Consider the following 72089-nt stretch of genomic DNA (forward strand, 5'->3'; position numbering starts at 1 on the left):
GATGGAACCACAACATACCAAAACTATGAGGATACAGCAGAACAGTACTAACAAGGAACTTTATAATAATAAATGCCAAATCAATAAAGACTCCAAATAAATAACCTAATGGTATACCTTGAAGAACTAGACAAGCAAGAACAGGCTGGAGTGGAGTGGTATGATCTTGGCTCACTGCAACCTCCCCCTCCTGGGTTCAAGCAATTCTGCCTCAGCCTCCTGAGTAGCTGGGATTACAGGCATGTGCCACCATGCCTGGCTAATTTTTGTATTTTTAGTGGAGACGGTTTCACCATGTTGGCCAGGCTGGTCTCAAATTCCTGACCCCAATTGATCCACCCACCTCGGCCTCCCAAAGTGCTGGGATTACAGGTGTGAGCCACCACGCCTGGCCCAGTCAATAAAATTGAATATATTAACGTTATCAAGGACAAAAACCATAGATCATGTCAATAGATGCCAAAAAAAAGGCATTTGATGTAATTCTACATTCCTTCATGATAAAAACAGCAAACTGGGTAGAGAAGGAACATACTTAAACACAGTAAAGGCCATGTATGAGAAACTCACAGCATGATATTGACAAACGGAAAAATTGGAAGCCTTTTGTTCCAAGATCTGAAACAAGACAAGATACCCACTTTTAACAATTGTATTCAGTATCACACCAGAAATTCTAGCCAGGGTAATTATTGAGGGAGAAGAAAGAAAGGACATCAGAATTGAAAAGGAAGGACTTAAATTTTCATTATTCACAGATGATGTTATTTTCAGAAAAACATAAAGATTCTGACAAAAATATGTTAGAACTGATAAATTCAATAAAGTTCCAGGATACAAAATCAACATGCATGTCAGTGAATAATGTAATGGCATTTCTATATTTCAATAAAGAACTATCTGAAAAACTAAGGAAGCAGTCCCATTTATAATAGCTCCAAAAAATTAAATACTTCGGAATAAATTTAACCAAGGAGGTTAATGGTATTTACAATGAAAACTAGAAAATACTGATGAAAGAGATTGAAGCAGATACCAAAAAAATTGAACGATATCACATGTTCATGCATTAGAAGAATTAATATTGTTAAAATGTTTATACTAACCAAAGTGATCAACAGATTTAATGAAACCAGTGTCATTCTTCATAGTGGGAAAACAATCCTTAAATTTGTATGGACTCACAGAAGACCTGAATAGCCAAAGCAGTCGTGAACAAAAATCACAAAAGTCAGATGTAACAAAGTAACAAAGTCAGATGTATCACATTATGTTACCTCAAAATATACTACAAGGCTATAGTAAACAAAATAGCATAGTACTGGAACAAAAACAGACACACAAACCAGTAGAATAGAATAGAGAGTCCAGAAATAAATTCATACATTAACAATCAGCTCTTTTGACAAACAAGCCAAGACCATACATTAGGGAAAGGATGGTGCTTAAACATAAGATATGAAACTACTAGAAGAAAACTGGGCAAATGTTTCAGAACATTTGTCTGGGCAAAGACTTCTTGAGTAAGACCTGACAGGCAACCAAAGCCAAAATTTAAAAATGGGATAACAACAAGCTAAAAAACTGCACAGAAAGAAACAATGTAAATAGACAACCTACAGAATGGAAGGAAATATTTGAAAACTAGTCATCCAAAAAGGGATTAATAACCAGAATATATAAGGATTTTAAATAGCAATAAAAAACAAATATTTCTATATAAAATAGGCAAAAGATTTCAATAGACATTTGTAAAAAGAAGACACAAATTGTCAACAGATATATGAAGAAATGCTCAACATCACATAATCAAATCAAATCAAATCAATTTGATTTGACATGCAAATCAAAACCACCATAAGATATCACCTCACCCTAGTTAAATGGCTTTTATCAAAAACAAAATAAATGCTGCCAAGAATGTGGAGAAAGAGGAATGCTTATACACTGTTGAAAGTGTAAATTAGTACAGTCACTATGGAAAATACTATGAAGCTTCCTCAAAATACTGAAAATAGAACTACTATACTATCCAACAATATTACTGGTGGGTGTATATTTGAAAGAAAGGAAATCGGCATACTGAAGAGATCCGCACCACTATGTTAATTGTAGCACTATTCATAATAGCTGAGATATAGAATCAACCTGTGTGTTCCATCAGTGGATGAATGAAGAAAGAAAAGGCAGTATATATACACAATGGGATATTATTCAGCCTTAAAAAGAATGAAATTGTTCTGGCTTGGTGGCTCTTTCTTGTAATCTCAATATTTTGGGAGGCTGAGATGGGAGCATCACTTGACCCCAGGAGCTCAGGACCAACTTGGGCAACACAGCGAGATCCTGTGTCTACAAAAAGTTAATTATTAGTTGGGCATGGTGGCATGTTCCTGTAGTCCTAGCTATTTGGGAGGCTTAAGTGGGAGAATTGTTTGAGCCTAGGAGGTTGAAGCTGCAGTGAGCCATGATTAACTCACTTCACCCTAGCCTGTGTGACAACAGTGAGATCTGGTCTTGGAAAAAAAAAACCACACAAAACAAAAAAAACTGTTATTTGCAGCAATAGGGATGAGCCTTGATGACGCTAAGTTAAGTGAAATAAGCCAGGCACAGAAAGACAAATATTGCATGTTCTCACTCATGTGGGTGCTAAAACAACTGATTTCATGGAGGCAGTGAATAGAATGGTGGTTACCAGAGGCTAGGAGTAGTAGTGGGGAGGGTTGAATGAAGAAAGGTCAGTTAATGGGTAGAAAAGAACAATTAAAAGGAATAATTTCTAGTGTTTGATAGCACAACAAGGTGAAATAGTTAACAATAATTTATTGTATATTTTTAAATAACTATAAGAGAAGATTTGGAATGTTCCCAGCACAAAGAAATAAATGTTTTGGGTGGTGGATATCCTAATCACCCAAATTTGATTATAACATATTGTATGCTTATATCAAAAATATTCATAAGAATTAAACATTAAAAAGTAAAATGAAATTTTAAAAACATGGATGAAATTTTAAAACGTAATGAATGTAGCTAGAAATTATATATATAATTTCATTCCTATGATATTTTAGAAAAGGCAAAAATATCTGTAATTATACAAGGTAAAACTGTTTGTGCCTGGGAATGGGGGAAGTGACTGCAAAGGAAATTTTTGGAGTTATGGCTAGCTTTTACTTCTTGATTGTGATAGTGCTTACATTTTTGTATTGTAAAAAAAAATGTAACTCTACTTATGATAGATGCTTTTTTTGTGAGTTTTATTTTAATTAGCTTTGTGTTGAAATATAAAAGTCTTTTAGAAGGCATCAAAGAGCTACACAGGTACTGGTGAATCATGAGGCCAACCTTTACAAATAAACGAAGCCCAAAGAAGTGAGCCTATCATTGATGCAGCTTTTTTCTCAACTTGTGGCAATGCCAGTTTTGAAAGCAGATGCTAAGACGATGCAAAACCATGCACCACTTTCAGAAGACTCATGGTACAATTACAAATGTTGAAATGATTGGGAAGGAGATGAGACTTTGGCAAACAAGCCCAACTTTCAGCTGGGACTCCTAACAAGTGTAAGGCTGAAGTGGATGTATATTATTTTTTCATAGAGTATGAATTCCAACTTCAGATATTATTTCTTGAATAAATCAATGTACTCCTGGATTTCTAGTTTCTGTAGCCCATCTGCCTAACAGAAGCATGAGTAAATTATCTCTGGTGGAAGATAAAGTCATCTAGAGTTGATCTATAAGTTTTTGCATTTCATCTGATAATAAAATATCTGGCAATCACTTGAGTATATGGGAAAACAAGACTTACCCAAGGAACCATTTTATACCCCAAGGAAACCCAAATAATGGAATTAATAAACATGGATGTTAAAATGAAATAACAAGATTGACAAATACGTTTTGCAGAGAACTGTAGGTCGTACAAAGGATCAAGTGGATATTCTAGAAGTAAAATTTGACACTTAAAATTAAGAAACTAGTGTATCCATTTGAAAACACATTAGACATAGAGGAAAGAGTAGTATTAATCTGGAAGATTTGTTGGGGAAAATATTTAGGTGGAGTTGCAGAGAGACAAAAAAATGATTTTAGATGAAGCATTATAAGAGATGCATTGGATATAATGAGAAATATTATTGTCAGTGGAGTGAAGAAGGATGGTGGAGACAGAATAGGGTAAAACAGTACTTAAAGAAATACTGGCTAAAGAATGATACAAGAGCAAAGAAAGAAATCCCAAAATTCAAGAAAATGTTATAAAGTAATGTCAATGAAAGTCAACCATACTGAGTTACAGCATACTAAAATTACTAAAAATCAATGTCAAGGATAAATTCTTTAAAATAATGGAAGAAGAGATACATTATCATTAAGAGAGGAAAATAAGACTCAAAAGTGATTTCCTAACGGAAATAGCAGAAAGTAGAAGGTAATGAAGGTCGTGGATTCAGTCAGAGACCTAAAAGAAGATATTGCCAACTTAAATCTGTATGTCAAATATATAGGAAGACATTTTTGGATCTAAAAATCGCAAGGGAGAGGCAGGTCATCATGGCGGACAGGAGGTAGGACTAGATTGCAGCTCCAACTTGGATGGACAGAACAGTGTGCAGAGGCTCACATTGTGAATTTTAGTGCCAGATTGACTGCAAGAATGAACCAGCAATCCTGAGAGGACCCACAGACCCTCTGAAGGAAGCAGACTGCTCCTGCGAGACCCACAAGACACTCCAGATCTTGTGAGTGCCCCAACTGTGGAAGTGGGAAAGGGAGAGTCTCCTCTTCTGAACACACACCCCCACTGGAGAAACTGAAGGTTTGTTTGCAGAAGTTTCCTACCTTAACCTGGGGGTGAGTCAACTTAGAGAGCTGAGCAAAATACAGGGGTAGAGGAAGCAGCAGAAAGGCCCTGGGAGCTTGCCAGGTTCCCAAGCAGGCCAGTCCTACCTGGCACCACAGGAATCCATCAGGAGGGTGGCCAGAGGAGTGGGGCGAGGTGGGGAGATAAGCACCATAGGGAGAAGGCAGTTTCCAGCTGAACTCTATAGTAATTTGAATGGGTTGAGAAGTTTCTTGGCCAGAACTCGGGGGAAGGGTGTGAATCCAGTGTGCAGACTCCACAGGCAGGGGAAGAACCAAGCCCTTTCGCAACTGGGAGGCAGGTAGCCTGGAGCAAGTTCTCAAGCCTGGCTTGCCTACCACCTGGTAACAGACTCGGGGCTGTTAGGGGGTGCATGGTGGGAGTGAGATCGACCCTTTGGTTTGCATGGAAGCTGGGTGAGGCCTGTGACTGTTGGCCTTCCCCCACTTCCCTGACAACCTGGATGACTCAGCAGAGGCAGCCATAATTCTAGGAAACAACTCCATTGACCTGGGAACCTCACTCCCATCCCCCACAGCAGCTGCAACAAGATGCACCCAAAGAGAGGCTGAGCTCAGACACGCCTAGCCCTGCCCCCACTTGATGGTCCTTCCCTGCTTACCCTGGTAGCTGGAGACAAAGGTCATATAACCTTGGGAGTTCTAGGGCCCCACCCACCAGGGGTACCTCTCCATACTACCACAGCTGATGCTCTCTGGAAAGCACCACCTCCTGGCAGGAGGCCAACCAGCACAAAAAGAGCATTAAACCACCAAGCTAAGAACCTTCATGGAGTCCATTGCACTCCCTGCCACCTCCACCAGAACAGGCATTGGTATCCATGGCTGAGCGATCCATAGATGGTTCACATCACAGGACTCTGTGCGGACAACCCCCAGTACCAGCCCAGAGCTGGGTAGACTTGCTGGGTGGCTAGACCCAGAAAAGAGACAACAATCACTGTACTGCTCACAGGAAGCCACATCCATAGGAAAAGGGGAAGAGTGCTACATCAAGGGAACATCCTGTGGGACAAAAGAATCTGAACAACAGCCTTCAGTCCTGGGCCTTCTCTCTGACAGCCTACCCAAATGAGAAGGAACCAGAAAACCAACTCTGGTAATATGACAAAACAAGCCTCTTTAACACCCCCCAAAAATCACGCTAGTTCACCAGCAATTGATCCAAACCAAGAAGAAATCCATGATTTACCTGAAAAAGAATTCAGGAGGTTATTAAGCTGATCAGGCACCAGAGAAAGGTGAAGCCCAATGCAAGGAAGTCTAAAAAAAGATACAAGAAATGAATGGAGAAATATTCCAGGAAATAGCTTAAAGAATAATAAAAAATTCAGGAAACATTGGACACACTTAGAGAAATGCAAAATGCTCTGGAAAGTCTCAGCAATACAATTGAACAAGTAGAAGAAATAAATCCAGAGCTTGAAGACAAGGTCTTCGAATAACCGAATTCAACAAAGACAAAGAAAGAAGAAAAAGAAATTATGAACAAAGCCTCCAAAAAGTCTGGGATTATGTTAAATAAGTAAACCTAAGAATAATCAGTGTTCCTTAGGAAGAAGAGAATTCTAAAAGCTTGGAAAACATATTTGGGGGAGTAATTGAGGAAACCATCCTTGACCTTGCTAGAGACCTAGACATTTAAATATAAGAAGCACAAAGAACACCTGGGAAAATCACCACCTAGGCACATTGTCATCAGATTATCCAAAGTTAAGATGAAGGAAAGAATCTTAAGAGCTGTGAGACAGATGCACCAGGTAACTTATAAAGGAAAACCTATCAGATTAACAGCAGTTTTCTAAGCAGAAACCCTACAAGCAAGAAGGGATTGGAGCTCTACCTTCAGCCTCCTCAAACAAAACAATTATCAGCCAAGAATTTTGTATCCAGCGAAACTAAGCATCATATAAGAAGGAAAGATACAATCTTTTTCATACAATCAAATGCTGAGAGAACTCACCACTACAAAGCCACCACTACAAGAACTGCTAAAAGGAGCTCTAAATCTTGAAACAAATCCTGGAAAGTCATCAAAGCAGAACCACCTCTTTAAAGTGTAAATCACATGGGACCTATAAAACAAAAATATGAGTTAAAAAGCAAAAACAAGAAACAAAAAAACCAAAGTACACAGGCAACAAATAGCACAATGAATGCAATGGTACCTCACATCTCAATACTAACATTGAAAGTAAATGGCCTAAATGCTCCACTTAAAAGGTACAGAACTGCAGAATGGATAAGAACTCAGCACCCAACTATCTGCTGCCTTCAGGAGACTCACCTAACACATAGGACTCACATAAAGTAAAGGGATGGAAAAAAGCATTTCATGGAAAAGGACACCAAAAGTGAGCAGCGGTAGCTATTCTTCTATTAGACAAAACAAACTTTAAAGCAACAGCAGTTAAAAGAGACAAAGAGGGACATTATATAATGGTAAAAGACCTTGTCCAACAGGAAAACACCACAATCCTAAACATATATGCACCTAGCAGTGGAACTCCCCAATTTATAAAACAATAATAGGAACACTGACAGCACTAGACAGGTCATCAAGACAGAAAGTCAATAAAGAAACAATGGATTTAAACTATACTTTGGAACAAATGGACTAAACAGATATATACAGAACATTTCATCCAACAACCACAGAATACACATTCTATTCAACAGCACATGGAACTTTCTTCAAGATAGACCATGTGATAGATCATAAAATGAGCCTCAATAAATTTAAGACAATTTAAATTATATCAAGCACTCTCTCAGACCACAGGGAAATAAAACTGGAAATCAACTCCAAAAGGAATCTTCAAAACCATGCAAATACATGGAAATTAAATAACCTGCTCCTGAATGAGCATTGGGTGAAAAACAAAATCAAGATGGAAATTAAAAAATTCTTCAAACTGAACAACAATAATGACACAATCTATCAAAACCTCTGGGATGCAGCAAAGGTGGTGCTAAGAGGAAAGTTCATAGCCCTAAACAGTGACATCAAAAAGACTGAAAGGAGTACTCAGACACAGGTATGCAGTGTAAGAGCAGCTAGGGGACTGCCTGGCTCAAGTGGTCAAAATGCAGCCCTGAGAAGCTGGTGCTGTTTGCTTTTATTCAGTGCAGGCACAATGCCAAAAACCTGAAGCCAACACAACCTGCAGGTAATTAACATTTATTGTTCCCCTTTCAGGAAATGTCACACACAGGTCATTCCTGGTCAATATAAGTAAACAAGCTTGATCAGGATAAATTCCCCTACACTCCCTTGTACCTATTCCTTGCCCTCTGCCTCAGGGTCAGAAAACAGCTGCCTTCAGCTATTCTCCCCCAAAGCTATGCAGAGCCTTCTGACCTTTCAGAAGGCCTGCTCCTTTTTCTATAGTTTCTCCCACCACTCTATACCAAATTTCACTTTACCAAAAATATTGAAGTTAGAGAAAAAAGTTAAATGACCATGAGATAACAGAAAAATTCTTAATTTGGTATATTAAGCAAAACAACTGGCACCATTTCTTAAAAATGTCAGTGTCATAGATCATAAACTTACATTTCTGAGTATAATCTTTTAGACCATGGGAGCCCAATGCTCCCACATCAACAACTTAAAAAATAAAAATTTCAGAAGTTATGTTTTTAAATAAATTGGAAAGTTGTCAAGACAATGGATTTTGAAACAATTGGAATTCCAGAAAGAGGGTGACCTTGTAATTGCCATTTTGTACCCTGGGGGTTATTCACTGATTCTGGTCATGAACTGATCATGAGGTTTGTCTCACACAAAGGGACTCTATTGAGTAGATGGGACATAAGCAAAACTTTTAACATTGCTTGCCTGAGATGGAACAACAGATTGGAAAAGTGAGCTGCTTTACATAGATTCAATATTAATGATATGTCAAGTGGACAAAAAAGTACAGAATATTTGAACAACTTGTTTCATAAATGCAATAAAATTCATACTTGAAAACACTATTTTTTTCCTCCATGTCCTTTGTCATTTCAAGAATGTAATATAAGTAGAATCATAACCTTCCCCAGTGGTGGAGGTGGGGCCTTGTGGGAAGTGTTGGGCCATGGGGGAAGATCCCTTGTGCATGGATTTGTGCCATTGTTGTGGTAGTGGAGGATCTGATTGTTAAAAAGAGGCTGGCACCATTTCTTCACCCTGTCGCTCCCTCTCTTGCCCTGTAAAATGTGTGTTTTTCCATCACCATCTACCGTTAGTGGAAGCTTTTTGAGGTCCTGACAGGAAGCAGTTGCTGGTGCTGCACTTGTATAGCCTGCAGAACTGTGAGCCAAATATACCTCTTCATAAATTACCCAGTCTCAGGTGTTTCTTCCTGGCAGTCCAAAATGGACTTATGTGGAAAATTGGTCCCAAAGCGTGGGACATTATTATAAAGATGCCTAAAAATGTGGAAACTGCTTTGGATCTGGGTAATGGACAGAGGTTGGAAGAGTTTGGAGGGCTCAGAAGAAGACAGGAAAACGACAGAAAGTCTAGAATTTCTTAGAGACTGGTTAAATGTAACTACAATGCTAATAGAAATATGGAAAGTGAAGGCCATGCTGATGAGGTCTCAGATGGAAATTAAGAACTTACTGGTAACTGAAATGAAGGTCACCCTTGTTACCCATTAGTCAAGAACTTGGCTGCATTATGTCCATGCTGTAGTAATTTGTGGAAGGTTGAACTTAAGAGTGATGACCAAGGGTAACTGGCAGAAAAAATGTCTAAGCAGTGAAGCATGCAAGAAGTAGTGTGGCTGCTTCTAACAGCCTATGATCAGATCTGGGAGTGAAGGAATGACTTAAAGTTGGAACTTATAATTGAAAGGGAAGCAGAGCATAAAAGTTTGGAAAGTTTGCAGTCTGGCTGAGTGTTAGAGAAGGAAAGAGTATTTTCAGAATCTAAGTGGCTGCAGAGCAAGATCTCGCTAGAGAGATTTGCATGACTAAAAGGGACCCACATTCTAACATTCAAGACAGTGGGAAAAAGGCCTTGAAGGCATTTCAGAAGTCTTTCAGGCAGCTCCTCCCATCACAGGCCCAGAGGCCTATGAAAAAAGAATGGTTTCAGGGGCCAGGCCTAGTGCCCTGCTGCCCTGCGCAGCCTAAGGACACTGCTCCTTGAATCCAGGCCACTCCAGCTCCAGTGATAGCTATATGGCCCCAGATACAGCTTGGGCTGCTGCATCAGAGGGCACACATTTTATGCTTTGGTAGCTTCCATGTGGTGGTATCTGCAGGGGTGCAGAATGCAAGCATGCACGAGAGTGGTGGAGTCTTGGCAGCTTCCACCTAGATTTCAGAGGATGTATTGGAAAGTCTGGATGCCCAGGCAAAAGCCTGCTACAAGAGAGCCTCTACTGTGTCTCTACACAGCTTCTCTGTGTGGGGGCTCCAATTCCACGTTTCCATTTCCCCAAGGAGTCAGCACACAGAGTACCCACCAGGGCACTGCCTAGTGAAGCTGTGGGAAGAGGATCACTGCCCTTTAGACCTGAGAATGATCCAGCACTGGCAGCTTGCATCTAGAGCCTGGAAAAGCTAAAGGCACTCAACTCCAACCCTGTGGTGACAGCAGCTACAAGGGCTGCACCCTGTAAAGCCACAGGGGCAGAGCTGCCCAAGGCTTTGGGAACTCACACCTTGCACCAGAGTGCTCTGGATGTGGGACATACAGTCAAGGATTTTATTAGAGCTTTAAGGTTTAGTGTCTGCCCTGCTGGGTTTGGGACTTCTGTGGAGCCTATTGCTAGTTTTATTTGGCCAATTTCCCTCTTTTGGAATGGGAATGTTTACCCAATGTCTGTACCACCATTGTATCTTGGAAGTAAATAACTGAAATAACTGGTTTTTGACTTTACAGACTCATAGGTGGAAGTAACTTGCCTTGAGTCTCAGATAAACTGGACTTTGGACTTTGGACTTTGGAGTTGATGCTGGGATGAGTTAAAACTAGGGGACTATTGAGAATAGTCCCCCAGTGTGAATTTGCAGTGTGAAAAGGGCATGAGATTTGGGGAGGCCAGGGGTGGAATGATACAGTTTTGATATTTGTCCCTTCCAAATCTCATGTTGAAATTTAATCACCATTGTTGGAGGTGGGAGCTAGTGGGAGATGTTTTGGTCATGGGGGTGGATCCCTCATGAATGCCTTGGTTCCATCCTTGTGGTAATCTGTGGGTTCTCACTCTGTTAGTTACCACAAGATCTGATTGTTAAAAAGAGTATTGCCCGGTAGGGCATGGTTGCTCACACCTGTAATCCCAGCACTTTGGGAGGCCAAGGCAAGCAGATCATGAGGTCAGGAGATCCAGACCATCCTGGCTAACATGGTGAAACCCCATCTCTACTAAAAAAAAAAACAAAAAATTAGCCGGGCATGGTGGCATGTGCCTGTAGTCCCAACTACTTGGGAGGCTGAGGCAGGAGAATTGCTTGAACCCAGGAAGCAGAGGTTGCACTGAGCCAAGATTGCACCACTGCACTCCAGCCTGGGTGACAGAGTGAGACTCTGTCTCAAAAAATAAATAAATAAAAATAAAAAGCAGATTTGCCCTTCCTCTCAACTCTCTTACTCCCTCACTTGACATGTGACATGCGTGCTCCCCCTTCACTTTTCTTTTTTGTTGTTGTTGTTGTTAATTGTACTTTAAGTTCTAGGGTACGTGTGCACAAAGTGCAGGTTTGATACGTAGGTATACATGTGCCATGTTGATTTGCTGCAGCATCAACTCATCATTTACATTAGGTATTTCTCCTAATGCTATCCCTCCCCCAGCTCCCCAGCCCCTGAAAGGCCCCAGTGTGTGATGTTCCCCACCCTGTATCCAAGTGATCTCATTGTTCAATTCCCACCTATGAGTGACAACATGCAGTGTTTGGTTTTCTGTCCTTGTGATATTTTGCTGAGAATGATGGTTTCCAGCTTCAGTTTCATCCATGTCCCTGCAAAGGACATGAACTCATCCTTTTTTATGGCTGCATAGTATGCCATGGTGTATATGTGCCACATTTTCTTAATCCAGCCTATCATTGCTGCACATTTGGGTTGGTTAAAAGTCTTTGCTATTTTGAGTAGCACTGCAATAAACACACATGTGCATGTGTCTTTATAGTAGCATTATTTATAATCCTTTGGGTATATACCCAGTAATGGGGGTCAAATGGTAATTCTAGTTCTAGATCCTTGAGGAATTGCCACACTGTCTTCCACAATGGTTGAACCAATTTACACTCCCACCAACAGTGTAAAACATTCCTATTTCTCCACATCTTCTCCAGCATCTGTTGTTTCCTGACTTTTTAATGATTGCCATTCTAACTGGTGTGAGATGGTATCTTATTGTGGTTTTGATTTGCATTTCTCTGATGACCAGTGATGATGAGCATTTTTTCACGTGTCTGTTTGCTGCATAGATGTCTTCTTTTCAGAAGTGTCTGTTCATATCCTTTGCCTACTTTTTGTTGGGGTTGTTTGTTTTTTTCTTGTAAATTTGTTTGAGTTCTTTGTAGATTCTGGGCATTAGCCCTTTGTCAGATGGGTAGATTGCAAAAATTTTTTCCCATTCTGTAGGTTGCCTGTTCACTCTGATGGTAGTTTCTTTTGCCATGCAGAAGCTCTTTAGTTTAATTAGATCCCATTTGTCTATTTTGGCTTCTGTTGCCATTGCTTTTGGTGTTTTAGTCATGAAGTCCTTGCCCATGCCTGTGTCCTGAATGGTATTGCCTAGGTTTTCTTCTAGGGTTTTCATGGTTTTACATCTAACATTTAAGTCTTTAATCCATCATGAATTAATTTTTGTATAAGGTGTAAGGAAGGGACCAAGTTTCAGCTTTCTACATATGGCTAGCCAGTTTTCCCAGCACCATTTATTAAATAGGGAATCCTTTCCTCATTTCTTGTTTTTGTCAGGTTTGTCAAAGATCAGATGGTTGTAGATGTGTGGTGTTATTTTGAGGCCTCTGTTCTGTTCCATTTGTCTATATCTCTGTTTTGTTACCAGTACCATGCTGTTTTGGTTACTATAGCCTTTTAGTATAGTTTGAAGTCAGGTAGCATGATGCCTCCAGCTTCTTTCTTTTTGCTTAGGATTGTCTTGGTAATGTGGGCTCTTCTTTGGATCCATATGAACTTTAAAGTAGTTTTTTTCCAATTCTGTGAAGAAAGTCATTTGTAGCTTGATGGAGATGGCATTGAATCTATAAATTACTTTGGGCAATATGGCCATTTTCACAATATTGATTCTTCCTATCCATGAGCATGGAATATTCTTTCATTTGTTTGTGTCCTCTTTTATTTCACTGAGCAGTGGTTTGTAGTTCTCCTTGAGGAGGTCCTTCACATTCCTTGTAAGTTGGATTCCTAGGTATTTTATTCTCTTTGTAGCAATTGTGAATGCGAGTTCACTCATGATTTGGGTCTCTGTTTGTCTGTTAATGGTGTATAGGAACACTTGTGATTTTTGCACATTGATTTTGTATCCTGAGATTTGCTGAATTTGCTTATCAGCTTAAGGAGATTTTGGGCTGAGATGATGGGGTTTTCTAAATATACAATCATGTAATCTGCAAACAGGGACAATTTGACTTCCTCATTCTCTAATTGAATACCCTTTATTTCTTTCTCTTGCCTGATTGCCCTGGCCAGAACTTCCAGCACTATGTTGAATAGGAGTGGTGAGAGAAGGCATCCTTGTCTTGTGCCAGTTTTCAAAGGGAATGCTTCCAGTTTTTGCCCCTTCAGTATGATATTGGCTGTGGGTTCGTCATAAATAGCTCTTATTATTTTGAGATACATTCCATCAATACCTAGTTTATTGAGAGTTTTTAGCATGAAGGGCTGTTGAATTTTGTTGAAGGCCTTTTCTGCATCTATTGAGATAATCGTGTCATTTTTGTCATTGGTTTTGTTTATGTGATGGATTACGTTTATTGATTTTCGTAATCAATAAATCAAGGTTGAACCAGCCTTGCATCCCAGGGATGAAGCCGACTTGATCGTGGTGGATAAGCTTTTTGATGTGCTGCTGGATTCGATTTGCCCGTATTTTACTGAGGATTTTTGCACCAATGTTTATCAGGCATATTGGTGTAAAATTTTCTTTTTTTGTTGTGTCTCTGCCAGGCTGTGGTATCAAGATGATGTTGGCTTCATAAATGAGTTAGGGATGATTCCCTCTTTTTCTATTGATTGGAATAGTTTCAGAAGGAATGGTACCAGCTCGTCTTTGTACCTCTGGTAGAATTCGGCTGTGAATCCGTCTGGTCCTGGACTTTTTGTGGTTATTAGGCTATTAATTATTGCCTCAATTTCAGAGCCTGTTATTGGTCTATTCAGAGATTCAACTTCTTCCTGGTTTAGTCTTGGGAGAGTGTATGTGTCCAGGAATTTATCCATTTCTTCTAGATTTTCTAGTTTATTTGCGTAGAGGTGTTTATAGTATTCTCTAATGGTAGTTTGTATTTCTGTGGGATCAGTGGTGATATCCCCTTTATCATTTTTTATTGCATCTATTTGATTCTTCTCTTTTTTCTTCTTTATTAGTCTTGCTAGCAGTCTATCAATTTTGTTGATCTTTTCAAAAAAAACAGCTCCTAGATTCATTTTTTTTTTGAAGGGTTTTTTGTGTCTCTATGTCTTTCAGTTCTGCTCTGATCTTAGTTATTTCTTGCCTTCTGCTAGCTTTTGAATTTGTTTGCTCTTGCCTCTCTAGTTCTTTTAATTGTGATGTTAGGGTGTCGATTTTAGATCTTTCCTGCTTTCTCTTGTGGGTATTTAATGCTATAAATGTCCCTGTACACATTGCTTTTAAAGCAGTGTTAAAATGTGTTCCAGAGATTCTGGTATGTTGTGTCTTTGTTCTTACTGGTTTCAAAGAACATCTTTATTTCCGCCTTCATTTTGTTATTTACCCAATAGTCATTCGGGAGCAAGTTGTTCAGTTTCCATGTAGTTGTGCAGTTTTGAGTGAGTTTCTTAATCCTGAGTTCTAACTTGATTGCACTGTGATCTGAGAGACAGTTTGTTGTGATTTCTGCTCTTTTACATTTGCTGAGGACTGCTTTACTTCCAATTATGTGGTCAATTATAGAATAAATACGATGTGGTGCTAAGAAGAATGTACATTCTCTTGATATGGGGTGGAGAGTTCTGTAGATGTCTATTAGGTCTGCTTGGTGCAGAGCTGAGTTCAAGTCCTGGATATCCTTGTTAACCTTCTGTCTGGTTGATCTGTCTAATATTGGCAGTGGGGTGTTAAAGTCTCCCATTATTATTGTGTGGGAGTCTAAGTCTCTTTGTAGGTCTCTAAGGTCTTGCTTTATGAATCTGGGTGCTCCTGAATTGGGTGCATATATATTTAGGATAGTTAGCTCTTCTTGTTGAATTGATCCCTTTATCATTACGTAATGGCCTTCTTTGTCTCTTTTGATCTTTGTTGTTTTAAAGTCTGTTTTATCAGAGACTAGGATTGCAATGCCTGCTTTTTTTTTTTTGCTTTCCCTTTGCTTGGTAGATCTTCCTCCATCCCTTTATTTTGATCCTATCTGCGTCTTTGCACGTGAGATGGGCTTGTGCAGCCTGCAGAACCATGAGCCAAATAAACCTATTTTCTTTATAAATTACGTAGTCTCAAGTGTACCTTTATTATGTGAGCCCAAAATATCTGACACAGGTCTCATTCAATTTACAAAGTTTATTTTGGCAAGGTTAAGGACTCACCTGTAACACAGCCTCAGGAGGTCCTGACAACATGTGCCCAAATGTTCAGGATACAGCTTGCTTTTAAATATTTTAAGTAGACATAATACATTAATTAATATGTGTAAGTTTTACCTTGGTTCAGTCTTTACATATTTCATCCATGTTATCCATCTCTTATTCTCTTACTGTGTTTATAATATTTATTTTATTGTTCCTGTTTTCAACATCTTTATCAACTGTGTGTCTGTTTATATTGTCTATTTTTTTCTGAACTATTAGTAAATTGTCTTTTTTCTTAGACTGTCTTGTAATTTCTTTTTTTTTTTTTTTTGAGATGGAGTCTCACACTTTTGCCTGGGCTTGAGTGCAGTGGTGCGATCTTGGCTCACTGCAACCTCTGCCTCCCAGGTTCAAGCTATTCTCCTGCCTCTGCCTCCCGATTAGCTGGGATTACAGGCACCTGCCACCATGCCCGGCTAATTTTTTGTATTTTTAATAGAGACGGGGTTTCACTATGTTGGCCAGGCTGATCTCGAACTCCTGACCTTGTGATCCACCTGCCTAGGCCTACCAAAGTGCTGGGATTACAGACGTGAGCCACCACACCTGGCCGTCTTGTAATTTTTAAATGTATATTGGAGATAGTATGTAAGGAATTACAATTTTAGAACACTTTATTACCTGAGGAAGTAACTCTGTATCTTTTAACAATTACATCTCATTTCCTTTACCTCCACTTCAGCCTTATGTAACCATTAATTTACTTTCTGTCTCTTTAGATTTATTTATTCTGGACTTTTATATGAGTTTAATCATACAGTGTGTGGTGTTTTCTGAATGGCTTCTTTTCGTTAGCATAATATTTCAGCATTTATCCATGCTGTAGCATGCATCAGTACTTCTTTCCTTTTTATGGCTAAATAATTAATTGCATGGTTATAAGTTATACCACTTCTTTTTAAATTTATTCATCACTTCAGGGACATGTGGGTTATTTCTACTTTTTAGATATAATGAATAGTAGTACTATAAACATTTGTGTGTAAGTTTCTATGTGGATATACATTTTCATTTTTCTGAAGTATTTACCTAAGAGAGGGACTACTATATCATATGGTAAATTTATATTAATTATTTGATGAAATGTAAGACTGTTTTCCAAGTCAGCTAGGCCATTTTACATTCTGTGGTGTGTGAATGTTCTGTTATCTCCATGTGCCCACCAACATTTGTTAACTGGCTTTTAAAAAATAATATATTTTATGTTTTAGAGTGGTTATAGGTTCACAACAAAATTAAATGGTAAGTACAGATATTTCCCATATACTCCCTGTCCTCACACCTTTAGAGCTTGCCCTGCTATTTATCAACACCTCTAACCAGAATGATACCTATGTTAAAATTGATGAACCTACACTGACACGTCTTTATTACCCAAAGTCAATAGTTTACATTAGGTTTCACTCTTGGTATTTATTTGGTGGGGTTTGACAAATGCATGATATGTATCTATCATTATAGTACCATAGAGCAGCAGTTCTTAACCATTTTGGCACCAGGGACTGGTTTTGTGGAAGACAATTTTTCCATGGACTAGGGTGGGGGATGGTTTCAGGATGAAACTGTTCCATCTCTGATCATCAGGCATTAGATTTTCATTAGGAGCTCGCAACGTAGATCCCTTACATGCACGGTTCACAGTAAGATTCACACTCCTATGAGAATCTAATGCCACCACTGATCTGACAGGGCATGGAGCTCAGACAGTAATGCTCACTCCCTAGCAGCTCACCTCTTGCCCTGTGGCCTGGTTCCTAACACGCCATGGACCAGTACCAGTCTGTGGCCTGTGGGTTGGGGACCCTTGCCATAGAGAATACTTTTTCAGCCCTAAATATTCTCTGCTCTGTCTATTCATTTCTCCCTCTCCTCTAAACCATGGCAACCACTCAATTTTTTACTGTCTCCATAATTTTGTCTTTTCCAGAATGTCCTGTATTTGGAATCATACAGTATGTAGCCTTTTCAGATCAGGTTCTCTCACTTAGTGATAGGCTTTTAAGGTTATTCATATCATGACTTGCTTCCTCATTTCTCTTTAGAAATGAATAATATTTCATTGTGTGGATGTACTAGAGTTCACCCTTTTATCTACTGAAGGATATCATGTTACCCTTCAAAATTTGTCAATTATAAATAAAACAGCTATAAACATACATGTGGATGTTTTTATGTGCACATGGTTTTCAAGTCCTTTAGGTAAAAACCAAGGAGCGCAATTGCTGAATGTTATGGTCAAAGTGTGTTCAGTTTTATAAGAAACTGCTAAACTGTCTTCCAAATTGGCTGTACCATTTTCCATTTCCACCAGCAGTGAATGGGAGTTCTTGTTGGTCCACATTCTCACAGTATTTGATGTCAGTATTTTTGGATTTGGTTATTCTAATAGTTGTGTAGTAATAGTGGAATCTCATCATTTTAATTTGTAATTTCCTAAAGACACATGATGTCAAGCATCTTTTCAGATGGTTTTTCTACTATGTGTACTTTCACTGATGTGCTGCTTCTTTAGGCCTTTCGTCCATTTTTTAAACAGGTTTTTTTATTGTGTTATTAGAGTTTTTTGTGTATTTGTAAAAATAATAGATTTCAAGACAAAAACTATAAAAGGAGACAGGGTTATTTTGTAATGATAAAGGGATCAATTCAGCAAGAGAATATAACAGTTCTAAATATGTATGCACTCAACACTGTAGCACCCAGATATATAGAGCAAACATTATTAGAGACCATGAGAGAGATAGATCCTAATACAATAGTAGCTGAATACTTCAGCACCCCACTTTCAGCATTAGACAGAGCACCCAGACAGAAAATAAAGAAACACCTGAATGAATCTGCACTATAGAATAAATGGACGTGATATATATGTACAGAACATTTTTTTCAACAGCTGCAGAAGACTTTTTTCTCAGCACAGGGGTCATTTTCAGGGATTGAACATAGGTCACAAATCAAGTCTTAAAACATTCAAAAAATTGAAATAGTATCAAGCGTCTTCTCTGACAATAGTGGAATAAATCTAAAAATAACGATGCATTTCAGAAAATATACAGACACACAGGAATTAAACAATGTACTCCTGGGTCAATGAAATTAAGAAGAACATTGAAAACTCTCTTGAAACAAATGATAATGCAACACAACATAGCAAAACTTATGGAATACAGCAAAAGAAGTACTAAGTGGAACTTTATAGCTATAATTGCCTATATATTTTTTTAAAAACTTCAAATAAACAACCAAACAATGCATCTTAAGGAAGTACAAAACCAAGAGAGGACCAAAATGAAAATTAGTAGAAGAAAAGAAATAATAAAGATCAGAGCAGAAATAAATGAAATTGAAATGAGGAAAATTATACAAAAAATCAACAAAAAAGATTAGCTATTGGAAAAGATAAAATTGAAAAACCTCTAGCCAAACTAACTCAGAAAAAAAGGGACAAGACCCAAATAAAATCAGAGATGAAAAAAGAGACATTACAACTGATAACACAGAAATGTAAAGGATCATTAGTGGTTACTATGAGAAACTGTGGCAATAAATTGGAAAATCTAGAAGAAAGGGATAAATTTCTGCACACATACAATGCACCAGGTTTGAACCATGAAGAAATTCAAAACCTGAACAGATCATTAACAAGTAATGAGATTAAGCTATAATAAAAAGTTTCCCAGTAAAGAAAAGCTCAGGACTCGATGACTTTACTGCTGGATTCTTCCATATATTTGAAGAAGACCTAATACCAATCCTACTCAAACTATTCTGAAAAATAGAGGAGGAGGGAATACTTCCAAACTAATTCTATGATGTCATTGTTATTGTTTCCAAAACCAAAGACACAATTTTTTTTTTTTTTTAAAAGAGAAAACTACAGGCCAATATTCCTGGTGAACATACAGACCATATACAACAGACCCACAGCTAGTATCATGCTGAATGGGGAAACTGAGAATCTTTTCTCTAAGATCTGGAACACAACCAGAATGCCCACTTTCACCACTGTTATACATGTTGATATTACTGGAAGTCTTCACTAGAGCAATCAGACAAGAGAAAGAAAGCGCATCCAAAATGGAAAAGAAGAAGTCAAATTATCCTTGTTTTCAGATGATATGATCTTACAGATGGAAAAAACTAAAGACTCCACCAAAAAAACTATTAGAACTGATAAACTAAATTCAGTTTACTTGCAGGTTACAAAATCAACATAGAAAAATTAGTGACATTTCTATATGTCAATAGTGAGTAGTCTGGAAAATCAAGCAGGTAATCTGATTTACAATAGCTGTAAATAAAATTAAATACCTAGGGATTAGCCAAAGAAATGAAGGATTCCTACAATAAAAAGTATAAAACATGGATGAAAGAAATTGAAGAGGACACAATAAAATGGAAAGATGTTCCATTTTCATGAATTAAAAGTATCAACATTGTTAAAATGTTCATACTACCCAAAGCAATCTACACATTCAAATGCCATTTCTATAAAAAAATACCAGTGACATTCTTCATAAAAATAGAAAAAAAAGTTTTAAAATGTATATGGAACCGTAAAAAACTCACAATAGCTAAAGCTAAACTAAGCAAAAAACCCCAGAACTTGAGGAATCACTTTACCTGACTTCAAATTATACTACAGAGTTATAGTAACCAAAACATCATAGTAATAGTATAAAAACAGTCACATAGAACTGTGAAGCAGACTAGAGAACCCAGAAATAAATCTACAGTGAACTTTTATTTGTTGACAATGATGCCACATATGTTAGTGAAAGGACAATCTCTTCAATAAATGGTGCTTGGAAAGCTGGATATCTATATGTAAAAGAAGGAAACTGGACACTTATTTTTTGCCATATAAAAAAATCAGGCTGATTGTGGTTTCTCATGCCTGTAATTTCACTACTTAGGTAGTCAGAGGTGGGAGGATAGCTTGAGCCCAGGAGTTCAAGACCTACTTGGGTAACATAGGAAGACCCTGATATCCACCAAAAGAAAAAAGACCCAAAAAAAAGTTTGAATAAAAAACCAAAATTGATTGAAGCCTTAAATCTTAACACTTCAAACTATGAAACCACTAAAAGAAATTATTGGAAAAACTCCCCAGGACATTGGATTGAGCAAAGATTTTTTGAGTAATACCCCATAAGCACAGAAAACTAAAGCAAAAATGAACAAATGAGATCACAGCAAGTTACAAAGCTTCTGTAAAACAAAGGAAATGATCAGCAAGTTGAAAAGACAACACAGAATGTGAGTGATGTGATTATTATACATTGCATGCCTGTATCAAAATAGCTCATGTAACCCATATATGTGTGTGTGTTTGTGTGTGTATACACATATATATACACACATATATACACACATATATACACACACATATATATACACATATATATACACATATATATACACATATATACATATATATACACATATATACATATATATACACATATATATACACACATATATATATACACACACACATTCTCTCTGTCTATATATGTGTGTATATATATATATATATATATATATATATATAGTAGCCACAAAAATTAAATATAAAAAATTTTTTTTTTGAGATGGAGTTTTGCCCTTGTTGGCCAGGCTGGAGTGCAGTGGCACGATCTCGGCTCACCATAACCTCTGCTTCCCGGGTTCAAGTGATTCTCCTGCCTCAGCGTCCCAAGTAGCTGGGATTACAGGTATGCGCCACCACGCCTGGCTAATTTTGTTTTTTTTCTAGTAGAGATGGGGTTTCACCATGTTGATCAGGCTGGTTTTGAATTCCCAACCTCAGGTGATCCACCCGCCTCAGCCTCCCAAAGTGCTGGGATTACAGGCGTGAACCACCGCACCCAGCCAAAACATTTTTAAAGAACTATCACCGGCCTATATCACACTGCAGCTGCCTTAAGGAAAAGCTGTCAGAATGTTTTCCATGTGTTTCCCTGACCATGCTACTTCTCACTGGGTAGGACCTCCTGATCTGGGACCCCAGACAGGACAATTGCCCTGCCCCATCCGGATCAGTCAGTAGGGGCTCTTTGCTCCTCTGTGTAAGAAATCCCAGAGACAACCCACAGGATCTCTGTCATTGCTGCTGCAGCAGTACTTCCCCTTTTATCCTCAGGCTGGGGAAAGAGTAAAGCCTCTGATGTTTGCTTGCATCTGTAGCACTCCACAGCTGCCATAAAGAGAGGAACCCAATCTGTCTACCCTGTAAGCCCCCACTCCCTACTCTTTACCAGGCAGGGCCTCTGCCTTGGGCCCACAGCACAGCCATTTTATCCCTGGCTGAACATTCCCATTGGCAGTGGCTTTGTGTCTCTTTGAGATGGAGTTCACATAGGCAACTAACAGCCCTTCTGTCGCAGCTGCTGCTGCAGTGTATGCCCAGGCTGGGGAAGGAACAAAGAGCCTGAGTGCTTTACTCACACCTCCAGCATGCCATTGCTGCCCTATGGAGAACAGGACATACTATCTTCCCCATGTTCCGCCTGTCCCCCTTGCCCTTCACCAGGCAGGGCCTCCCAGCTTGGGCCTGATATGCAGACACCCACCCTGGGCTGATTATTCTGATTGGCAATGGCTCTGCATTTCTCTGGGGTGGAGCCCCAAGAGACAAGTGAAAGGCCTTCTGCCATTGCCACTACCAAGGTGCCTGGACCTGCTGCCTCCAAGCTGAGTTGAGAATAAAAAGCCTGAACTCTCCAGGGCTGTGGTGTGCACCCTGGGAGCGCCAAGTGAAGATCTGTAAACAGCACTTAAGAGGGAAAGGAACTCAAACTCTTAAAGCACTGAGAGGGAGCACAGCTGCAAGTGCGAGGAAATATAGACGATTCATATGGCTGAATAAGAGCCTATCACTGGCCATTGCACTAAGCACCATCTACTGGATCACAGCCCAAACTTCAATACCAAAAATACTTTATGAATATACTCCCCTGTGAAACCAAGGACAAGATTTCAGCCACAAAAAAAGCCCCAGGCCTCCAAAAACCTGCAAAAATGAAGCCAACTGTCTATACTCAAATTATACCACTCTTAAGGGAACATTATTGCACACAGATGAGAAAGAACCAGCACAAGAACTCTGACAACTCTAAAAGCCAGAGTGTATTCTTACTTCCAAATGATCATAGTACCTGAATAATGGTTTTCAACCAGAATGGAATGGCTGAAATAGTGTAGAATTCAAATCCACCTTGCAATTAAGATCATCGAGATTCAGGAAAAGTTGAAACCGAATCTAAAGCATCTAAAGAATGCAGTAAAAATGATTTAACAGATTAAAGACAAAATAGCCATTTCAAGAAGGAACCAAATTGATCTGATAGAGCTGAAAAACTCACTACAAGAATTTCATAAAACAATCAGAAGTATTAAGAGCAGAATAAACCAAGCTGAGAAAGGAATCTCAGAGCTCAAAGCCTGGTTCATTGAATTAACTGAGTGAGACAAAAATAAAGAGAAAAGAATTTTTTAAATGAACAAAACCTCTGATAAATATGGGATTATGTAAGGACACTGAGTCTATGATTCATTGGCATAATGAAAAGGGAGAGTAAGCAACTTGGAAAACATTTGAGGATGTTGCCTACAAAAAATTTTCCCATCTCACTAGAGAGGTTGACACTCAAATTCAGGAAATTCAAAGAACCTCTGTGAGGTACTAATTTATAAAGGAAAGATAGTTAGTTGACTCAATTCTACATGGCTAGGGAGGCCTCAGGAAACTTACAATTATGGCAGAAGGGGAAGCCAACATCTTCTTCACAAGGTGACAGGACAGAGAGAAGCATGAAACAGGAGGAGCCCCTTATAAGACAATCAGATCTCATGAGAACTCACTATCATGAGAACAGCATGAAGGAAACTGGCCCCATGATCAATCACCTCCCACTAGGTCCCTTCCTTGACACATGGGGATTTTGGGGATTACAATTCGAGATGAGATTTGGGTGGGGACACGGAGCCAAACCATATCCCCACACAAAATCTCAAGAAAATCAGAGGTTTTTCTTTGAATGAATGAACAAGATTGATAGATGACTTGCTAGACTAATATAGGAAAAAAGGGAGAGGATCTAAATAAACACTATCAGAAATGACAAAGGAAACATTACCATCAACCATACAGAAATACAAAAAAACCCTCAGAGACTATTATAAAAACTTCTATGCACACAAACTAGAAAATCTAGAAGAAATGGATAAATTCCTGATTGCATATAAACTTACAAACTCCAAAGACTGAACCAGGAAGACTTTGAAACCCTGAACAGAACAATAACAAGTTCTGAAATTGAATCAGCAATAAAAAACCTACCAATGAGAAAAATCCCTGACCAGAGAGATTCACAGCTGAATTCTACCAGATGTATAAAGAAGAGCTGGTATGAATTCTACTGAAACCATTGCAAAAAGTCAAGGAGGAAGGACTCCTCTCTAACTCTTCTATGAGGTCAGCATCATTCTGATACCAAAACCTGGCAGAGATGCAATAAAAAGGAAAACTTCAGGCCAATATCCCTGATGAACATAGATATAAAAATCCTCAATAAACTATAAGCAAATCAAATCCAGCAGCATATTATTAGCTAATCTTCCATGATCAACTATGTATTATTCCTGGAATGCAAGGTTTGTTCAACATACACAAAGCAAAAATTTGGCTAATCACATAAAAGGAACTAAAAACAAAAAGCACCTAATCATCTCAATAGATACAGAGAAAGTTTTTAAATAAAAACTCAACATTTATTCCGGATAAAAACCCTTAACAAAATAACCATTGGAGATATACACCTCAAAATAATAAGAGCCATTCATGACAGACACACAGTCAGTATCATAATGAATGAGCAAAACCTGGAAGCATTTCCCTTGAGATGCGGAACAAGATAAGTATGACCACTCTCACCACTCTTATTCAACATAGTACTGGAAGTGCTAGCCAAGACAACCAGTAAAGAGAAGGAAATAAAAGGCAACCAAACATGAAGAGAGGATGTGAAACTATCTCTCTTCACAAATTTAATTCTATACCTAAAATCCCCATCATCTCTGCCCAAAGGCTCCAGATACTGATAATCAACTTCAGTAAAGTTTCAGGATACAAATCAATGCATAAAAATTATTAGCATTCCTATGCACCAATAACTTCCAAGCTGAGATCCAAATCAAGAATGCAATCCTATTCACATTATTATTTTCCTAGCCACAAAATAAATAAAATACGTAGGAATACAGCTAACCAGGAACGTGAAAGATCTCTACAATGAGAATTACAAAACACTGCTGAACGCAGTCGGAGATGACACAATAGAAAAACATTCCATGCTCATGAACAGGAAGAATCTGTACTGCTAAAATGGCCATACTGCCCAAAGCAATTTATAGATTCATTGTTATGCCTACCAAATTACCAACAATGTTTTTCACAGAATTAGAAAAAACTATTTGAAATTTTTATGGAAACAAAAAAGCCTGAATAGCCAAATCAATCCTAAGGAAAATAAAGGTGGAGGAATCACATTACTCAACTTTAAAAGTATACTGCTAGCCTACAGTAATAAAAATAACATGTCACTAGTACAAAGACAGACAGATAGACCCATGGAACAGGTCAAAGAACCTACAAATAAAGCCAGACACCTACAATCATTGGGTCTTCAACAAACCTGACAATAACAAGCAGTGGTGAACAGACTTCCTATTCAATAAACAGTGCTAGGATAATGGGCTAGCCATATGCAGAGTATTGGATCTCTCCCCTACCTTTCTCCATATACAAAAATAAACTCAGGATGGATTAAAGACATAAATATAAACCCTAAAGCTATAGAAACCCTAGAAGAAAAACTAGAAATACCATTCTGGAAATAGGCCCTAGCAAAGACTTCATGATAAAGAGCCCAAAAGCAATTACAACAAAAACAAAATTTGATAAAGGGGACCTAATTAAACTAAAGAGCTACTGCATTGCAAAGGAAACTATTAACAGAGTAAACAGACAACCTGCAGAATGGGAGAAAATATTTGCAAACTATGCATCTGACAAAAGTCTAATATCCAGAATGTATAAGGAACTTAAGAAGCCAAAAACAAACAACTTCATTTAAAAAGTGAGAAAAGGACATGGACAGACACTTCTTACAAGAAGACATACACGTGGCCAATAAGCGTATTTTAAAATGCTCAATATCATGAATCATTAGGGAAATGCAAATCAAAAGCACAGTGAGATAGCATCTCACACTAGTCAAAATGGCTATTACTTAAAAGTCAAAAAATAGCAGGCAAAGTTACAGAGAAAAGGGAATACTTATACATTGCTGATGACAGTAAATTAGGTCAACCAATGTGGAAGGTAGTCTGGATGTTTCTCAAAGAACTTAAAATAGAAGTACCATTTGACCCAGCATTCCCATTACTGGGAATATACCCAAAGGAATATAAATTATTCTACCATAAAGACATATGTGTCTTTACTAAATAGCACTATTCACAATAGCAAAGATGTAGAATCAACCCAGATACACACGAATTGTAGATTGGATAAAGCAAATGTGGTACATATACACTATGGAATACTACACAGTCATAAAAAATAATGAGATCTTGTCCTTTGCAGCCACATGGATGGAGTGGGAGGCCATTATCCTAAGCAAGTTAGCACAGGAACAGAAAACCGAATATCACATATTCTAACTCATAAGTGGGAGCTAAACATTAAGCACACATGGGCAAAAAGAAGAGAACAGTAGACACTGGGTCCTACTTGAGTGTGGAGGCTGGGAGGAGAGTGAGGACTGAAGAACTACCTATTGGATATGATGTCAATACCTGGGTTACAGAATAATCTGTACACTGAATCCCCATGAAATGCAATTTACCCATGTGACAAATCTGCATGTACAAACAAACCACATGTACACCTTGAACTGAAAATAAATGCTGGGAAGAAAAAAGAAGAAACATACCCAAACAGAATAAAGACTATGTATGATAAGCCCACATCTTACATTACACTCCAATTGTAGAAAGTTGGAAGACTTTTCTCTAAGATCAGGAACAAGACAAAAATGCCTACTGTATTCAATGTACAGTATTAGAAGACCTAGCTACAGTTGTTAGACAAGAGAAAGAAAAGATGCCCAAATAGGAAAGGAAGAAGTGAAATTGTCTCTGTTTACTAATGACATGACCTTGTATATAGAAAACCCTAAAGGCTCCAATAAAAAGTTAGAAATGAAGTTTATAAATGAATTCAGGATACAAAATCAACTTTCAAACATTAGTAGTGTTTGTATACACTAACAATAAAATATTTGAAAAATCAAGAAAACAATCTCATTATGATAGCTACAAAATGCTTAGGAATAAATTTGATAAAGGAGGTGAAAGACTTCCACACTGAAAACTGTAAAACATTAATGACGTCATTGAAAAAGACACAAATAGATGCAAATATATTTTATGTTCGTGAATTGAAAGAATTAATATTGTTACAATGTTCATACTACCCAAAGCGATCTACAGATTTAACATCATCCCTATCAAAATTTCAATGGCATTTGTCACAGAAATACAAGAAATAATCTTAAAATGTGCATAGAATGATAAAACCCCAAATAGCCAAAGTAATCTTGAGGGAAAAAAAGCTGGAGACATAACACTCTTTGATTTCAAAATATATTATAAAGCTGTTGTAATAAGTACAGAATGGTACTGGCAAAAAAAAGATGTTAACTATTGAAACAGGATAAAAGCTCAGAAATAAACCCACGTGTTTAAAGCCAATCAATTTTTTACAAGAATGGTGGTTAACAGAGGCTGTCATGGGTGGGGGCTAGTGGAGAGGGGGAGAAGGAGGAAAGGGGAAATGTTGATGAAAGGATACAAAGTTCCAGTTAGACAGTAGGAATAACTTTTAGAGATCTATTGCACAGCATATTGATCATAGTTAATGTATTATACATTTCAATTGATAAAACAGTAGATTTTTAATGTTCTCACCAGAAAAAAAGATTACTTGATGAGGTGACGGATATATTAATTAGCTTGATTTAATTTTTCCACAGTGTATTATACATATTTCAAAATATTACATTGTACCCCATAAATGTATATTATTATTTTTGTTAGTTAAAACTAAGACATAAATTTAAAAAATATCATGGTTTTGAAACATTTATCAAATAAAAAATTAGTTAAGAATAAAGGCTTTTATTTTAAAAAAGGAATAATATGGGGGTGGTTCCAAGATGGCTGAATAGGAACAGCTCCAGTCTACAGCTCCCAGCGTGAGCGATGCAGAAGACAGGTGATTTCTGCATTCCCAACTGAGGTACCAGGTTCATCTCACCGGGGCTGGTCGGACAATGGGGGCAGGACAGAGGGTGCAGCCCACCGAGTGTGAGCTGAAGCAGGGCGAGGCATTGCCTCACCCAGGAAGTGCAAGGGGTCAGGGAAATTCCCTTTCCTAGCCAAGGGAAGCAGTGATGGACAGCACCTGGAAAATTGGGTCACTCCCACCCTAATACTGCACTTTTCCAATGGTCTTAGCAAATGGTACATCAGGAGATTATATCCCGTGCCTGGCTCAGAGAGTCCCATGCCCACAGAGCCTCGCTCATTGCTAGCACAGCAGTCTGAGATTGATCTGCAAGGTGGCAGCGAGGCTGGGGGAGGGGCGCCCGCCATTGCTGAGGCTTGAATAGGTAAACAAAATGGCCAGGAAGCTCAAACTGGGTGGAGCCCACTGCAGCTTAAGGAGGCCTGCCTGCTTCTGTAGACTCCACCTCTGGGGGCAGGGCATGGCAGAACAAAAGGCAGCAGAAACCTCTGCAGACTTAAATGTCCCTGTCTGACAGCTTTGAAGTGAGTAGTGGTTCTCCCAGCACAGAGTTTGAGATCTGAGAATGGACAGACTGCCCCCTCAAGTGGGTCCCTGACCCCTGCATAGCCTAACTGGGAGGGACCCCCCAGTAGGGGCAGACTGACACCTCACATGGCCGGGTACCCCTCTGAGATGGAACTTCCAGAGGAACCATCAGGCAGCAACATTTGCTGTTCAGCAATATTCAGTGTTTGGCAGCCTCCGCTGCTGACACCCAGGCAAACAGGGTCTGGAGTGGACCTCCAGCAAACTCCAACAGACCTGCAGCTGAGGGTCCTGACTGTTACAAGGAAAACTAACAAACACAAAGGACATCCACACCAAAACCCCATCTTTACGTCACCATCATCAAAGACTAAAGGTAGATAAAACCACAAAGATGGGGAAAAAACAGAGCAGAAAAGCTGAAAATTCTAAAATCAGAGCGCTTCTCCCACTCCAAAGGAATGCAACTCCTCGCCAGCAACGGAACATAGCTGGATGGAGAATGACTTTGACGAGTTGAGAGAAGAAGGCTTCAAACGATCAAACTTCTCTGAGCTAAAGGAGGAAGTTTGAACCCATTGCAAAGTAGTTAAAAACCTTGAAAAAAGATTAGATGAATGGCTAACTAGAATAATAAATTTAGAGAAGTCCTTAAATGACCTGATGGAGCTGAAAAACATGGCACAAGAACTACGTGATGAATGCACAAGCTTCAGTAGCCGATTCGATCAACTGGAAGAAAGAGTATCAGTGATTGAAGATCAAATGAATGAAATGAAGTGAGAAGAGAAGTTTAGAGAAAAAAGAGTAAACAGAAACCAACAATGCCTTCAAGAAATATGGGACTATGTGAAAAGACCAAATCTACATCTGATTGGTGTATCTGAAAGTGACCCGGAGAGTGGAACCAAGTCAGAAAACACTCTGCAGGATATTATCCAGGAGAAATTCCCCAACCTAGCAAGGCAGGCCAACATTCAAATTCAAGAAATACAGAGAACGCCACAAAGATACTCCTCGAGAAGAACAACTCCAAGACACATAATTGTCAGATTCACCAAAGCTGAAATGAAAGAAAAAATGTTAAGAGCAGCCAGAGGGAAAGATTGGGTTACCCACAAAAGGAAGCCCATCAGACTAACAGCTGATCTCTTGGCAGAAACTCTACAAGCCAGAAGAGAGTGGGGGCCAATATTCAACATTCTTAAAGAAAATTTTCAACCCAGAATGTCATATCCAGCCAAACTAAGCTTCATAAGTGAAGGAGAAATAAAATACTTTACAGACAAGCAAATGCTGAGAGATTTTGTCACCACCAGGCCTGCCCTAAAAGAGCTCCTGAAGAAAGCACCAAACGTGGTACCAGCCACTGCAAAAACATGCCAAATTGTAAAGATCATCAATGCTAGGAAGAAACTGCATCAATTAATGAGCAAAATAACCAGCTAACATCATAATGACAGCATCAAATTCACACATAACAATATTAACCTTAAATGTAAATGGGCTAAATGCTCCAATTAAAAGACACGGACTAGCAAATTGGATAAAGAGTCAAGAACCATCAGCATGCTGTATTCAGGAGACCCATCTCACATGCAGGGACACACATAGGCTCAAAATAAAGGGATGGAGGAAGATCTACTAAGCAAACAGAAAACAAAAATGGCAGGGGTTGCAATCCTGGTCTCTGATAAAACAGACTTTAAACCAACAAAGATCAAAAGAGGCAAAGAAGGCCATTACATAATGGCAAAGGGATCAATTCAACAAGAAGAGCTAACTATCCTAAACATATATGAATCCAATACAGGAGCACCCAGATTCATAAAGCAAGTCCTTAGAGACCTACAAAGAGACTTAGACTCCCACACAATAATAATTGGAGACTTTAACACCCCACTGTCAAGATTAGACAGATCAATGAGACAGAAAGTTAACAAGGATATCCAGGAATTGAACTCAGCTCTGCACCAAGCAGACCTAATAGACATCTACAGAACTCTCCACTCCAAATCAACAGAATATACATTCTTCTCAGCACCACATCACACTTATTCCAAAATTGACCACATAGTTGGAAGTAAAGCACTCCTCAGCAAATGTAAAAGAACAGAAATTGTAACAAACTGTCTCTCAGACCCCAGTGCAATGAAACTAGAATTCAGGATTAAGAAACTAACTCAAAACCGCTCAACTACATGGAAACTGAACAACCTGCTCCTGAATGAATACTGGGTACATAATGAAATTAAGGCAGAAATAAAGATGTTCTTTGAAACCAGTAAGAACAAAGACACAACATACCAGAATTTCTGGGACACATTTAAAGCAGTGTGTAGCGGGAAATTTATAGCACTAAATGCCCACAAGAGAAAGCAGGAAAGATCTAAAATTAACACCCTAACATCACAAGTAAAAGAACTAGAGAAGCAAGAGGAAACACATTCAAAAGCTAGCAGAAGGCAAGAAATAACTAAGATCAGAGCAGAACTGAAGGAGATAGAGACACAAACCCTTCAAAAAATCAATGAATCCAGGAGCTGGTTTTTTGAAAAGATCAACAAAATTGATAGACTGCTAGCAAGACTAATAAGAAAAGAGAGAAGAAACAAATAGATGCAAAAAAAAAATGATAAAGGGGATATCACCACTGATCCCACAGAAATACAAACTACCATCAGAGAATACTATAAACACCTCTATGCAAATAAACTAGAAAATCTAGAAGAAATGGATAAATTCCTGGACACATACACCCTCCCAAGACTAAACCAGGAAGAAGTTGAATCCCTGAATAGACCAATAACAGGCTTTGAAATTGAGGCAATAATTAATAGCCTACCAACCAAAAAAAGTCCAGGACCAGACGGATTCACAGCCAAATTCTACCAGAGGTACAAGGAGGAGCTGGTACCATTCCTTCTGAAACTATTCCAATCAATAGAAAAAGGGAATCATCCCTATCTCATTTTATGAGGCCAGCATCATCTTGATACCAAAGCCTAACAGAGACACAACAAAAAAAGAGAATTTTAGACTAATATCCCTGGTGAACATTGATGTAAAAATCCTTAATAAAATACTGGCAAACTGAATCCAGCAGCACATCAAAAAGCTTATCCACCATGACCAAGTGGGCTTCATCCCTGGGATGCAAGGCTGGTTCAACATACACAAATCAATAAACGTAATCCAGCATATAAACAGAACCAAAGACAAAAACCACATGATTATCTCAATAGATGCAGAAAAGGCCTTCAACAAAATTCAACAGCCCTTCATGCTAAAAACTCTTAACAAATTAGGTATTGATGGGACGTATCTCAAAATAATAACAGCTATTTATGATGAACCCACAGGCAATATCATACTGAATGGGCAAAAACTGAAAGCATTCCCTTTGAAAAGTGGCACAAGACAGGGATGCCTTCTCTCACCACTGCTGTTCAACATAGTGTTGGAAGTTCTGGCCAGGGCAGTCAGGCAGGAGAAAGAAAGAAAGGGTATTCAATTAGGAAAAGAGGAAGTCAAATTGTCCCCGTTGGCAGATGACATGATTGTATATTTAGAAAACCCCATCATCTCATCCCAAAATCTCCTTAAGCTGATAAGCAACTTCAGCAGTCTCAGGATACAAAATCAATGTGCAAAAATCACAAGCATTCTTATACACCAATAACAGACAAACAGAGAGTCAAATCATGACTGAACTCACATTCACAATTGCTTCAAAGAGAATAAAATACCTAGGAATCCAACTTACAAGTGCATGTGAAGGACCTCTTCAAGGAGAACTACAAACCACTGCTCAATGAAATAAAAGAGGACACAAACAAACGGAAGAACATTCCATGCTCATGGATAGGAAGAATCAATATCATGAAAATGGCCATACTGCCCAAGGTAATTTATACATTCAATGCCATCCCCATCAAGCTGCCAATGACATTCTTCACAGAATTGGAAAAAACTACTTTAAAGTTCATATGGAACCAAAAAAGGGCCCGCATTGCCAAGACAATCCTAAGCCAAAAGAACAAAGCTGGAGGCATCATGCTACCTGACTTCAAACTATGCTATAAGGCTATAGTAACCAAAACAGCATGTTACTGGTACCAAAACAGAGATATAGACCAATGGAACAGAACAGAGCCGTCAGAAATAATGCCACACATCTACAACCATCTGATCTTTGACAAACCTGACAAAAACAAGAAATGGGGAAAGGATTCCCTGTTCAATAAATGGTGCTGGAAAAACTGGCTAGCCATATGTAGAAAGCTGAAACTGGATCCCTTCCTTCACCTTATACAAAAATTAATTCAAGATGGATTAAAGCCTTAAATTTTAGATGTAAAACCATAAAAACTCTAGAAAAAAACCTAGGCAATACCATTCAGGACATACATGGGCAAGGACTTCATGACTAAAACACCAAAAGCAATGGCAACAAAAGCCAAAATAGACAAATGGGATCTAATTAAACTAAAGAGCTTCTACACAGCAAAAGAAACTACCATCAGAGATGACAGGCAACCTACAGAATGGGAGAAAATTTTTGCAATCTACTCATCTGACAAAGGGCTAATATCCAGAATCTACAAAGAACTCAAACAAATTTACAATAAAAGAACAAACAACCCCAACAAAAAGTGGGCAAAGGATATGAACAGACACTTCTCAAAAGAAGACATTTATGCAGCCAACAGACACATGAAAAAATGCTCATCATCACTGGCCATCAGAGAAATGCAAATCAAAACCACTGTGAGATACCATCTCACACCAGTTGGAATGGCAATCATTAAAAAGTCAGGAAGCAACAGGTGCTGGAGAGGACGTGGAGAAATAGGAACACTTTTACACTGTTGGTGGGACTGTAAACTAGTTCAACCATTGTGGAAGACAGTGTGGCGATTCCTCAAGGATCTAGAACTAGAAATACCATATGACCCAGCCATCCCATTGCTGGGTATATACCCAAAGGACTATAAATCATGCTGCTGTAAAGACACATGCACACGTATGTTTATTGTGGCACTATTCACAATAGCAAAGACTTGGAACCAACCCAAATGTCCATCAATGATAGACTGGATTAAGAAAACATGGCACATATACACCATGTAATACTATGCAGCCATAAAAAAGGATGAGTTCATTTCCTTTGTAGGGACATGGATGAAGCTGGAAACCATCATTCTTAGCAAACTATCACAAGGACAAAAAACCAAACACTGCATGTTCTCACTCATAGGTAGGAATTGAACAATGAGAACACTTGGACAGAGGAAGGGGAACATCACACATCAGGGCCTGTCATGGGGTGAGGGAACGGGGAGGGATAGCATTAGGAGATATACCTAATATAAATGACGAGTTAATGGATGCAGCACACCAACATGGCTCATGTATACATATGTAGCAAACCTGCACGTTGTGCACATGTACCCTAGAACTTAAAGTATAATAAAAAAAAAGGAATAATATTGGATCAAAAAATTTAACTAGTAACATTACAATGTTAAAAGTAAATAGGAAATGTCAATATAAATTTATGACCTTAAAATATAAATTTCACAATGTTTATTTTATAGCTCTTTATTTCGAACTGGTGTAGAGCAAATTGTCATCTTTAATAAACATTAAAGATGCTCAAATCATGATTTCTAATACTTTGTTTTTCTACTGAAATGACGGCTACTTTAAGAAATTTCTGATTTTATGTCTGGACCAGAAAGAAACAAGAAGACCCTTAAATAATTTTTGTGATAGAAAGAAAAACAGTAATTTAAGTGATGTCTAAACAAAACAAGTCCTAACCTAAAGGAAATTCTAAGTGACCAGGTATTACCATTTGAGCATCAAAAGAAGAAAACTTGATTGTGGTTGATTAAAATATATTGAAAATACACGAGTCTCTATTGAAATATACAAAAATAAATAAATAAATAAAGCAGAGAGAGAGAAGCACTAAACATTGTTAAGCAGAATACTATGCACTGGTATCCACCCCTGGGATAGGGGCACCATACAGCAGTCACTAATCTGAGGAAAGGACTCTAAATACCTCACTAATTTCTTCTAAGATTCTTATGTTTGGCAGAAAATTTTGCACACACCAATCTGCCGGAGATCTGCAAGTATTCTTGACTCTGGCAGGGGCTCATAGAAGACCCAGATGCATAGCAGTCACACTGCTACCACTTTGCTTCTTAAGCCTAGTCTTTTAAAACAGAATACTCTCACAAGTCAGGCAGGCATTACTCCCTGGTAGGCAGTAAGAATGAAAATAAGTTGAGCCAGCGCCCCATGGATCAAGGAAGCTGCCCAGGATGGATAGGGTCTTGTCTTTGTGTGCCACATTGTACCACAGGTGAGAGACCCCAAAAGCATTTTGCTCTGGGTTTTATCTTCTGGGTGTAACTGGGATTGCTGTGCTAAAGCTTTGTGGACATCCTATTCCAGGAGAGATGAGGACAATGACTGGGCTGTTCTGTACAGTTCCTCCTTATCGCTGGATGTTGCATTCTTGGTACGCAAGACTCGCAAGCAAGAGGGGAAAGTGTAGGATTGGCCAAGTTTACACAGAAACTTGTCATTCTGCAAATATAATTGCATAACTTTAATAAAGTTAACTAGAATATTTGTTATAATTCAATTTTGTTAGTCATGCTATGACTGTGAATTCAATTATTTTATTTTAAAAGAATACATAAATGGGATACATAAATACATTAATCAGAAGGCACTTTATACCTCAAGATGTAATGAGTAGAATTAACAATGCTATAAGCTGTGACCCTAAGTCACACCAAATTGCAAAAAACATACAAAATTAAATGTTATTTAAATATTACCAAGTGTCCTAAAATAGTGAAAGTATCAAAGATTCCATCAGCTCCAATGTCATTAATATAAAAATCAAGTATTATATGCATTATCAATGGAAATGATATTGCCACCAATCAGGAAATAATTGGTTCTTAGGCGTCAAAAATATACATACACTATATAAACAAAGTACAGTATATTTGTGGTATTAAAATTCCACTTGAGTGACTAGGAGAAAACTACCATGAAAGGCTTAGAAAGGCAATAATGAAAATAAGGTTTTGTCTATGAACACGAGCTAGAAAACCTAAAAGAAATTGATAAATTCCTGGATGCATACAACCTCCCAAGATTGAACGAGAAAGAGATTGAATCCCTGAACAGACCAATAGTGAGTTTTAAAATTGAATCAGTAATTAAAGTTCTACCAATCAGCGGAAGCCCAGGAAGTGACAGATTCACAGCCAAATTCTACTAGATATATAAGGAAGAGCTGGTACCATTTCTGCTGAAACTATTAAAAAAACATTGAGGAGGACGGAATCCTTCCTAACTCATTCTATGAGTACTCATCTTGATACTAAAACCTGGCAGAGACACAACAGCTCCAAAACAACTTTAGGCCAAGATCCTTAATGAACACAAATGCAAAAAATCTTTAACAAACTACTAGCAAACCAAATCCAGCAGCACATCAAAAAGCTAACCCACCATGATCAAGTAGGCTTTACCCATGGGTGTAAGGCTGGCTCTACATACGTTAATCAATAAATGTTATTCACCACATAAACAGAACAAAAAACACACGATAATCTGAATAGATGCAGAAGGTACTTTCTATAAAATTCAATATCTCTTTATGTTAAAAGCCCTCAACAAACTAGACATTGAAGGAACATGCCTCAAAATAATAAGGGCCATTTATGACTATCTGACAGCAAACATCATATTGAATGAAAAAAAGCTGGAAGCACTCTCCTTGAAAACTGAAACAAGACAAGGATACCCTCTCTCACCACTCCTATTCAACATAGTACTGGAAGTCTTAGCCAGAACAGTCAATCAAGAGAAAGAAATAAAAGGCATCCACATAGTAAGCCAGGAGAACAAACTATTTCTGTTTGAAGATGATATAATTAAATACCTAGAAAAATTCCATAGTTTATGCCCCAAAGCTACTTGATCTGATAAACAACTTCCACAAAGTTTTGGCATACAAAATCAGTGTACAAAAATCAGTAGCATACACTAGGCGCAGTGGCTCACACCTATAATCCCAGCAGTTTGGGAGGCTGAGGTGGGCGGATCATTTGAGGTCAGGAGTTTAAGACCAGCCTGGCCAGTATGGTGAAACCCTGTCTCTACTAAAAATACAAAAAAAGTTAGCCAAGTGTGGTGGCACACCTGTAATCCCAGCTACTCAGGAGGCTGAGGCAAGAGAATCACTTGAACCCGGGAGGTGGAGGTTGTGGTGAGCCAAGATCATGCCACTGCACACCAGCCTGGGAAAAAAATCAAGACTTCATTTAGAAAAAAAAAAATTAGTAGCATTTTTATACACCAACAAGATCCAAGCTAAGAGCCAAATCAAGAATGCAGTCCCATTCACAATAGCCTCAAAATGAATAAAATACTCAGGAATATAGCTAACCAAATAAGTGAAAGACCTCTATAACAATTACAAAACACTGATGAAAGAAATTAGAGACAACACAAACAAATGGAGAAACATCCCATGTTCATGTATAGGAAAAATCAGTATTGTTAAAATGGCCATATGGCCCAGAGCAATTCATAGGATCAATGCTATTTGTATCAAAGTACCAACATTTTTCACAAAAGTATAAAAAAACTATTTTAAAATTCATATGGAACCAAAAAAGAGCCTGAATAGCCAAGAGAATCCTAACCAAAAAGAACAAAGCTGGAGGCATCACATTATTAGACTATACTACAAAGCTACAGTAAACAAAACAGCACAGTACTGGTACAAAACAGACACATAGATCAAAGGAACAGAATAAAGAGCCCAGAAATAATGCCACACAGAACCATCTGATATTTCACAAAATTTACAAAAAACAAGCAATGTGGAAAAGACTCCCTATTCCATAAATGGTGCTGTGATAACTGGCTAGCCATATGCAGGAGATTGAACCTGGACCCCTTCCTTACATCAAATACAAAAAATAACTCATGATGGAGTAAAGGCTTAAATCAAAAATCAAAATCTATAAGAATGCTGGAAGATAACCTAGGAAATAGCATTCTGGCTGTAGGACCTAGTAAAGACTTTATGATGAAGATGCCAAAAGCAATTGCAGCAAAAACAACAATTAACAAATGGGACCTAATTAAACTAAAGAGCTTGTGCACAGCAAAAGAAACTATCAATAGAGTAAACAACCTACATCATGGGAGAAAATATTTGGAAAGTATGCATTCAACAGAGGTGTAAAATCCAGACTATAAGAAACTTAAATTTACAAGCAGAAAACAAACAACCCCATTAGAAAGTGGGCAAAGGACATGAGCAGACACTTTTCCAAGGAAGACATTCATGCAATGAACAAGTACATGACAAAATGCTCAATGTAATTAATTATGAGATAAATGCAAATAAAAACTACAATGAGATATCATCTCACACCAGTCAGAATGGCTACTGTTTAAAAAGTCAAAAAATAACAGATGCTAGTGAGCTTATGGAGAAAAGGGAATGCTTATGCACTGCTGGTGGAAATGTAAGATAGTTCAGCCATTGTGGAAAGCAATTCTGTGATTCCTCAAAAAATTTAAAACAGAATTATTTGACTCAGCAATCCCATTGGAAATGTACCCAAAGGAATCTAAATCACTCTACCATAAAGACACATGCATGTGTATGTTCATGGTGGAACTATTTGCAATAACAAAAACATGGATTCAACCTAAATGCTAACCAATGGTACTATGGATACAGAAAATTTGGTAAATATACACCATGGAATACTGTGCAGCCATAAAGAAAAATGAGATCATGGCCTTTGCAGCAAGTCTAGATATCGTTGAGGGTAGGAGAATGGTGAAAATTGAAAAACTACCTATCAGATACTATGCTTATTTACCTGAGTGATGAAATAATTTGTACACTAAATTCCTATGACATGCAATTTGCCTATATAGCAAATCTGCACATGTACCCCCTGAACCTAAAATAAAAGTTTTTTAAAAAGATGATTGGATTAAAAAATGTGATATCGACAATGATATACTATTCAGCCATAAACAAGAATGAAATCATGCTTTTTGCAGCAACATGGATGGAACTCGAGGCCATTATCTTAAGTGAAAGATTCACATGCATAAAAATAAATATCACGTATCCTCACTTATGACTGGGAGCTAAATAATGTGCACACATGCATGTAGAATGTGCAATGATAGCAAGAGAATGGAATGGTGAGCAGATGAATGGGGTATGATTGAGAAATTACTTAATGGGTACAATGTACATTGAGTTATGGATACCATAAAAGCCCTGACCTCACCACCATGCAATTTATACATGTAACAAAGCAACACCTGTACTGCCTTCAATTTATACAAATAAAAAAACAAATAATCAAAGGGCATAAATAGACATTTCTCAAAAGAAGACATACAAATGGCTAACAGATATATGAAAAAATGCTCAGCATCATTAATAATCAAAACTGCAAATAAAAACCATAATGAGATATTATCCTACCCCAGTTAGAATGGCTATTATTAAAAAGACAAAGTTAACAGGTTGTGGTGAAGATACAGGCAAAAGAGAACTCTTTCTTATACACTGTTGTTTGGAATATAAATTAGTAAATTAGTACAACCACTATAGAAAACAGTATGGAGGGCTGGGTGTGGTGGCTCACGCCTGTAATCCCAGCACTTTGGGAGGCTGAGGCGAGTGGATCACCTGAGGTCAGGAGTTCAAGACCAGCCTGACCAACATGGTGAAACCCCATCTCTTTTAAAAATACAAAAAATTAGCCAGGCATGGTGGCAGGCACCTGTAATCCCAGCTACTTGGGAGGCTGGGGAAGGAGAATTGCCTGAACCAGGGAGGTAGGTGGAGGTTGCAGTGAGCCGAGATTGCGCCATTGCACTCCAGCCTGGGCGACAAGAGCAAGACTGTCTCAAAAAAAAAAAAAAAAAAAAAAAAAAAGAAAGAAAGAAAAGAAAGCAGCATGGAGATTTCTCAAAAAACTAAAAATATAATTACCATGTGATCCGACAACTCCACTACTGGGTATTTATCCAAAGAAAAAGAAATCAGCATATCGAAGGCATACCAGCACCCCCATGTTTGTTGCAACACCATTCACGATAGCCAAGACATGGAACAAAACTAAGTGCCCACCAATGGACAAATGGATAAAGAAAATGTCATGTATATACACAGTGGATTACTATTCATCCATAAAAAGGAATGAAATCATGTCATTTGCAGCAAGATAGATGGAACTGGAAGTTATTATGTTGAGTAAAATAACCCAGGCACAGAAAGACAAATACATGTTTGCCCTCATATATGGGAGATAAAAAAGTTGATCATATGGATATAGTGAATGGAATCATTGATAGCAGGGACTGGAAAGGATGCATGGGTAAGGAGATGAAGAGAGATTGATTAATGAGTACAAATATACAATAAAATGGAATAAGCTCTAATGTTTGATGGCAGAGAAGGGTGACTATAGTTAACAACAGTGTATTATATATTTCAAAGTAGCTAAAAGAGATGACTTGCAGTCTTTCCAGCAAATATAAATGATAAATACTTGATGTATGGATACCCTAAATACCTTAACTTGATCATTACACATTTCATGTATGTAACAAAATTTCACATGTACCAATATAATGTATTGTACCAATATAATGTATCAATAAATTTTTTTAAAAATACAGTTGAAACAGGAAAGTTCCCTGATCCCCCTCTCAGGATGTGTGACAGGGGTGTGGCTCGTCTCCTCAGCTACCTTGCGCTCAAACCCCTTATGAGGGGGAGAGCACACAGATGGCAGGTGCAGGAGCCAGGGTGAGCACTTATGGGCTCTGTCCCCATGGCACCATCTAGGGGTGGGTACCGGCAACTGCCAAAGCATAAGTAGGCATGTGTTACAGCGAGCTCTTTTAGCTTTGCCACCTGCCGATGGCTTAGGTGTTAACAAGCTCAGTGCCCTTTTGGCACCTGGGCTCTTGTCTGACATCCAGGAAGAATCAGGTCACACATCGACTTGAAGGATGATGAATGTGGGGGCTTTATTGAGTGGTGGAGGTGGCTCTCAGTGGGATGGATGGAAGCTTGAAAGGGGATGGAATGGAAAGTTGATCTTCCCCTGGAGTTTGGCCATCCTGAGGCCAGTCTCCTCTCTGATTGTCCCCAGCTGAACTCCTCTCAACATTTAGATGCTCCTTCTCTTTTCTTCTCTGCCATGTTGTTCTTCCGCTCCTCTGCTCTTCTGCTCTTCTGTTCATATCTCATGGAGATGAACAGAAAAGGGTTGGGGTTTATCTGTGTACAGGATACGTACACCAAAAGGCAACTTTTGGGCATGAAAACAGGAATGCCTCTTCCCATTTAGGGCCCCGGGTTTTCAGGCTTGAGGGTGGGGCCTTTGCCAGGGAACCGCCCTCTTCTACCCAGTATTTTCTTGCCTTCTGTCCATATCACAATGAACTAGAACTAAAAACATCCAATAGAGGGTGATAAAATAAAATAATTTTTAAAAATCATTAATTCAAAAAAAACAGGAAAGATAGAGTAAAGTAATACAGGTGGAACAATTTGTTCTTTTAAAAAAAACAAACAGCCAATAGACACAAACCCAGCCAAATTAATAATTACATTCAATGTAAATACACTGAGTATGCCAATTACAGGACAGATATTGTCAGAATGAGTCTTAGGTGTCTATTGCTGTATATAGCAAACCACAACAAACTTAGTGGCTTCAAAAGCAATTATTTTATATGCTTACAATTCTGTGACTTAACAATTTGTACTGGGTTCAGATGGTTGGTTCTTATACTGGTCTCACTTGTGGACATTCATCTAGCTGCAGACATTTCACACCTGAGCTAGGACTATATGAATTAATATGGACTGACTTACATATCTGGCAGTTGGTGCTGTCAACTGGGCTATATCTTTCTGAGACTCAGGCTGCTTTGAAACGCAGAATTATTCAAAATAGACAAGAGCCACAAGGCCTCTTGAGAAGTAGGCTTAGCAGTCTAACCATGTCACGTATATCACTTTCTCTTGGTCAAAGCAAATCATAAGATTATTTCAGCTTTTGCCAGATTCAGTGGCTCATGCCTGTAATCTCAGCACTTTGAGAGGATGAGGCAGGAGAATTGCTGAGCCCAGGAGTTCAAGCCTAGCCTGAACAACATGGTGAGACCCTCGTCTCTACTGAAAAAAAAAAAAAAAAAAAAGCTGGGTGTAATGCTGTTCATCTGTAGTTCTAGCTACTCGGGAAGCTGAGACAGAAAGATTGCTTGAGCCCTGGAGGTCAAAGCTGCAGTGGTTGTTTGTGCCACTGCACTCCAGCCTGGGTGACGGAGCAAAACCGCGTCTTAAAGAAAAAAAAAATCAGCTTTAAAGAGTAGAGAAATATGTTCCATCTATTGATAGGAGATGCTACAAAGAATTTGTAGCCATTTGCAATCTGTAACAGTCCGCACTCTGGCTACAAATAATTTCCATTTCCCACATGCAAAATATGCATATTTGGTCCAAGTAAACACAAGGTGTCATCTAATTATGGCATCAGGCTTAAAATCCATGATCTAGTGATTCGCACTGAGTCTAGATATCATTGAGCCTTTTTGGGCATAACTCCTCAAGTGTGGCTCTTCTCAATTACAGGAATTTTGAACTAAAAAGACAACTTATGTGCCATACACACTACCAATTTACAATAGTGAGACAGGGAGATGATAACTGCAATAGACACTTGCCAATAAAATGAGAAAACTATAGCAGTTGCTGTCCCATAGCTATTCTGAGATTCCACTAGGCAAATACTGTCAGGTTTCCCTACACTGAGCCAGAGATGTTCTGTCACTGGGGTCTGATTCTGCTTCTGGAGTGGTTCCCTATTTCATAGCTCTCTGTGGAACTTGGTTCTGTTATCTGGGTTCTGGGCTCTGTCATCTGAGACATTTTTTCTTTTCTAGAAGAAATTGACTATATTTGCAGCTAAATAGTTTTCTTAGTTTGCTTTCTGTTCATACAAATGTGGGGGTCTGAGATCCCTTTCTCATTTTGAACCATCTTAGTCCCTTTTAATCTAAAGTGATAATGTCTTTTCTAGTAGTGTGTCTAAAAAAATTTAGTACATTGCAATGAGTCATACTAGGTTTATGCCATACCCCAATAGCAATAACCATACTTTTTTTTCTGAGACAGACTACTCTTTAGTGTAGGTATATCAGGTTGCTGTTGAAACATGACCTTAATATTCTTAGGAACACTTTGAGTGGCCAAAAACTCTACTAAGAACTGGCTTAATCTCTCAGAGGTTCTAGCAAAGGATCACACTCTTGATTGAATATGTATCCTGAGTCTGTTTCTCACTTTGAGAAGAGTTTACCAGCTGAATAGATAAAAGATAAGAAATTATTTTACTTTCCAGCACAGTAAGTCCTTGGAACTCTATATTTTCTCTGATTTCTGCTTGAAAACAAAAGAGTTCTTTTGTTAGTTCATCTCTCTGTTTCTGTACCTTTTGTGAAGATGTAAGAAGCTAGTTGATTCTTGCAATGGTCTTTCTATAACTCTTCCTAGATTCACAAATTATTAGGTGTATTTTCTATTTTCCAAGATTTTGTAGGCAACAGAAAAAAACCTCTCTTCATTTCTCTACCCACTCACACAAAGAAGTAGAACTAAAAAAACCCAATGGAGGGAATAAAATGAAATGCTAAACAAACTTCATTAATACAAAAGAAAACAAGAAAGGCAGAAAAAAAGTAACAAAGTATAGATTGGATAAATTAAAAAGTTACAAGATGATAGAAACCCAGCCAAATTAGTAATTACATTAAATATAAATGGACTAAATATGCCGATTAAAAGATAATGTCAAAATGAGTCTTAGTTTTTTATTGCTATACAACAAACCATCCCAAACTTAATGGCTTCAAAAAGCAGTTATTTTATATGCTTACGATTTTGTGATGTAACAATTTGCACTGGACTCAGATGCCCAGTTTTGCCAATTGTTTCATATTACATATATGAGTCACTATTTTCCCAGTCCCAAAAGCATTTTCCTCACTATATTTTGGCCTCTACCTATTGCCTAGTCCCAAAGCCCGTGAAACATTTTATTTTTTGTTGTGCAGCACCCAATTTCCAGATATCATTTTCTGATTCAGTTATCTTTGTCTGCATAGCAAATTACTCCCAAATTTAGCTTGAAACAACAATAATTTTATATCCTCAAAAGTTCTGTGGGCCATTAGTTTGTATGAAGATTAGTTGGAATATTCTTGCACTGATCTCAACAGGTTCTTTCATGCAGCTAAAGTTATCTAGCTTCTTTTTATGGCTCTATGTATTCCAAAATGCAAGAGCATAACCTGCGAGGCATCTTGAAGCCAAGGCTTGGAAATTCAATATTTCACTTTTGACACACTATATTGAACAAAGGATAGTGGCCCAGATTCAAAAAGTGTTTTAGGAGGAGAAAAAAAATGGCAGACAGGAGGCAGAACTAACTTGCAGCTCCCACTCAGATGGACAGAACAGCATGCAGAGACTCACATTGTGAACTTTTGCTCCAAGAACTACTGCAGGAACATACTAGGAAAACAAAAGAATTCATGGACCCTTTGAAATAAGTGGCTTACCACTGCAAACTCCATGAGATAGCCAAAAAACTGTGAGTGCCCAAAGTGTGAGAGGGGGAAATTTCACCTCTGAACACACATCCTCCCTGGAGAACCTGAAAATCCAGATCACAGGGATTTAACCTCACCTAGAGCTGAAATAACTTTAGAAACCCGAGTGAAATATAAAAGTAAAAGAAGCAGTAGGAAGAGCCCTGTGAGAACTAGTCCCCACGGAAGCCCAAGGAAGACATTTCTGGCTTTATCTCACTTGAGTTTTGGGGGAGGGCTGCCAATGGAATTGGGGAAGGACCACAGAAAGAAGAAAACTCCCAGCTGAACTTTGTAATAATTTTGACTGAGCATGAATTTTTCTGGGCTGAATCTGGGGTTGGGGGGGATGAACAGGAAGTGCAGATATGAGCACAGAAGCCACGGCAGGTGGGGATGGGTGGGACCTGAAAGCCCTGCTTGCATTCTCAGTAGGGAGGATTATAGCCTGGAACAAGATCTCAGCCCTCTCACCAGCTTCCTGGATATAGGCTTGGTGCTGCTGGTGAGGCATGGTGGGAGTGAGACTGGCCTTGCTGGCTGAGTGGGAGCAGGGTGAGTCCTGTCGCTGCCAACTTTTTCCCACTTTCCTGGTGACTGTATGATGTAGCAGAGGCAGCCATAATCTCCCTGGAAACATAACTCCATTGGCCTGAGGCTCACACCCCCATTCCCCACACCAGCTGCAGCAAGCCCTGCCCAAGAACAGTCTGAGCTCAGACATGCCTAACCCTGCCCCCACCTGATGGTCTTTCTCTACCTACCCTGGTAGCTGAAGACAAAAGACAGAATCTGTTGGGAGTTCTATGGCCCTGCCCATCATCTGGGAAACCTGAATACTTATCTAGGTGACCTTAGGGCAAGCTTATATGCCCCCATACTATGGCAGCTGATGCTCTCTTGAAAGTGCATCCTCCTGGCTGGAGGCCAACCTACTCAAGCCATTACAGCAACTTATGAAAAAACAACGCAGCTCCAAGAAAGGAGAAAACAACAGCTAATTTCACTCTCTGTAACATCCTGGCTAACCAGAAGTCCTGAGTCTGTCTACATGACCACTTCTCTGCTAGCACAACCAGCATGCGAGGAAACCAGCATACTAAACAAAACTACAACCAAGGACCCTCACAGAGCCCACTTCACTCCCCTGCTTCCTCCACTGAAGGAGGTGCCAGTATCCATGGCTGAGAGACCTGAAGATGGATCACATCACAGGACTCTTTGCAGACACTCCCCCATACCAGCCCAGAGCCTAGTAGCTCTGCTGGGTGGCTTGACCCAGAAAAGCAATAATAATCACTGCAGTCTTGCTCTCAGGAAGCCCCATCCCTAGAGGAAGAAAGAGAGCACCACATCAAGTGATCACCCTATGGGACAAGAGGATCTGAATAGCAGCGCCTGAACCCCAGATCTTTCCTCTGACATAGTCTAACCAAATGAGAAGAAACCAGAAAATAAATTCTGGTAATATGATAAAACAAGGTTCTTTAACATCCTGAAAAGATCACACTAGCTCACCAGCAATGGATCTAAACCAAGAAGGAATCTCTGAATTGCCAGAAAGAGAATTCAGAAGATTGATTATTAAGCTACTGAAGGAGGCACCAGAAAAACATGAAATTCAACTTTAAAACATTTTTTAAAATAACACAGAATATGGGTGAAAAAATATCCAGAGAAATAGCATAAATAAAAAACAATCACAACTTCTGGAAATGAAAGACACACTTAGAGAAATGCAAAATACACTGGAAAGTTTCAACACTAGAATTGAACAAGTAGAAGGAAGAATTTCAGAGCTTGAAGACAAGGCTTTTTAATTAACCCAATCCAACAAAGACAAAGAAAAAAGAGTAAAAGAAATGAACAATGCCTCCAAGAAGTTTGGGATTATGTTAAATGACCAAACCTAAGAATAATTGGCGTTCCCAAGGAAGAAGACAAATCTAAAAGTTTAGAAACTTATTTGAGGGAATAATTGAGGAAAACTTCCCTGGCCTTGCTAGAGATCTAGATATCGAAATAAAAGAAGCTCAAAGAAAACCCAGGAAATTCATTACAAAAAGATCATCACCTAGGCATGTAATCGTCAGGTTATCTAAAGTCAAGACAAAGGAAAGAGTCTTAAGAGCTGTGAGGCAAAAGCATCAGGTAACCTGTAAAGGAAAACCTATCAAATTAACAGATTTCTCAGCAGAAACCCTACAAACTAGAAGGGATTTGGGGTCTTATCTTTAACTTCCCTAAGCAAAACAACTATCAGCCAAGAATTTTGTATCCAGTGAAACTAAGCCTTGTAAATGAAGGAAAGATAAAGTCTTTTTCAGAAAAGCAAATGCTGAGAGTTCACCACTACCAAGCCAGCACTACAAGAACTTCTAAAAGGAGTTCTAAATCTTGAAATAAACCTCAAAATACAACAAAATAGAACCTCATTAAAGCATAAATCTCATAGGGCCTATAAAACAATAACACAGAGAGAGAGAGAGAGAGAGAGAGAGAAACCAAGTTAAGTATTAAGGCAACAACTAGCACCATGAATAGAATAGTACATCACATCTCTATACTAACGTTGAATATAAATGGCCTAATTGCTCCACTTAAAAGATATGGAATGGCAGAATGAATAAGAAATCATCAACCAAGTAAGTATCTGCTGTCTTCAAGAGAGTCATCTAACACATGAGGACTCAAATAAATTTAAGGAAAAGGAGTGGGAAAAAATATTCCATGGAAATGGACACCAAAAGCAAGCAGGAGTAGCTATTCTATCAGACAACACAGATTTTAAAGCAAAAACAGATAATAAAAAAAGACACACAGGGACATCATATAATGATAAAAAGAACAGTCCAACAGGAAAACATCACAGTCTTAAATATATATACACCTAACATTAGAGCTCCCAAACTTATAAAACAATTACTACTAAACCTAAGAAATGAGATAGATGGCAACACAATAATAGTGGGGGACTTCAGTACTCCACTGATACCACTAGACAGGTCATCAAGACAGAACATCAACAAAGAAACAACGGACTTAAACTATATCCTAGAACAAATGGACTTAACACATATTTACAAAATATTCTACCCAACAACTTCAGAATATACATTCTATTTATCAGCACATGGGACATTCTTCATGATAGACCATATGATAGGCCACAAAACAAGTCTCAATACATTTAAGGAAATCAAAACTATATCAAGTACTCTTTCAGACCAGAGCGGAATAAAATTAAAAATCAGCTCCAAAAAGAACCTTCAAAACCATGAAAATACATGGAACTTAAATAATCTGCTCCTGAATGATTATTGGGTCAATAATAAAATCAATATGAAAATTAAAGAATTATTTGAACTGAATGATAATAGTGACATAACCTATCAAAACCTCTGGGATATAGCAAAAGTGGTGCTAAGAGGAAAGTTTATAACATTAACTGCCTACATCAAAAAGTCTGAAAGAGTACAGATAAACAATCTAAGGTCACACCTCAAGTAACTAGGGAAACAAAAACAAACCAAACCCAAACCCAGCAGAAGAAAAGAAATAACAAAGATTGGAGAAGAACTAAATGAAATTAAAACAAAAAAGTTACAAAAGATAAATGAAACAAAAATCTGGTTCTTTGAAAGATAAACAAAATTGATAGATGATTAGTGAGATTAACCAAGAAAACAAGAGAGAAATTCCAAATATACTCAATTAGAAACAAAATGGGAGATATTACAATTGATACCACAGAAACACAAAAGACTATTCAAGGCTACTATGAACAACTTTATGTACACAAACTAGAAAACCTAGAGGAGATGGATAAATTCCTGGAAATATAAAACCCTCCTAGATTAAAGCAGGAAGAAATAGAAATAGAAACTGAACAGACCAATAACAAGCAGCAAGATTGGAATGATAATATAAAAATTGCCAACAAAAGAAAAGTCCAGGACCATATGGATTTACAGCTGAATTTTATAAGATATTCAAAGAAGAATTGGTACTAATCCTCCTGAAACTATTCCAAAAGATAGAGAAAGATGGAATATTCCCTAAATCATTCTGTGAAGCCAGTGTCACCCTAATACCGAAACCAAGAAAGGACATAATAAAAAAAGAAATTACAGACCAATATCTCTGATGAACATAGATGTAAAAATCCTCAACAAAATACTAGCTAACTGAATCCAACAGCACATTGAAAAAAATAATATGCCATGATTGAGTGGGTTTCATATCAGGGAGGCAAGGATGGTTTAACATAAGCAAGTAAATAAATAATGATACACCACATAAACAGAATTAAAAACAAAAATCACATGATCATCTCAATAGACACAGAAAAAGCATTTGACAAAATCCAGCATCACTTTATAATTAACACCCTCAGCAAAATCAGCATAAAGGGGACATAACTTAAGGTGAAAAAAAAGCCATCTATGACAATCCTACAGCCAACGTTATACTGAATGGGAAAAAGTTGGAAGAATTCCCTCTGAGAACTGGAACAAAACAAGGATGCCCACTTTTGCCACTTCTATTCAACATAGTACTAAAACTTCTAGCCAGAGCAATCAGACAAGAGAAAGAAATAAAGGGCATTCAAATCAGTAAAGAGGAAGTCAAGTTGTCACTGTTTGCTGATGATAAAATTGTATACCTAGAAAACCCTAAAGACTCATCCAAAAGCTCCTAGATCTAATAAATGAATTCAGTAAAGTTTCAGGATAGGAAATAAATGTACACAAATTAGTAGCACTGCTATACGACAGCAGTGACCAACCTGAGAATGAAATCAAGAACTCAATCCCTTTTACAACAGCTGCCAAAATATTAAAATACTTAGGAATACACCTAACCAAGGAGGTGAAAGACCTCTACAAGGAAGACTACAGAACACTGCCTGAAGAAATCATAGATGACACAAAGGGAAATACATCCCATCCTCATGGATGGGTAGAATCAATATTGTGAAAATGACCATACTGCCAAAAGCAATCTACAAATTCAATGCTATTCTTATCAAAATATCATCATCATTCCTCACAGAACTAAAAAAAAAAAATCCTAATATTTATATGGAACCACAAAAGAGCCTGCATAGCCAAAGCAAGACTAAGCAAAAAGAATAAATCTGGAGGCATCACATTACCCGAATTCAAACTATACTATAAGGCTTTAGTCACTAAAACAGCATGGTATTGGTATAAAAATAGGCACATAGACCAATGCAACAGAATACAGAATGCAGAAATAAACCCAAATACTTACAGCCAACTGATCTTCAACAAAGCAAACAAAAGCATAAAGTAGGGAAAGGACACCATATTCAACAAATGGTGCTGAGATGGTTGGCAAGCCACATGTAGAAGAATGAAACTGGATCCTCATCTCTCAACAAAATCAACTCAAAAATCAACTCAAGATGAACCAGACTTAAATCTAACACCTGAAACCATTAAAATCCTGGAAGATAACATCAGAAAAACCCTTGTAGACATTGGCTTAGGCAAAAATTTAATGACCAAGAACCCAAAAGCAAATGCAACAAAAACAAAGATGAATAGATGGGACTTAATTAAGCTAAAATGTTTCTGCACAGCAAAGTAAATATCAGCAGAGCAAACAGACAACCCATAAACTGGGAGAAAATTTTCATAAACTATGCATTCTACAGAGAACTAATATTCAGAATCTACAAGTAACTCAAATCAGCAAGAAAAAAAAATCCCATCAAAAAGTGGGCTAAGAACATGAATAGACAATACTCAAAAGAAGATATACACATGGCCAACAAACATGAAAAAATGCTCAACATCACTAATTATCAGGGAAATGCAAATCAAAACCACAATGCAATGCTGCCTTACTCCTGCAAGAATAACCGTAATTAAAAACTCAAAAAATAATAGATTTTGGCATGGAAATGGTGAAAAGGGAACACTTTTACACTGCTGGTGGGAATATAAACTATTACAACCACTATGGAAAAAAGTATGTTGATTCCTTATGAAACTAAAAGTAGATCTACCATTTGATCCATACTTCTATCATCTATTATGCTAACTAGTCATTATTTGAAAAATACTTCTACTATTCATTATGCTAATTAAACAAATGTTTTGTGTTTATCTAAGATAAAGTTAGTTAAAGCCTTGCAGAAACTGCTTGTGGAATGCAACCTTTCTGATCAAATGTTAATTGACAACGATGGGAATGTGAATTTCTGATCAGGGTTACTGACTACTCTTAGAATTTAGCCTAAATTACACACACACAGCCACACACACTTACAGCTCAAAAGAGATTGTAGAGCATGAGGTAATTATTTTTAATACTGGTAAGTATGTTAACTTTGGGAGGATTTAAAATTATGTATACAATTGTGCATCAGAGCAAAAGTACTTTATTGTGTGAAGAAAAATGTGCATATTTGAAACTTTTTTCTTGTAATGTTTAATAAAATTTATCCTAGCAGAAAAAAGTGGGGAAATATGCATAATTTATTGATAGGAGTACCTATTAAAAATTTGTGACTTTCTTCTTGTATCAAAAATATAAGATAATTATATTGTGTTTTTAGAAAATGCACTTTAAACATGAGGACATAGATTTTCAAAAAAGGATAAAATGATGAATGATAAAAATGTTAATTATATAAAACCCAGTGGGACAATATTATTTTGAGGGAAAACAGTTTTTAAGATATGGAGTATTATCAGAGATAAAGACTACAGTTTTTTTGTTTGTTTGTTTTTTGTTTTTTTTTGAGACAGAATCTCACTCTGTTGCCCAGGCTGGAGTGCATTGGTGTGATCTCGGCTCAGTGCAACCTTTGCAGAGACATGGATGTAGCTGGAAGCCATTATCCTCAGCAAACTAACACAGGAACAAAAAACCAAACACCACGTGTTCTCACTAATATGTGGGAGATGAATGATGAGAACACATGGACACAGGGAGGGGAACAACACACACCAAGGCCTGTTGAGAGTGTAGTGGGAGGAAAAGCATCAGGATAAATAGCTAATACATGTGGGGCTTAATACCTAGGTGATGGATTGATAGGTGCAGCAAACCACCATGGCACATGTTTACCTATGTAACAAAACTGCACATCCTGCATATGTATTCCCAAACTTCAAATAAAATAAAATAATAAAAACAAGTCAGCATGTCTTCTTACCTACAAATGATCAGATTAGTTCCCCAGCAATGATTCTTAACCAGGCTGAAATGACAAACATAGAATTCAGAATCTGGATAGAAACAAATATTATCAAGATTCAGGAGAAAGTTGAAACACAATCTAAGAATTCAATAAAATGATACAAGAGGTGAAATGAGAAAGATGGAAAGATGGAGCATTAGCAGCAGCAGCAGTGTGGAAGGGTGTGTGCACCTAGAGTATTTTTTAAGTTAATTTTTTTGTCACTGATTTCTATTAGACTGGTGCAAAATAAATTGCTGTTTTTGGCATTGAAAGTAATAGCAAATAGCTTAATTTTTTTACTGTTGTCAAAGTGAGTATCTTTCAAAATTTTGGCCCTTTGAATGTATTCAGATTTGCTTAAAGTCCTGATATTTTAAGAAAGAACCAAGCTGAGCTATAGAGCTGAAATACTCACTACAAGAATTTCATAATACAATCACAAGTATTAATAACAGAATAAAACAAGCTGAGAAAAGAATCTAAGAGATTGAAAACTGATTCTTTGAATCATTTTAGTCAGACAAAAATAAAGAAAAAGAGAATGAACAAAACCTCTGAGAAATATGAGATTATGTAAGGAGACCAAATCTATGACTCATTGGCATTCTTGCAAGACAGTGAGAGAAAGGAAGCAACTTGGAAAACATATTTGAGGATATATAGTTCATGAAAATTTTTCCAACCTCGTTAGGGAGGCCAACATTTAAATTCAGGAAATGCAGAGAATTTTTCTGAAATATTACACAGGAAGACTACCTCAAGACACAGACTCATCAGATTCTCCAAGGTCAAAATGAAAGAAAAAATGTTAAAGGCAGCTAGAGAGAAGGGGCAGGTCACCTACAAAGGGACCCATATTAGGCTAACAGTGAACCTTTCAGCAGAAACCCTTCAAGCCAGATGAGACTGGAGGCCTATATTCAGTATTTTTTTTTAATTCCAACAAAGAATTTCATATGCAGCCAAACAAAACTTTATAAGCAAAGGAGAAATAAGATCCTTTTTAGACAAGCAAATGCTAAGGAAATTCATTAACACCAGACCTGCTTTCAAGAGGTTCTTAAGAGAATGCTCAATGTGAAAACAAAAGACCATTACTGACCACCACAAAAACACACTTAAGTACATAGACCACTGACAATAAAAAGCAACTACACAAACAAATCTGAATACCACCATGATGACAGGATCGAATCCACACATATCATTATTATCCTTGAACATAAATGGACTAAATACCCCACTTAAAAGCCACATAGTGGCAAATGGATAAAGAAGCAAGACCCAATTCTATGTTGTCTTCAAGAGACCAATCTCACATGCAAGGACACACATAGCCTCAAAGTACAGGTATGGAGAAAAATCTACCAAGGAAATGAAAAACAAAAAAGAAAGTACAGGTTGCTATTCTAATTTCAGAGAAAACAGACTTTAAAACAACAATGATCAAAAAAGATAAAAAAAGGTATTATATAATGGTAAAGGGTTCAGTTCAAGAAGAAGAACTTAACTATCCTAAATATATATGCACCTAACACAGGATCACCCAGATGCATAAAGGAAGTTCTTAGAGACCTTCAATGAGACTAGATAACCACAAAATAATAGTGGGAGACTTCAACACCCCACTGACAGGATTGGACAAATCATCAAGGCAGAAAACTAAGACAGATATTCAGGCCTCGAATTTGACACTTGACTAAATGGATCTAACAGACATCTACAGAACTGTCCATCCAAAAGCAACAGAATATACATCTCATCTGTGCATGGCACATACTCTAAAACTGATTGCACAATTGGCCATATAATAATTCTCAGCAAATTCAGAAAAACCAAAATCATACCAACCACACTCACAGACCACAGTGCAATAAAAATGAACACCAAGGCTAAAAAGTTTGCTCAAAACCATACAATTACATAGAAATGTGAAACCTTGCTCCAGAATGATTTTTGGGTAAATAATGAAATCAAGACAAAAATCAAGACATTCTTTGGAATTAATAAAAGCAAAGACACAACATACCAGAATCTCTGAAAAATAGATAAAGCAGTGTTAAGAGAGAAGTTCATAGCATTAAATGCCCACATGAAAAAATTAGAAAGATCTCAAATTAATAACTGACCATGACACCTACAAGAACTAGAAAAGCAAGAGCAAACCAGCCCTGAAGCCAGCAGAAGACAAGAGATAACCATATCAGAGCTGAACTGAAAGAAATTGAGTATTGAAACAGATTTTTCTCCATACCTTCAATTTAAGTCTATGTGTGTCCTTGAATGTGAGATGGGTCTCTTGAAGACAACATAGAGTTGGGTCTTGCTTCTTTATCCAACTTGCCACTATGTGTCTTTTAAGTGGGGTATTTAGCCCATTTATGTTCAAGGTTAATATTAATATGTGTGGATTTTATCCTATCCTCATACAAAAGATAAACGAAACCAGAAATTTGTTCTGTAAAATAAGATTGGTAGACCATTAGCTAGACTAATAAAGAGAAAAGGAGAGAAGATTGACATAAACACAATCAGAAATAAGGTAACATAACCACTCACCCCACAGGAGAAAAAAAAAACCCTCAGAGATGATTACAAACACCTCTGTGCACACAAAATAGAAAACCTACAAGAAATTCATAAATTCTGGAAACATACAACTTCCCAAGATTGAACCAGGAAAAAAAGTGAAACCCTGAACAGATGAATGAGCTCCAAAATTGAATCAGTAACAAAATTCTACCAACCAGGAAAAGCCCTGTACCAGAGAGATTCACAGCCAAATTCTACTAGATTTATGAAGAAGAGCTGGTACTAATCCTACTGAAAATATTTCAAAACATTGAGAAAAAGGGACTTTTCCTTAACTCATTTTATGAGGCCAGTGTCACCCTGATATCAAAATCTGGCAGAGACACAACTAAAAAAGAAAACTTCAGGCCAATACTCTTGATGAATACAAATGCAAAAATCCTTAGCAAAATGCTAACAAACCAAATCCAGCAGCACATCATAAAGCTAACCCACCAAGATCAAGAAGGCTTTGTCCCTGGGATGCGAGTTTGGTTCAACATATGCAAATCCATATATGTGATTCATCACATAAACAGAACTAAACTAAAAAACCACATAATCAACTCCATAGATGCAGAAATACTTTTGATAAATTTCAACCACCCATCATGATAAAAACCCTCAACAAATTAGGCATTGAAGAAACATACCTCAAAATAATAAGGGCCATCTATGACAGTACCACAGCCAATATCATACTGAATGAGAAAAAGCTGGAAACATTCCCCTCGAAAACTGGAATTAGAAAAGGATACTTACTCTCACCACTCCTATTCAACATAGTACTGGAAGTCCTATCCAGAGTAATGAGGCAAGAGAAAGAAATAAAAGGCATCCAAACAAACAGAGAAGAAGCAAAACTATCCCTGTTAGCAGACAATATAATTTTATACTTAGGAAACCCTATAATCTCTGCCCCAAATCTCCTAGTCAAAAACAACTTCAGCAAAGTCTCAGGATACAAAGTAAATGTGCAAAAATCAGTAGCATTCCCATACACCAATAATATCCAAGCTAAGAGCCAAATCAAGAATGCAATCCCATCCACAATAGCCCCAAAATGAATAAAATACCTACAAATATAGCTAACCAAGGAAGCGAAAGATCTGTATAATGAGAATTACAAAACACTGCTGGAAGAAATTAGAGATGACACACACAAATGGAGAAATATTCCATGCTCATGAATGGAAAGAATACATTTTGTTAAAATAGCAATACTGTCCAAAGCAATTTATAAGTTACATGCTATTCCTATCAAACTACCAACATTTTTCACAGAATTAGAATAAACTATTCTAAAATTCATTTGGAACAACAACAACAACAAAAGCCCTAACAGCCAAAGTAATCATAAGCAAAAAGAAAAAAGCTGGTGGCATCACATTACTCAACTTTAAACTATATTACAAGGCTACAGTAATGAATATAGCATGGTACTGGTACAAAAACAGACACCTAGACCAATGCAACAGAATAGAGAGCCCAGAAATCACGCTACACACCTATAACCATCTGGTCTTCAACAAAATCAACAAAAACAAACAACAAGGAAAGGTCTCCCTATTCAATAACTAATGCTGAGTTAACTGGCTAGCCATATGTAGAAGATTGAAACTGGACCCCTTCCTTACACCATATACAAAAATCAACTTAAAGGTGGATTAAATACCTAAATGTAAAACCTAAAAATATAAAAACTCTAGAAGAAAAGCTAGGAAATGCCATTCTGGATATAGGTCCTAGCAAATAGTTCATGATAAAGATGCCGAAAGCAAATGCAATAAAAACAAAAATTAATTAATGGGAACTTATTAAACTAAAGAGCTTTTGCACAGCAAAATAAACTGCCAACAGAGTAAACAGAGAATTCACAGAATGGGAGAAAATATTTGCAAACTATGCATCTGACAAAGGTCTAATATCCAGAATGTATAAGGAGCTTAAACAAATTAATAACTGGAAAACAAACAACCCTATAAAAAAGTGGGCAAATAGTATGAACAGACACTTCTCAAAAGAAGACATACATGTGGTCAAAAACATATAAAAATCCTCAACATCAGCAATACAATTTAGGACACAGGCATGGGCAAAGACTTCATGACTAAAACACCAAAAGCAATGGCAACAAAAGCAAAAATTGACAAATGAGATCTAATTAAACTAAAGAGCTTCTGCACAGCAAATGAAAATATCTTCAGTGTGAATAGGCAACCTACAGAATGGGAGAAAATTGTTGCAACCTATCCATCTGACAAAGTGCTAATATCCAGAATCTACAAAGAACTTAAACAAATTTACAAGAAAAAAACAACCCCATCAAAAAGTGGGTGAAGGATATAAGCAGACACTTCTCAAAAGAAGACATTTAAGCAGCCAACAAACATATGAAAAAAGCTCATCATCACTAGTCATTAGAGAAACGCAAATCAAAACCACAGTGAGATACCATCTCACACCAGTTAGAACGGCGATCATTAAAAAGTCAGGAAACAACAGATGCTGGAGAGGATGTGGAGAAATAGGAATGCTTTTACATAGTCGGGAGGAGTGTAAATTAGTTCAACCATTGTGGAAGACAGTGTGGCCACTCCTTAAGGATCTAGAACCAGAAATACCATTTGACCCAGCAATCTTATTATGGGGTATATCCCCGAAGGATTATAAATCATTCTACTATAAAAACACATGCACACGTATGTTTATTGCGGCACTGTTCACAATAGCAAAGACTTGGAACCAACCCAAATGCCCATCAATGATAGACTGGATAAAGAAAATGTGGCACATATACACCATGAAATACTATGTAGCCATAAAAAAGGATAAGTTCATGTCCTTTGCAGGGACATGGATGAAGTTGGAAACCATTATTCTCAGCAAACTAACACAAGAACAGAAAACCAAACACCACATGTTCTCACTCATAAGTGGGAGTTGAACAATGAGAACACATGCACACAGGCAGGTGAACATCACACACTGGGGCCTGTCAGGGGGTGAGAGGCTAGGGGAGGGATAGCATTAAGAGAAATACCTAATGTAGATGACGGGTTGATGGGTGCAGCAAACCACCATGGCACATGTATACCTACGTAATAAACCTGCACACTCTGTACATGTACCCCAGAACTTAAAGTATAATAATAAAAAAATCCTCAACATCATTAATCATTAGAGAAATTCAAATGAACAGTCAAAACATAACAGATGCTTGTGAGGTTGCAGAGAAAAGAGAACACTTAATCAATGCTAGTGGCAATGTAAATTAGTTAATTCAGTTTGGAAAGCAGTTTGGCACTTTCTCAAGAAACTTAAAACAGAGTAACCTTTCAACCCTGTAGTCCCATTATTGAGTATATAACGAAAGGAATATAAATTGTTTTACCATGAAGACAAATGTACGTGTATGTTTATTGTGGTACTATTTACACTAGAAAAGACATAGAATCAACCAAAATGCTCATCAAAAGTAGGCTGAACAGACCTACATGGAATACTATATACCATGGAATATTATATAGCATGGAATATACACCATGGAATATATACATCACGGAATACTAGACAGCCATAATACACCACGGAATACTATACAGCCATAAAAAACAAGATTATATCCTTTGCAGGAACATAAATGGTACTGGAGGTCATTATCCTAAGTGAACTAACACAGAAACAGAAAACCAAATACTGCATGTTGTCACTTATAAGTGGGAGCTTAATATTAAGTATACATGGATACAAAAAAGGGAGCAACAGACACTGTGGCCTACCTGAGGGTGGAGGGTGGAAGGAGGATGTGATTCTAAAAACTACCTAGCAGGTACCATGCTTATCATCTAGGTGACAAAATTATTTGTATACCAAACTCTTGTGACACACAATTTACCTGTATAGCAAACCTGCATCTGTACCCCCAAATTTATGATAGTTTTCTTTTTACTGAAATGTCTAGTTCTATCAAATTTTTATTTCTGAGCAATGTTATAGGCTAATAAAATGCAACTTGCTTGCTTCACTCAGGCAGTTACTCATTTATTTAAAAATTTTGAGTATCTGTTTTGTGAATCAGGAGGAAAAAAGAAAAACATATAAGAAACTGCCCTCAAGAAGCTCACAGTCCAGAAGGGGAAGCAAATAAATGAGTATGTTCACTACAATACCATAACGATTTGTGGTACAATAAAAAATACATTTGGTCTTTGTCTTTTCCCCACCCCCAATAAAGCTCCTAAAAATACTTAAACAATTGGAAATTAAACAACATGCTCTAATGACCATGGGTCCAAGAAGACCTCACAGTAGAAAATAGAAAATATTTTAAATTTAATATAATAAAAAAATTTTAATTTCTGGAACACATCTAAAGAGGGAAATGTAAAGCTTTAAGTACATATGTAATAAGTAGGAAAGTGAATTAAACCTTAAGAAAACTAGACAGAAAGTCAATTAAACCCCAAGAAAAACAGACCAAAGGAGGTAATAAAGACAAGAGCAGAAATTAGTGAACACAAAAAAGAAACACAGTGGAAAAAATAAAGGCTTTTTCTTTGAAAAGTTTAAATTAATCACCTAGCAAGCCTTATTTAGGAAACAAGGAGAGAGAAAACATAAATTTTTAATATCTACAATAAAAAATGACATCTGTAAAGTGATACTTGCTCTGAAGGGCATGAAGTTTTTAAACTAGGATGGTTCCTAGATACATCTGATGTGAGACTGGTTTTCTTTTTATTCACACCTCCACAGACACCAGAGGAACCAGAGAAACTAGCTCCTATCTGGCAGTGTGAGCTACTGCAAGGACTACTGTAAGCTCTACTCACACAGAAGAGGTATACATTTGGTTGTCTCATGGGCAGCTGTGGCTCCTGTTATATATCTTTCTGAGTAAATCCCTGGCAAGGGTAGCCCTTGCTGTGTGTTGGCAAGACATACTTATAGCAGCTTAATGACACAGTCACAAGGAAAAAGCTTCACAAATTTTCCAGTACGTGTGGGAGTGGGTAACCATAGCCAGGCTGGAAACAACATTCCAACAAAGTCAGCCTGTGCATGTTGGCACAGCATGACCCTCTACTGGAGTCTGACCAAAGTCCTCTGCTGGCATTGGTCTGAGAGGAATGCAAACATATCTTAGACTTCAATTGACTAAGTTTTTTTTTTTTAATCTAAACCAAAGGATATGTACAAACCCTTATTTTTGAGTGACTAAGAAGGTACTTCCAAAATGAATAAAATTCCTAATTTACTGATGGTATATAAAAGGAACACTTAAATGACACTGTACCATGTTTGCTCTATTAAATGTTCTGTTGTATTTTTTGAAGTAAACTTACATTTGATCTGGAGGATACAAAGATCCCTGATCACTCTGAAAACTAACTGGCCAAAGAAAAGTCCAATTGGCTAAGGGACAAGAAGGGATATCAAATAAGAAGTCTCATTAAATGATTAAAATTCTGGTGATTATAAAATGTATTAATTTGGTTTTTACTATGTTAAAGATGTTAATGAAAGGTCATGGGAAGGTAGACTGGGGATAAATTCTTTTCTGAATGAGACTTTTACCTTCAGTTAGCTTACCAGCTCTGGAATAAAGATTACATGTGTCAATTATATAATTAAGCAATATTTACTATGGTTAAAATGAACTCTGATTGGTAAATTCCATCTGGACTTAGAGAGCTAGAAATACCTCACAAGAAGTCATATCTTTCAGATATCATTTGTGTGGAATTCTTGTAACTCAGCAAGTCTCTTGCAGGAACCCTGAAGGTATGCCTATGGAGTTATATTAAGCTTCTAAAGAGCATGAGGCTTTTAAGCCATTGCAGCTTTCACATTTTGTTCAATGTGAATCTTATTACTTTGAAACTGATCTGTTACTTGGAGAGTCAGAAAATACTCCTATGTGGCTGTGGGACTACTGCAGGGACTGCTGTAGGGTCTACTTTTATAGGAGATAAACATCAGGCAAGCTGTGATGATTGTCCATATCCTTTTGAGTAAATCTAAGGATTAACTGTGATAGTTTTGTTTTGTTTTGTTTTTTCGGTTAGTTGGTTTTATTTTTGGTCAGTGGATACATACATATGGCATAGTTAAGTACAATTGCTTTTCTTATGTTCCATTGCTTTATAAACTCATATCCCATATACAGTCATCATTAAAATTTACTGACTGCCAGTACCAAATGTAGAAGCCTCCAACACTGTAAGATAGGCTTTAGGATGGGTCAGCCCTGACATTACTCACTGTGGAGTACAAGCACTGAATTCTTTCTAGTTCTGTTTGACAGAGGATTTCACCCACTGTCACTCAATCACCAAATATGGAACAAGTCTTCTTTTGGCTTTGGCTCTCACTGTTCCTGGGAAGAGTTTCTGATTGGGGAAGGCAGAGCAGACAGTGGGCGGTCCAAAGTGACTTGATGGCCCCAAATGAGCCAACAGAACACCCAGGAATCCTACCCAGGCCAGGACCCCAGAGACAAAAGGCAAGAGCTGTTGCCAGCCACATGGGTCTTCATCAAAGCACAGTGGCACAGTTTTTAAGATGGAATAGTTGAACCTGAATAAACCACAGGTGGAAAATTTCAAGATATGTATAAAATACAAAAGTAGAACTATAACCATAACATATTTAATGGTGAAACATTAAGCTTTTAAAAATCAAGAACAAGACAACAATGTCTGCTATCATATTGGTACAAGTAGAATGTTGGGTCTAAGGATTAGAAAGACACAAAACTGTCACTATTCACAAATTATGTCATCATAATAGAAAATCCAAAGGTCTTTATAGCCAAATTATTAGAACTAAAAGAATTTAGGAAGTTTTCCAAATTCAAAAATTATTTCACTTTTGTTTAATAGTGGCAAATTAAAAATGCTCAGTAATAAATGAAAAAAAAATTCAATATTGGTATGGTTTAGATTTGTGTCCCCACCTAAATATCACACCGAATTGTAATTCCCAGTGTTGAAGATGGGGCAAGATGGGTGGTGATTGGAACATGGGGGTGGATTCTTCATGAAGAGTTTAGCACCATTCATGAACATGTAGTGCTGTTCTCACAAGATGTGGTTGTTTAAAAGTGTGTAGCAATGGCTGGGCATGGTGGCTCACACCTGTAATCCCAGCACTTTGGGAGGCCGACGCAGGTGGATCGCTTGAGGCCAGGAGTTCGAGACCAGCCTTGCCAACATGGTGAAACACTGTCTCTTCTAAAAATACAAAAATTAGCCAGGCGTGGTGGTGCATGCTTGTAATACCAGCTACTCACGTGGCTGAGGCAGGAGAATGGCTTGAACCCGGGAGGCGGGAGTTGCAGTGAGCCGAGATCGCACCACTGCACTCCAGCCTGAGTGACAGAGAACAACTCCGTCTCAAAAAAAGTGTGTAGCACCTCCCCTCTCACTCTCTCTCTTGCTCCTGCTCTGGCCATGTAACATGTCTGCTCCCCCTTTCTGCCATGATTGGAAGCTTCCTGAGGCCTCTCTGAAGGAGAAGCCCCTATGCTTTCTGTACAGCCTATAGAACCACGAGCCAATTAAATTTCTTTATAAATTACTCAGTCTCAGGTATTTCTTTATAGCACTGCAAGAATGAACTAATGCAAATATCTTCATGGAAAAAATTGTAAAACCTAACTAGATACCTAAATAAATCAAAAGAAATAGGATGTTGATGAATTGGAAGACACAGTGTTGTAAAGATGATGATCCTCTTCCAATTGATTTGTAGAGCTAATATTATCCAAATAAAAATGTCAAGAGTATGTGGTGAACTTGCCAAAAATATATGTAAAAGTACAAAGAATTAGGAATAACCAAGATGTTTTGAAAAAGAAAAACAAGATGTATTAGTATCTGCTATTTCAGATATCAAAATTTTAAAAGAAGCTATGTATTTAAGGAAGTGTTATTAAAATAGGAATAAACAAAACAGACCAAAAGAAAAAATAGAGATCTAGAATTTGACATGTGAACACATGGATTAGTGCTGTATGCTGGAGGAGGCATTGCAGAATACTGTAAAAATATTCTTTATTCAATAAATTATTTTACAGCAGATGAGTATTCATATAGATAATTTGGAAATTTACATTTCCTTCACACTATACACAAAAATAAAATTTCAGGTTTCACCAAGTTCTGTGAAAAAATAACTACAAACGTTTTAGAAGATAACATAGAAGACTATCCTCAAGACCTCAGGATAGGAAAGAATTTACTGCATAACACACAAAAAGCATTAACTATAAAGGAAAAGACTAATATATTCAACTACATTAATTTTAAGTACATACTTCATTAAAAGACATATTTAAGAAAAAGGTCAGTTGTGAAATGATAGAATATATTTGTAACACACATCTCTCGTTCAGGGATTAACCAGGCCCAACCGTGCTTAGCTTCCTAGATCAGACAAGGTCAGGTGTGTTCAGGGTGGTATGACTGTAGACTGCAACACATATCTGACATAGAATTTCTACAAATCAATTTTAAAAATACAGGTTACTCAATAGGAAGAAACAGAAAAATGAACATTTTATAAAATAGGAATTTAAATGGCCAAAAATGCATTAAAAGTGCTCATCCTTATTAGTAATCAGAGATTTGAAAGTTAAAACCATAATGAGATATTATTACACATCAATGGATTAAAATTTCTAAGTCTGACAATATCAGGGTCGGTAATGTGGAATAACAAGAACTATTTCACTGCTGGCAGAGTAGAAATTCGTATAATAATTTTGAAAAATTGTTTGGCATTATTTAGTAAAGCTGAACATACGTATTTTAAACCTGAGCAATTTTATTCCTAGCTATATATGTAGAGAAACTCATGTACATGTGCAGCAGGATATATGTGTAGGAATGCTCACAATAGCACATTTCAAAACAACAAAAAATTTAAAACCATCCAGTACTACCAATAATTTGCACAATGGAATTTTTTATATAGAAATGAAAACAAATAAATTAGAGCTACATGGAACCACAAGGGTGAATCTAACAAAGTAATTTTGAGCTAAACAAGCAACAGATAATATAGTTGTATGATTCAATTTATGTGAAGCTTTTTCTCTAAAGGCTAAACTAGGGAAAGAGTACCAAGGAGTTTCTATTCTAGCCACATCTTTTTAAAGTTTTATTTTATTTTTAATTGATACATAATAATTGTACATATTTATGGAATAAAGTGTGATGTTTTGATACATGCAAACATTGTGTAACGATAAAATCAGATTAATTGCATATTTCCTCACCTGAAACATTTGCCATTTCTTTGTGGTGAAATATTTAAAAATCATCGGCCAGGCGCGGTGGCTCACGCCTGTAATCTCAGCACTTTGGGAGGCCGTGGCGGGCGAATCATCTGAGGTCAGGAGTTTGAGACCAGCCTAATCAACATGGAGAAACCCCTATCTCTACTAAAAACACAAAATTAGACAGGTATGGTTGTGCATGCCTGTAATCCCAACTACTCTGGAGGCTGAGTAGGAGAATCGGTTGAACCCGGGAGGCGGAGGTTGCGGTGAGCCGAGATCGCGCCATTGCACTCCAGCCTGGGCAACAAGAGCGAAATTCCGTCTCAAAGAAAAAAAAAAACATCTCTTCTAGCAATTTTTAATATACAATATGTTATTGTTAACTATATTCACCCTATCGTTCAATGAGACTCTAGAACTTATGCCGCCTAACTGCAACTTTTTTTTTTTTTGAGGCGGAGTCTCGCTCTGCCGCCCAGGCGGTAGTGCAGCGGCGTAATCTCGGCTCACTGCAAGCTCCGCCTCCCGGGTTCTCGCCATTCTGCTGCCTCAGCCTCCTGAGTAGATGGGAATAAAGGCGCCCGCCACCGCGCCCGGCTAATTTTTTGTATTCTTAGTAGAGACGGGGTTTCACCGTGTTAGCCAGGATGGTCTCGATCTCCTGACCTCGTGATCCGCCCTCCTCGGCCTCCCAAAGTGCTGGGATTACAGGCGTGAGCCACCGCGCCCGGCCAACTGCAACTTTCTACGCATTTACCAATCCCTTCTCATCCTCCTCTCTCACACTCCCAAGACCCGGGTAACTAACTACTATTCTACTCTACTTGTACAATGTCAACTTTTTTCAGTTCCACATATGAGTGAGAACATGTGGTATTTGTCCTTCTATGCTTGGCTTATTTCATTTAATATAATGGCTTCAGGTTCATCCATGTTGTTGCAAATAACGTTTTATTTTTTTATGGCCAAATAGTATTTATTTGTGTATGACTACCACGTTTTTTGTACCCATTTATCCATTGATGGGCACTTAGGTTTATTACATATCTTGGCTATTGAGAATAGTGCTACAATAAACAAGGGATTACAGATTTTTTTTTTTTTTGACATACTGATTTCATTTCCTCTGGATATATACTCAGAAGGAGTGACTCAGAAGTGAGATTGCTGGATCATATGGTAGTTTGATTTGTAATTTTTAGGAACTTCCATACTGTGGTTCATAATGGCTGTACTAATTTATGTTTCCACCAACGGTGTGTCCTTTCTCCACATCCTTGCCAGCATTTGGTGGGTTTTTTTGGTTAGCCATTCTAAGTGGGGTGAGGTGACACTCACTGTGATTTTTGATTTTGTTTTGCATTTCTCTAATGATAGTGATGTTGAACACGTAAAAAATAAACCTATTAGCAATTTGTGTGCTTCTTTTGAGAGATATTTATTCAGATCTTTTGCCCATGTGTAATAAGATTTTTTGTTTTTTAGTTACTGACTTGCTTTGCAAATATTTTCTCTCATTCTATAGACTGTCTCTTCACTCTGTTGATTTTTTTCTTTGCTGTGCAGAAGCTTTTTAGTATATGAACCCATTTGTCTATTTTTGCTTTTGCCTGTGATTTTGAGTTCTTATCCAAAAAATTATTGCCCAGACCAACGTCATGAAGCAATTCCCTTATGTTTTCTTCTAGTATTTTCATAGTTTTTGGTCTTACATTTAAGTATTTAATCCATTTGAGTTCTTTTTTGGTATGTAGTTAGAGATAGGCATCTAGTTTCATTTTTCTGCACGTAGTTTGCACTCAGTTTTCTTAGCACCATTTATTAAAGAGGCTGTCCCTTTCCCCAATGTGTGTTATTGGTGCCTTTGTCAAAAATTATTTGACTATGAATGCATGGATTTATTTCTGGGTTCTCTATTCTGTCCCAGTGGTCATGCGTCTGTTTATGTGCTGGTATCATGCTGTTTTAATTACTATAATTTTGTAGAATATTTTGAGGTTTTGCCCCCAACTTTGTATTTTTTGCTTAAGATCGTTTTGACAATTTGGGGTCTTTTATAGTTCCATATACATTTTACATTTTTAAAATTTCTGTGAAGAATGTAATTGGTATTCTTATACACATTGCATTAAATCTATAGATCGCTTTGGATAGTATGGATATTTTAAAAATATTTTTCCAACCGTGAACATGGTATATGTTTCCATTTATTTGTGTCCTTCTCAATGCCTTTCATCAATGTTTTATCTTTTTCATTGTAGATATCTTAACCTCCTTGGTTAAATTTATTACTAGGTATTTTGGGGTAACTATTAAAAGTAGGATTGTTTTCATAATTTCTTTTTCAGATAGTACACTCTTAGTATATAGAAATACTACTAATTTTTGTATGTTGATTGTGTACCCTTCAACTTTACCGAATTTGTTTGTTAGCTCTAATAGGGTTTTTTTTTTCCCCCTGTGGAATCTTTAACTTAATGCGTTCAGAGTTTTTATCATGAAAGATGTTGAATTTCATCAAGTGCTTTTTCTGAGTCTTTTGAAATAATGATACAGTTTTTGCCCTCGATTTCGTTTATGAGATGCATCAAATTTATTGATTTGTGTATATTGAGCCATCCTTACATGTCTGGGATGAATTCCACTTGGTTAAGGTGAATGATCTTTTTAGTATAATGTTGAATTAGGCCTTTGTCAGATGAGTAGGTTGCGAAAATTTTCTCCCATTTTGGAGGTTGCCTGTTCACTCTGATGGTAGTTTCTTTTGCTGTGCAGAAGCTCTTTAGTTTAATTAGATCCCATTTGTCAATTTTGGCTTTTGTTGCCATTGCTTTTGGTGTTTTAGACATGAAGTCCTTGCCCATGCCTATGTCCTGAATGGTAATGCCTAGGTTTTCTTCTAGGGTTTTTATGCAAAGGGCTAATATCCAGAATCTACAATGAACTCAAACAAATTTACAAGAAAAAACAAACAACCCTATCAAAAAGTGGGCAAAGGATATGAACAGACACTTCTCAAAAGAAGACATTTATGCAGCCAAAAGATACATGAAAAAATGCTCATCATCACTGGCCATCAGAGAAATGCAAATCAAAACCACAATGAGATACCATCTCACACCAGTTAGAGTGGCAATCATTAAAAAGTCATGAAACAAGAGGTGCTGGAGAGGATGTGGAGAAATAGGAACACTTTTACACTGTTGGTGGGACTGTAAAGTAGTTCAACCTTTGTGGAAGTCAGTGTGGCGATTCCTCAGGGATCTAGAATTAGAAATAGCATTTGACCCAGCCATCCCATTACTGGGTATATACCCAAAGGACTATAAATCATGCTGCTATAAAGACACATGCACACGTATGTTTATTGTGGCACTATTCACAATAGCAAAGACTTGGAACCAACCCAAATGTCCAACAATGATAGACTGGATTAAGAAAAGGTGGCATGTATACACCATGGAATACTATGTAGCCATAAAAAATGATGAGTTCATGTCCTTTGTAGGGACATGGATGAAATTGGAAATCATTATTCTCAGTAAACTATCGCAAGGACAAAAAACCAAACACTGCATGTTCTCACTCATAGATGGGAATTGAACAATGAGAACACATGGACATAGGAAGGGGAACATCACACTCTGGGGACTGTTGTGGGGTGGGGGGAGGGGGGAGGGATAGCATTAGGAGATATACCTAATGCTAAATGACGAGTTAATGGGTGCAGCACACCAGCATGGCACATGTATACATATGTAACTAACCTGCACATTGTGCACATATACCCTAAAACTTAAAGTATAATAAAAAAAAATGTTGAATTAGGTTTCCTAGTACTTCTTAAAATTTTTCAACTCTTATTTTAGATATAGGAGATACATGTGCAGATTTGTTACACAAAAATATTGTGTGATAATGAGGTTCAGAGTGTGGATATTGATCTTGACATTCTGGCACTGAACATAGTACTTGATACATAGTTTTTTAATGCACCTCCCACCCTTCACCCTTTGGTAGTCCACAGTGTCTATTGTTCCTATATTTATGTCCATGTGTGCACAATGCTTAGTTCCCACTTATAAGTGAGAGGATGTGATATTTGGTTTTCTCTTTCTGCATTACTTTCCTTAGGTTAATGGCCTCCAGCTGCATCCATGTTGTTGCAAAAGACATGATTTCATACTATTTATGGCTGCATAGTATTCCATGGTGTATATGTACCACATTTTCTTTGTATGTGTGTTTAACTTTTTAAGTTAATTTTTATTTACAATTTTTGTGGGTACATAGTAGGTGTGGACATTTGTATGTTACATGAAATATTTTTATATAGGCATGAAATGCATACTAATCACATCAGGGTAAATGCAGTACCCATCACCTCAAGCATTTATCCTTTGTGTTACAAATAATCCAATTCTATATACTCTGCATTATTTTTAAATGTAGAATTAAATTATTATCATTATTTTTTTTGAGATGGAATCTCGCTCTTGTCACCCAGGCTGGAGTGCCGTGAGTGGCACGATCTTGGCTCACTGCAGTTTCCGCCTCCCCATTTCAATTGATTCTCCTGTCTCAGCCTCCCGAGTAGCTGGGATTACAGGTGCCCACCACCACGCCTGGCTAATTATTTTGTAATTTTAGTGGAGACGGGGTTTCACCATGTTAGCCAGGATGGTCTCTATCTCCTGACCTCGTGATCCGCCCACCTCAGCCTCCCAAAGTGCTGGGATTACAGGCATGAGCCACCGTGCCCAGCCTAAATTATTTTTGACAATAATCACACTGTTGTCCTAGAAAATACTAGGTATTATTTATTCTTTCTAACTAATTTTATATTCATTAGTCATTCCACCTCCACCCTCACCTCCACTACTCTTTCCAGCCTCTGGTTACTATTCTTCTACTGTCTATCTCCGTGAGCTCAATTGCTTTAATTTTTAGCTTCCACACGTAAGTGAGAACATGAAGTTTGTCTTTCTGTGCCTAGCTTATTTCACCTAACAAAATGACCTTCAGTTTCATCCTTTTGTTGTAAATGACAGGATCTCATTCTTTTTTATGGCTGAATAGCACTCCATTGTGCATATGTACATTTTCTTTCTTTTTTTTTTCTTCAACTTTTATTTTAAGTTCAGCGGTATATGTGCAGGATATGCAGGTTTGTTACATAGGTAAATGTGTGCCATGGTGGTTTGCTGCACAGATCATCCCATCACCTAGGTATTAAGTCCAGCATCCATTAGCTATTCTTCCTGATGTTCTTCCTTCTCCAGCCCTCCCCACTCAGACCCCAGTGTGAGTTGTCTCCCTCTATGTGTCTATGTGTTCTCATCATTCAGTTCCCACTTATAAGTGAGAACATGCAGTGTTTGGTTTTCTATTCTTGCATTAGTTTGCTGAGAATAATGACTTTCAACTCCATCCATGTTCCTGCAAAGGACATAAACTCATTCCTTTTTATGGCTGCATAGTATTTCACGGTATATATGTACCATATTTTCTTTATCCAGTCTATTATTAATGGACATTTGGGTAGACACCGTGTCTTTGCTATTGTGAATGCTGCTGCAATGAACATACACATGCATGTGTCTTTATAATCAAATGATTTATATTCCTTTGGGTATATGCCCAGTAATGGGATTGCTGGGTCAAGTGGTATTTCTGCCTCTATTTCTTTGAGAAATCACCACACTGTCTTCCACAATGGTTAAACTAATGTACACTCCCACCAACAGCATTAAAGCATTCCTTTTTCTGCACAACCTCAGCAGCATCTGTTGCTTTTGGCTTTTCAATAATCACCATTCTGACTGGCATGAGATGGTATCTCATTGTGATTTTGATTTGCAAATAATGATGAATGATGTTAGGCTTTTTTTCATATGATTGTTGGCTGCATGTATATCTTCTTTTGAGAAGTGTCTGTTCTAGTCATTTTCCCACATTTTATTGGGTTTGTTTGTTTCTTGTATATTTGTTTAATTTCCTTTTAGGCTCTGGATATTAGACTTTGGTCAGATGAATAAATTACAAAAATTTTCTCCCATGCTGTAGGTTGTCTGTTCACTGTGATAGTTTCTTTTGCTGTGCAGGAGCTTTTTAATTTAATTAGATCCAATTTGTCAATTTTGCTTGTGTTACAATTGCTTTTGGCATTTTTTGTCATAAAGTCTTTGCCCGTACCTATGTCCTGAATTGTATTGCCCAATTTTCTCCTAGGGCTTTTATAATTTTGGGTTTTACATTTAAGTCTTTAATCCATCTTGTGTTAATTTTTGTATATGGTGTAAGAAGGGGGTCCAGTTTCAGTTTTCTGCATATGGCTAGCCAGTTCTCCCAGCACCGTTTATTAGATAGGGCATCCTTTCCCCATTGCTTATTTTTGTCAGGTTTGTCCAAGATCAGATGGTTGTAAGTGTTTGGTCTTATTTCTGAGTTCTCTATTCTGTTCCATTGGTCAGTGTGTCTGTTCTTGTACTAGTACCTTGCTGTTCTGGTTACTGCAGCCTTGTAGTATAGTTTGAAGTTGGATAACATGATGCCTCCAGCTTTGTTCTTTTTGCTTAGTATTGTCTTGGCTATTTGGGCTATTTGTTTGTTCCACTTGAATTTTTAAATACTTTTTCTCTAATTCTGTGAAGAATGTAATCGGTAATTTGATAGGAATAGCAGTGAATCTATAAATTACTTTAAGCATTATGGCCATTTTCACAATATTAATTCTTCCTATCCATGAGCCTGGAATGTTTTTCAATTTGTTCGTGTCCTCTCTGACTTCTTTGAGCAATGATTTGTAGTTCTCTTTGAAGAGGTCCTTCACTTACCTTGTTAACCGTATTCCTAGGTATTTTATTCTTTTTGTAGCAATTGTGAATGGAAGTTCATTCATGATTTGGCTCCCTGCTTGCCTGTTGGTGTATAGGAACGCTGGTAATTTTTATACATTGACTTTGTATTCTGAGATTGCTGAAGTTGCTCATCAGCTTAAGAAGCTTTTGGGCTGAGACTATAAGGTTTTCTAGATATAGTGTATTAGTCTGTTTTCATGCTACTGATAGAGACATACCTAAGACTGGGCAATTTACAAAAGAAAGAGGTTTGATTGGACTTGCAATTCCACATGGCTGGGGAGGCCTCACAATCATGGCAGAAGGCAAGGAGAAGTGAGTCACATCTTACATGGATGGCAGCAGGCAAAGAGAAAGTTTGTGCAGGGCAACTCCCATTTTTTAAAACCACCAGACCTCATGAGACCCATTTACTGTCATGAGAACAGCATGGGAAAGACCTGCCCCCATAATTCAGTCATTTCCCGCCAGGTCCCTCCTACAACATGTAGGAATTATGGGAGCTACAAGATGAGATTTGGGTGGGAACACAGAGCCAAACCATATCATTCCACCTGGCACCTCCCAAATCTCATATCTTCACATTTCAAAACCAGTCATGCCTTCTCAACAGTCCCCCAAAGTCATTAACTCAAAAGCCCACAGTCCAAAGTCTCATCCAAGACAAGGCAAGTCCCTTCCACCTATGAGCCTGTAAAATCAAAAGCAAGTTACTCGCTTTTTAGATACAATGGGGGTACAGGTATTGGGTAGATACAGCCATTCCAAATGGGAGAAATTGGCTAAAACAAAGGGACTACAGGCCCCATGCAAGTTTGAAATCCAGCAGGGCAGTCAAATCTTAAAGCTCCAAAATGATCTCCTTTGACTCCATGTCTCACATCCAGGTCACACTGATGCAAGAGGTAGGTTTCCATAGTCTTGGGCAGCTCTGGCCCTGTGGCTTTGCAGGGTACAGCCTCCCTCCCTGCTGCCTTCATGGGCTGGTGTTGTCTGCGGCTTCTCCAGGCACACAGTGCAAGCTGTCAGTGGATCTACCATTCTGGGGTCTGGAGGATGGTGGCCCTCTTCTCACAGCTCCACTAGGTGGTGCCCCAGTAGGGACTCTGTGTGGGACTTCCCACCCCACATTTCCCTTCTGCACTGTCCTAGCAGAGGTTCTCCATGAGGACCCCACCCCTACAGCAAACTTTTGCCTGGGCATCCAGGCATTCCCATACATCTTCTGAAATCTAGGCAGAGGTTGCCAAACCTCAGTTTTTGACTTCTGTGCACTCACAGGCTCAACACCACATGGAAGGTGCCAAGGCTTGAGGCTTGCACCTGTGAAGTCGTGGCCTAAGCTCTGCATCGGCCTCATTCAGCCATGGCTGGAGTGGTTGTGACACAGGGCACCAAATCCCTAGGCTGCACACAGCACAGGGACCCTGGGCTCAGCCTATGAAACCACTTTTTTCCTGTTAAACCAACGGACCTGTGATGGAAGTGTCTGCCGCAAAGGTCTCTGACATGGCCTGGAAATATTTTTCCCATTGTCTTAGTGATTAACATTTGGCTCCTTGTTACTTATGCAAATTTTTGCAGCAGACTTGAATTTCTCCTCAGAAAATGGGATTTTCTTTTCTATTGCATTGTCAGGCTGCTAATTTTTCAAACTTTAATGCTCTGTTTCCCTTTTAAAACTAAATGCCTTTAACAGCACCCAAGTCATCTCTGGAATGCTTTGCTGCTTAGAAATTTCTTCTGCCAGATAACCTAAATCATCTCTCTCAAGTTCAAAGTTCCACAAATCTCTAGAGCAGGGGCAAAATGCTGTCAATCTC

General features: G+C 37.8%; 1 long non-coding RNA gene across 1 annotated transcript; it reads left to right on the top strand.

Moving 5' to 3' along the window:
- The first annotated feature begins 21262 nt into the window (after window positions 1-21262).
- LOC134738196 (uncharacterized) lies at window positions 21263-51497 on the top strand. The gene is made up of 2 exons (XR_010123807.1): window positions 21263-21387; window positions 51110-51497. It is a non-coding gene; the product is annotated as an uncharacterized LOC134738196 (long non-coding RNA).
- The last annotated feature ends 20592 nt before the right edge of the window (window positions 51498-72089 follow it).

Source organism: Pongo pygmaeus, chromosome 1 (assembly GCF_028885625.2).
Source record: "Pongo pygmaeus isolate AG05252 chromosome 1, NHGRI_mPonPyg2-v2.0_pri, whole genome shotgun sequence".
NCBI lineage: Eukaryota > Metazoa > Chordata > Mammalia > Primates > Hominidae > Pongo > Pongo pygmaeus.